This window comes from Lethenteron reissneri, chromosome 2, assembly GCF_015708825.2.
Source record: "Lethenteron reissneri isolate LAM-NWPU_2019-01 chromosome 2, ASM1570882v1, whole genome shotgun sequence".
Lineage (NCBI taxonomy): Eukaryota > Metazoa > Chordata > Hyperoartia > Petromyzontiformes > Petromyzontidae > Lethenteron > Lethenteron reissneri.
The window spans coordinates 889,233-960,959 of NC_083780.1; the positions used below are offsets into that span (position 1 = coordinate 889,233).

Below are 71,727 nucleotides of genomic sequence, written 5' to 3' on the forward strand. Positions count from 1 at the left end.
GAGAGTGCAATCCAAAGACATGGGAGTGCAATCCAAAGGCATGAGAGTGCAATCCAAAGGCATGAGAGTGCAATCCAAAGGCATGAGAGTGCAATCCAAAGGCATGAGAGTGCAATCCAAAGGCATGAGAGTGCAATCTAAAGGCATGATGGTGCAATCCAAAGGCGTGAGAGTGCAATACAAAGGCATGAGAGTGCAATACAAAGGCATGAGGGTGCAATCCAAAGGCATGAGAGTGCAATCTAAAGGCATTATGGTGCAATCCAAAGGCGTGAGAGTGCAATACAAAGGCATGAGAGTGCAATCCAAAGGCATGAGGGTGCAATCCAAAGGCATGAGAGTGCAATCCAAAGGCGTGAGAGTGCAATCTAAAGGCGTGAGAGTGCAATCCAAAGGCATGAGGGTGCAATCCAAAGGCATGAGAGTGCAATCCAAAGGCGTGAAAGTGCAATCTAAAGGCGTGAGAGTGCAATCCAAAGGCATGAGAGTGCAATCCAAAGGCATGAGAGTGCAATCCAAAGGCGTGAGGGTGCAATCTAAAGGCGTGAGAGTGCAATACAAAGGCGTGAGAGTGCAATCCAAAGGCATGAGAGTGCAATCCAAAGGCGTGAGAGTGCAATCCAAAGGCATGAGAGTGCAATCCAAAGGCGTGAGAGTGCAATCCAAAGACGTGAGAGTGCAATCCAAAGGCATGAGAGTGCAATCCAAAGGCGTGAGATTGCAATCCAAAGGCGTGAGAGTGCAATCCAAAGACATGAGAGTGCAATCCAAAGGCGTGAGGGTGCAATCCAAAGGCGTGAGAGTGCAATCCAAAGGCATGAGAGTGCAATCCAAAGGCGTGAGAGTGCAATCCAAAGGCATGAGGGTGCAATCCAAAGGCGTGAGAGTGCAATCCAAAGGCGTGAGAGTGCAATCCAAAGGCATGAGAGTGCAATCCAAAGGCGTGAGAGTGCAATCTAAAGGCATGAGAGTGCAATCCAAAGGCGTGAGAGTGCAATCCAAAGGCATGAGAGTGCAATCCAAAGGCGTGAGAGTGCAATCCAAAAGCGTGAGAGTGCAATCCAAAGGAGTGAGGGTGCAATCCAAAGGCGTGAGGGTGCAATCCAAAGGCGTGAGGGTGCAATCCAAAGGCATGAGGGTGCAATCCAAAGGCATGAGAGTGCAATCCAAAGGCGTGAGAGTGCAATCCAAAGGCGTGAGAGTGCAATCCAAAGGCATGAGAGTGCAATCCAAAGGCATGAGAGTGCAATCCAAAGACATGAGAGTGCAATCCAAAGACATGAGAGTGCAATCCAAAGACATGAGAGTGCAATCCAAAGGCGTGAGAGTGCAATCCAAAGGCGTGAGAGTGCAATCCAAAGGCATGAGAGTGCAATCTAAAGGCGTGAGGGTGCAATCCAAAGGCGTGAGAGTGCAATTCAAAGGCGTGAGGGTGCAATCCAAATGCATGATGGTGCAATCCAAAGGCGTGAGAGTGCAATCCAAAGGCGTGAGAGTGCAATCCAAAGGCGTGAGAGTGCAATCCAAAGGCATGAGAGTGCAATACAAAGGCGTGAGAGTGCAATCCAAAGGCGTGAGAGTGCAATCCAAAGGCATGAGAGTGCAATCCAAAGGCATGAGAGTGCAATCCAAAGGCATGAGAGTGCAATCCAAAGGCGTGAGAGTGCAATCCAAAGACGTGAGAGTGCAATCCAAAGGCGTGAGAGTGCAATCCAAAGACATGAGAGTGCAATCCAAAGGCATGAGAGTTGAATCCAAAGGCATGAGAGTTCAATCCAAAGGCATGAGAGTGCAATCCAAAGGCGTGAGAGTGAAATCCAAAGGCATGAGAGTGCAATCCAAAGGCGTGAGAGTGCATTCCAAAGGCATGAGAGTTCAATCCAAAGGCATGTGAGTGCAATCCAAAGGCATTAGAGTTCAATCCAAAGGCATGAGAGTGCAATCCAAAGGCTTGAGAGTGCAATCCAAAGGCGTGAGAGTGCAATCCAAAGGCGTGAGAGTGCAATCTAAAGGCATGAGAGTGCAATCCAAAGGCATGAGAGTGCAATCCAAAGGCGTGAGAGTGCAATCCAAAGGCGTGAGAGTGCAATCCAAAGACATGAGAGTGCAATCCAAAGACATGAGAGTGCAATCCAAAGGCATGAGAATGCAATCCAAAGACATGAGAGTGCAATCTAAAGGCGTGAGAGTGCAATCCAAAGGCGTGAGAGTGCAATCCAAAGGCATGAGAGTGCAATACAAAGGCATGAGAGTGCAATCCAAAGGCGTGAGGGTGCAATCCAAAGGCGTGAGAGTGCAATCCAAAGGCATGAGAGTGCAATCCAAAGGCGTGAGAGTGCAATCCAAAAGCATGAGAGTGCAATCCAAAGGCATGAGAGTGCAATCCAAAGGCGTGAGAGTGCAATCCAAAGGCGTGAGAGTGCAATCCAAAGGCGTGAGAGTGCAATCCAAAGGCATGAGAGTGCAATACAAAGGCATGAGAGTGCAATCCAAAGGCGTGAAGGTGCAATCCAAAGGCGTGAGAGTGCAATCCAAAGCCGTGAGAGTGCAATCCAAAGGCGTGAGAGTGCAATCCAAAGGCGTGAGAGTGCAATCCAAAGACATGAGAGTGCAATCCAAAGGCATGAGAGTGCAATCCAAAGGCGTGAGAGTGCAATCCAAAGGCGTGAGAGTGCAATCTAAAGGCGTGAGAGTGCAATCCAAAGGCATGAGAGTCCAATCCAAAGGCATGAGAGTGCAATCCAAAGGCATGAGAGTGCAATCCAAAGGCGTGAGAGTGCAATCTAAAGGCGTGAGAGTGCAATCCAAAGGAATGAGAGTCCAATCCAAAGGCATGAGAGTGCAATCCAAAGGCGTGAGAGTGCAATCCAAAGGCGTGAGAGTGCAATCCAAAGGCATGAGAGTGCAATCCAAAGACATGGGAGTGCAATCCAAAGGCATGAGAGTGCAATCCAAAGGCATGAGAGTGCAATCCAAAGGCATGAGAGTGCAATCCAAAGGCATGAGAGTGCAATCCAAAGGCATGAGAGTGCAATCTAAAGGCATGATGGTGCAATCCAAAGGCGTGAGAGTGCAATACAAAGGCATGAGAGTGCAATACAAAGGCATGAGGGTGCAATCCAAAGGCATGAGAGTGCAATCTAAAGGCATGATGGTGCAATACAAAGGCGTGAGAGTGCAATACAAAGGCATGAGAGTGCAATCCAAAGGCATGAGGGTGCAATCCAAAGGCATGAGAGTGCAATCCAAAGGCGTGAGAGTGCAATCTAAAGGCGTGAGAGTGCAATCCAAAGGCATGAGGGTGCAATCCAAAGGCATGAGAGTGCAATCCAAAGGCGTGAGAGTGCAATCTAAAGGCGTGAGAGTGCAATCCAAAGGCATGAGAGTGCAATACAAAGGCATGAGGGTGCAATCCAAAGGCATGAGAGTGCAATCTAAAGGCATGATGGTGCAATACAAAGGCGTGAGAGTGCAATACAAAGGCATGAGAGTGCAATCCAAAGGCATGAGGGTGCAATCTAAAGGCGTGAGAGTGCAATCCAAAGGCATGAGAGTCCAATCCAAAGGCATGAGAGTGCAATCCAAAGGCATGAGAGTGCAATCCAAAGGCGTGAGAGTGCAATCTAAAGGCGTGAGAGTGCAATCCAAAGGAATGAGAGTCCAATCCAAAGGCATGAGAGTGCAATCCAAAGGCGTGAGAGTGCAATCCAAAGGCGTGAGAGTGCAATCCAAAGGCATGAGAGTGCAATCCAAAGACATGGGAGTGCAATCCAAAGGCATGAGAGTGCAATCCAAAGGCATCAGAGTGCAATCCAAAGGCATGAGAGTGCAATCCAAAGGCATGAGAGTGCAATCCAAAGGCATGAGAGTGCAATCTAAAGGCATGATGGTGCAATCCAAAGGCGTGAGAGTGCAATACAAAGGCATGAGAGTGCAATACAAAGGCATGAGGGTGCAATCCAAAGGCATGAGAGTGCAATCTAAAGGCATGATGGTGCAATACAAAGGCGTGAGAGTGCAATACAAAGGCATGAGAGTGCAATCCAAAGGCATGAGGGTGCAATCCAAAGGCATGAGAGTGCAATCCAAAGGCGTGAGAGTGCAATCTAAAGGCGTGAGAGTGCAATCCAAAGGCATGAGGGTGCAATCCAAAGGCATGAGAGTGCAATCCAAAGGCGTGAGAGTGCAATCTAAAGGCGTGAGAGTGCAATCCAAAGGCATGAGAGTGCAATCCAAAGGCATGAGAGTGCAATCCAAAGGCGTGAGGGTGCAATCTAAAGGCGTGAGAGTGCAATACAAAGGCGTGAGAGTGCAATCCAAAGGCATGAGAGTGCAATCCAAAGGCGTGAGAGTGCAATCCAAAGGCATGAGAGTGCAATCCAAAGGCGTGAGAGTGCAATCCAAAGACGTGAGAGTGCAATCCAAAGGCATGAGAGTGCAATCCAAAGGCGTGAGAGTGCAATCCAAAGGCGTGAGAGTGCAATCCAAAGACATGAGAGTGCAATCCAAAGGCGTGAGGGTGCAATCCAAAGGCGTGAGAGTGCAATCCAAAGGCATGAGAGTGCAATCCAAAGGCGTGAGAGTGCAATCCAAAGGCATGAGGGTGCAATCCAAAGGCATGAGGGTGCAATCCAAAGGCATGAGAGTGCAATCCAAAGGCGTGAGAGTGCAATCCAAAGGCGTGAGAGTGCAATCCAAAGGCATGAGAGTGCAATCCAAAGGCGTGAGAGTGCAATCTAAAGGCATGAGAGTGCAATCCAAAGGCGTGAGAGTGCAATCCAAAGGCATGAGAGTGCAATCCAAAGGCGTGAGAGTGCAATCCAAAAGCGTGAGAGTGCAATCCAAAGGAGTGAGGGTGCAATCCAAAGGCGTGAGGGTGCAATCCAAAGGCGTGAGGGTGCAATCCAAAGGCATGAGGGTGCAATCCAAAGGCATGAGAGTGCAATCCAAAGGCGTGAGAGTGCAATCCAAAGGCGTGAGAGTGCAATCCAAAGGCATGAGAGTGCAATCCAAAGGCGTGAGAGTGCAATCTAAAGGCATGAGAGTGCAATCCAAAGGCGTGAGAGTGCAATCCAAAGGCATGAGAGTGCAATCCAAAGGCGTGAGAGTGCAATCCAAAAGCGTGAGAGTGCAATCCAAAGGAGTGAGGGTGCAATCCAAAGGCGTGAGGGTGCAATCCAAAGGCGTGAGAGTGCAATCCAAAGGCGTGAGAGTGCAATCCAAAGGCATGAGGGTGCAATCCAAAGGCGTGAGGGTGCAATCCAAAGGAGTGAGGGTGCAATCCAAAGGCGTGAGGGTGCAATCCAAAGGCGTGAGGGTGCAATCCAAAGGCATGAGGGTGCAATCCAAAGGCATGAGAGTGCAATCCAAAGGCGTGAGAGTGCAATCCAAAGGCGTGAGAGTGCAATCCAAAGGCATGAGAGTGCAATCCAAAGGCATGAGAGTGCAATCCAAAGACATGAGAGTGCAATCCAAAGACATGAGAGTGCAATCCAAAGACATGAGAGTGCAATCCAAAGGCGTGAGAGTGCAATCCAAAGGCGTGAGAGTGCAATCCAAAGGCATGAGAGTGCAATCTAAAGGCGTGAGGGTGCAATCCAAAGGCGTGAGAGTGCAATTCAAAGGCGTGAGGGTGCAATCCAAATGCATGATGGTGCAATCCAAAGGCGTGAGAGTGCAATCCAAATACATGAGAGTGCAATCCAAAGGCATGAGAGTTGAATCCAAAGGCATGAGAGTTCAATCCAAAGGCATGAGAGTGCAATCCAAAGACATGAGAGTGCAATCCAAAGACATGAGAGTGCAATCCAAAGACATGAGAGTGCAATCCAAAGGCGTGAGAGTGCAATCCAAAGGCGTGAGAGTGCAATCCAAAGGCATGAGAGTGCAATCTAAAGGCGTGAGGGTGCAATCCAAAGGCGTGAGAGTGCAATTCAAAGGCGTGAGGGTGCAATCCAAATGCATGATGGTGCAATCCAAAGGCGTGAGAGTGCAATCCAAAGATATGAGAGTGCAATCCAAAGGCATGAGAGTTGAATCCAAAGGCATGAGAGTTCAATCCAAAGGCATGAGAGTGCAATCCAAAGGCGTGAGAGTGAAATCCAAAGGCATGAGAGTGCAATCCAAAGGCGTGAGAGTGCATTCCAAAGGCATGAGAGTTCAATCCAAAGGCATGTGAGTGCAATCCAAAGGCATTAGAGTTCAATCCAAAGGCATGAGAGTGCAATCCAAAGGCTTGAGAGTGCAATCCAAAGGCGTGAGAGTGCAATCCAAAGGCGTGAGAGTGCAATCTAAAGGCATGAGAGTGCAATCCAAAGGCATGAGAGTGCAATCCAAAGGCGTGAGAGTGCAATCCAAAGGCGTGAGAGTGCAATCCAAAGACATGAGAGTGCAATCCAAAGACATGAGAGTGCAATCCAAAGGCATGAGAATGCAATCCAAAGACATGAGAGTGCAATCTAAAGGCGTGAGAGTGCAATCCAAAGGCGTGAGAGTGCAATCCAAAGGCATGAGAGTGCAATACAAAGGCATGAGAGTGCAATCCAAAGGCGTGAGGGTGCAATCCAAAGGCGTGAGAGTGCAATCCAAAGGCATGAGAGTGCAATCCAAAGGCGTGAGAGTGCAATCCAAAGGCATGAGAGTGCAATCCAAAGGCATGAGAGTGCAATCCAAAGGCGTGAGAGTGCAATCCAAAGGCGTGAGAGTGCAATCCAAAGGCGTGAGAGTGCAATCCAAAGGCATGAGAGTGCAATACAAAGGCATGAGAGTGCAATCCAAAGGCGTGAAGGTGCAATCCAAAGGCGTGAGAGTGCAATCCAAAGGCGTGAGAGTGCAATCCAAAGGCGTGAGAGTGCAATCCAAAGGCGTGAGAGTGCAATCCAAAGACATGAGAGTGCAATCCAAAGGCATGAGAGTGCAATCCAAAGGCGTGAGAGTGCAATCCAAAGGCGTGAGAGTGCAATCTAAAGGCGTGAGAGTGCAATCCAAAGGCATGAGAGTCCAATCCAAAGGCATGAGAGTGCAATCCAAAGGCATGAGAGTGCAATCCAAAGGCGTGAGAGTGCAATCTAAAGGCGTGAGAGTGCAATCCAAAGGAATGAGAGTCCAATCCAAAGGCATGAGAGTGCAATCCAAAGGCGTGAGAGTGCAATCCAAAGGCGTGAGAGTGCAATCCAAAGGCATGAGAGTGCAATCCAAAGACATGGGAGTGCAATCCAAAGGCATGAGAGTGCAATCCAAAGGCATGAGAGTGCAATTCCAAAGGCATGAGAGTGCAATCCAAAGGCATGAGAGTGCAATCCAAAGGCACTGAGAGTGCAATCTAAAGGCATGATGGTGCAATCCAAAGGCGTGAGAGTGCAATACAAAGGCATGAGAGTGCAATACAAAGGCATGAGGGTGCAATCCAAAGGCATGAGAGTGCAATCTAAAGGCATGATGGTGCAATACAAAGGCGTGAGAGTGCAATACAAAGGCATGAGAGTGCAATCCAAAGGCATGAGGGTGCAATCCAAAGGCATGAGAGTGCAATCCAAAGGCGTGAGAGTGCAATCTAAAGGCGTGAGAGTGCAATCCAAAGGCATGAGGGTGCAATCCAAAGGCATGAGAGTGCAATCCAAAGGCGTGAGAGTGCAATCTAAAGGCGTGAGAGTGCAATCCAAAGGCATGAGAGTGCAATCCAAAGGCATGAGAGTGCAATCCAAAGGCGTGAGGGTGCAATCTAAAGGCGTGAGAGTGCAATACAAAGGCGTGAGAGTGCAATCCAAAGGCATGAGAGTGTAATCCAAAGGCGTGAGAGTGCAATCCAAAGGCATGAGAGTGCAATCCAAAGGCGTGAGAGTGCAATCCAAAGACGTGAGAGTGCAATCCAAAGGCATGAGAGTGCAATCCAAAGGCGTGAGAGTGCAATCCAAAGGCGTGAGAGTGCAATCCAAAGACATGAGAGTGCAATCCAAAGGCGTGAGGGTGCAATCCAAAGGCGTGAGAGTGCAATCCAAAGGCATGAGAGTGCAATCCAAAGGCGTGAGAGTGCAATCCAAAGGCATGAGGGTGCAATCCAAAGGCATGAGGGTGCAATCCAAAGGCATGAGAGTGCAATCCAAAGGCGTGAGAGTGCAATCCAAAGGCGTGAGAGTGCAATCCAAAGGCATGAGAGTGCAATCCAAAGGCGTGAGAGTGCAATCTAAAGGCATGAGAGTGCAATCCAAAGGCGTGAGAGTGCAATCCAAAGGCATGAGAGTGCAATCCAAAGGCGTGAGAGTGCAATCCAAAAGCGTGAGAGTGCAATCCAAAGGAGTGAGGGTGCAATCCAAAGGCGTGAGGGTGCAATCCAAAGGCGTGAGGGTGCAATCCAAAGGCATGAGGGTGCAATCCAAAGGCATGAGAGTGCAATCCAAAGGCGTGAGAGTGCAATCCAAAGGCGTGAGAGTGCAATCCAAAGGCATGAGAGTGCAATCCAAAGGCGTGAGAGTGCAATCTAAAGGCATGAGAGTGCAATCCAAAGGCGTGAGAGTGCAATCCAAAGGCATGAGAGTGCAATCCAAAGGCGCGAGAGTGCAATCCAAAAGCGTGAGAGTGCAATCCAAAGGAGTGAGGGTGCAATCCAAAGGCGTGAGGGTGCAATCCAAAGGCGTGAGAGTGCAATCCAAAGGCGTGAGAGTGCAATCCAAAGGCATGAGGGTGCAATCCAAAGGCGTGAGGGTGCAATCCAAAGGCGTGAGAGTGCAATCCAAAGGCATGAGGGTGCAATCCAAAGGCGTGAGAGTGCAATCCAAAGGCATGAGGGTGCAATCCAAAGGCATGAGAGTGCAATCCAAAGGCGTGAGAGTGCAATCCAAAGGCGTGAGAGTGCAATCCAAAGGCATGATGGTGCAATCCAAAGGCGTGAGAGTGCAATCCAAAGGCATGATGGTGCAATCCAAAGGCGTGAGAGTGCAATCCAAAGGCGTGAGAGTGCAATCTAAAGGCATGATGGTGCAATCTAAAGGCGTGAGAGTGCAATCCAAAGGCATGATGGTGCAATCCAAAGGCGTGAGAGTGCAATCTAAAGGCGTGAGGGTGCAATCCAAAGGCGTGAGAGTGCAATCCAAAGGCATGAGAGTGCAATCTAAAGGCGTGAGGGTGCAATCCAAAGGCGTGAGAGTGCAATCTAAAGGCATGATGGTGCAATCCAAAGGCGTGAGAGTGCAATCTAAAGGCATGAGAGTGCAATCCAAAGGCGTGAGGGTGCAATCCAAAGGCATGAGAGTGCAATCTAAAGGCGTGAGGGTGCAATCCAAAGGCGTGAGAGTGCAATCTAAAGGCATGATGGTGCAATCCAAAGGCGTGAGAGTGCAATCTAAAGGCGTGAGGGTGCAATCCAAAGGCGTGAGAGTGCAATCCAAAGGCATGAGGGTGCAATCCAAAGGCATGAGGGTGCAATCCAAAGGCGTGAGAGTGCAATCCAAAGGCGTGAGAGTGCAATCCAAAGGCATGAGAGTGCAATCCAAAGGCATGAGAGTGCAATCCAAAGGCATGAGAGTGCAATCCAAAGGCATGAGAGTGCAATCCAAAGGCGTGAGAGTGCAATCCAAAGGCGTGAGAGTGCAATCCAAAGGCGTGAGAGTGCAATCCAAAGGCATGAGAGTGCAATCCAAAGGCATGATGGTGCAATCCAAAGGCGTGAGAGTGCAATCCAAAGGCGTGAGAGTGCAATCCAAAGGCATGAGAGTGCAATCCAAAGGCATGAGAGTGCAATCCAAAGGCATGAGAGTGCAATCCAAAGGCATGATGGTGCAATCCAAAAGCGTGAGAGTGCAATCCAAAGGCGTGAGAGTGCAATCCAAAGGCATGAGAGTGCAATCCAAAGGCATGAGAGTGCAATCCAAAGGCATGAGAGTGCAATCCAAAGGCCTTGGAGTGTGCATGTTTCCCCATGGTCGCGTGGATTTTTCTCCGGGTACTCTGGGTTTTCCCTCCACATTCATAAACGTGCGTTTTTAGTATTTAGTTGCTATAAATTTACACGTCATAAGCCACTTTGTTGAGTTTTCGTTTGTGGCCAAGTCGCTTCTGAAAAAGAGCTACATAGCTCAGTGGGCATTACCTGCTACAAAAATAGTTAGTTATTTTGTTTAAATATTGGAGGGAGTAGTCACTCCTTGTGAGTGGTTGGCTGAGGTGGCATCTGTTGGCAATGTGAGCAGGGCGATCTCTAGCCCGAGACCAGGTAAAACGCCGGGTAGAGAAAACGTCTTAAGCGAGTAGAATCTGCCTCAATAGCCAGCGATGACGTATAATGTCATCAAAAAAGTTATTTGCAGCGCCTTACCTTTCACCATCCTTAAGGGAAAGAACAGTGATCTGATTTCCGATCCCCAGGAACAGGTCTACGGGTTTTTAGAGCATTTCTATGATGTCTTAGGGGTGGGAAATTCACTCAGCCCAGACAACATCATGGGACAAGGTGGGGACGACTCTGCTGGAGCTGTCGTGCCTAAAATATTGGCAGACGTAGCCACCCCTTGATAGTGGCTGGCTGAGGTGCCATTTGTTGAGGAATTACGAGGGGAAGTCTGAGACCAGGAAAAGCACAAGGCGGAGACGATCATCCAAGTGTGCAGACTGCTCTGCATGACATCATAACAATTGTCTGAACCACATAATTGTAAGGTAGCCCTAGTGGTCCCACTATTTAAGAAGGGGGCCCGCACTTATTGTAACTATTGGGGTATCTTCCTCTTCCGTGTGACGGGAAAGGTCCTGGCAAGGATTATTCAAAATCACCATGTCAGACACGCCGAGGAAAGGCTTGTGGAGCCCCAATGTGGTTTCTGGCCAGGTGGGTCCTGCATGGATGCCATATTCTCTCTCCGTCTGGTACCGCAGAGGTGGAAAACATTTCGGCTTTATTTACCTGGTCAAGGACTATGATACCATCAGTGGGCCAGGGCTCTGGGTTGTTCTTCGTCCTTTCGGGGTCTTTTATTCGATGCTCACAATATTTAAGGATCTTCATGATGGTGGGTAGACTCGGATAAAGCTACTTGGCAAAGTTGCAGTGCGACATGGATGTCCTCTAGCTCCCACATTATTTAAATTCTTCTTCAACCACGTAGTTTGAGAACCTTTCCATGGCAATATTAGTGTAATTTATACCTGGTACAGATACAATGAGGGCTCATCGATGCCCAAGTACGGTCAAGGGAAGTATGTGTGTATATTGAACTTCTTCCGCACTGTACGTAGCCAACCGTGCTTATCGGAGGTGCGGGTGAAGGACAACAAACTAAACACAAAACGCAATTATAAATAAATGAGTTTTCAATTTAGTTTTAAAAGTGGATATCTCTTGTGTCAGATCTGCAGGTGGCTCTGTACGCGAGTTGGACAGTCTCGAAACCAGTGTTCTTCCCAAGACACGCCAGCCTCCTACGCGTCTGCTTCAAACATGTTATAGACGCTGACGATCTGGTGGTTGCTGCTCAATCTCAGGAGTTGGAGCCCTACCATCAGCCACACCAAAACTAAGCGCCTGCCTGGGCATGTTGTATCATTCAATAGTCCACCCTCTCAACTCTCAATGAGTGATGAGGCAGTTGTGGAGAGAGTGGAGAAGTTTCTGTAACTGAGCAGTTTGCTATTGACCAGCTCCGGTTTGGCAGCACAGGTCTGACTCTAAATCAGCCGAGCGGCATTATATTTTCATCCGCTGTTTAACGCTGTGTGAAAGCTACCTGGGCTATAGCTCCATACAACATTGCGGGTCTTCTTGGCCATAGTAATTCCCTTCTATGCTCGCAAAGCTTGGTGCCTTTTAAAACATCTGCGCTGTTTTGAAACATTCAGGCTGGCCTGCCTACGATCCATCCTGGGTTTAACCAGGCTGTATTGTGTGCAAAGCTTACAAACATTTGAACACATTCCCAGCAGTGAGCTCCTCCAGCAGGCGAGGCTGTATAGGCTGGATCACATCGCCTGCATGCTCATCCACTGCATGCCCAAGCAGCTTCTATTTGGCGGGATAGAGGGCGCCAAACGGGCGTGGGACGGGCTGGAGAAAAGATGGACTGATGTGTTACAGGAGGAGGTGGAGCTGAGTGGACTTGCCGAAGACTGGTACCAGTGGTGTTAAGATCGGCCTCTATAGAGGAGGCTCGTGAAGGACGCTACTGGACAGTTGGAGGCAATCGCTCTCCAACAACAACGGAGGGCAGAGTAGCGATGCTCACAACAACGAGTGGAGTGCTGGGTAGATGCATTGTAGCAAGCTGGCAGAGTAGGGGGCACAGGTGGTGCATATACCAGTCATCTCAGGCACTCAACCCATAGCATCTGTGTCTGTCCCGTGACCTCCTATCAGCGACCGTTGGACACTTCACGTGACCTTAAAGTGCACCTGGCCTGGCACAAGCGCCGTGGTGACGTCACCATCACTTAGTCACGAATGGCGATATTGGTATTGGTGTTTTAGTGTATATAGGTGCGCGTGTGTGAGTGTTGGTGTATATACGTGAATGTATGTGGAGGTGTATGTAGGTGAGTGGGGAGCAGTCGTGTAGCGGCGAGCACGCTGCGCTACGAACCCGGCGGCCCGAGTTAGATTCTCGCTCACGGCCAACACCGGTGACGATTTTCTGAACCGCTCCTGGGCCTCCCCTAGGTCTACTCAGGCTCAAATGAGTACCTGGTGCGGTGTGTAAACATCCCCACTAGGGAAACAAAGGCGGCCGGGCGTAGTGTTTGCCACTCACCCCCTCGTGTGCCGTACCAGCCTTCATAGGTGCTCGCTAACAGCACTTCCCCCAATTGTATGTTAAGGCTGTATGGAGAACATGTGTCTTTGCTGTCGGTGGGTGTCCGTGTGTTGGTGTGGGTAGATCAGGCTGGACGCGCGCGCAGGTGCACGCGTGGTCACGACCCACACCTGCGCAGCTGCTGACTTCGCCACGCGGAGGCCACGCGGCGTGGCGCGAGTCGGGGCACGCGTGGGGGGTGGGCGGGGGGGCAGGGGCAGCTGCTGCCCTCAACACATTATGGGCGATCTGAGCTGATTACATCGCATCACTTACACCTCCTCAACCTCAACACCTACACCTCCTCAACCTCAACACCTACACCTCCTCAACCTCAACACCTACACCTCCTCAACCTCAACACCTACACCTCCTCAACCTCAACACCTACACCTCCTCAACACCTACACAACCTCAACCTCAACACCTACACCTCCTCAACATCAACACCTACACCTTGTCAACCTCAACACCTACACCTCCTCAACCTCAACACCTACACCTCCTCAACCTCAACACCTACACCTCCTCAACACCTACACAACCTCAACCTCAACACCTACACCTCCTCAACCTCAACACCTACACCTCCTCAACACCTACACAACCTCAACCTCAACACCTACACCTCCTCAACCTCAGCACCTACACCTCCTCAACACCTACACAACCTCAACCTCAACACCTACACCTCGTCAACCTCAACACCTACACCTCCTCAACATCAACACCTCCTCAACCTCAACACCTACACCTCGTCAACCTCAACACCTACACCTCCTCAACACCTCCTCAACCTCAACACCTACACCTCCTCAACCTCAACACCTACACCTCGTCAACCTCAACACCTCCTCAACCTCAACACCTACACCTCGTCAACCTCAACACCTCCTCAACCTCAACACCTACACCTCGTCAACCTCAACACCTACACCTACTCAACACCTCCTCAACCTCAACACCTACACCTCGTCAACCTCAACACCTACACCTACTCAACACCTCCTCAACCTCAACACCTACACCTACACAACCTCAACACCTATTCCTACACCTCCTCAACCTCAACACCTACACCTCCTCAACCTCAACACCTACACCTCCTCAACCTCAACACCTACACCTCCTCAACCTCAACACCTACACAACCTCAACATCTACACCTCAACTTTGGTACGTCTGTCTTCTTGGTTCTTTCGGTAAAGTCACGTAGAAGGGAAGTAATAAAATAATAAAAATAAAACATAATAAAATAATTCTCACGATGTTTCGGCCACAACGCAAGCAGCCGTCCTCAGGTGAAGACCAGGTCTGTCGGGGAGACAGCGTCTGAATGTCTCCCCGACAGACCTGGTCTTCACCTGAGGACAGCTGCTTGCGTTGTGGCCAAAACGTCGTGAGAATTATTTTATTATGTTTTATTTTTATTATTGTATTACTTCCCTTCTACGTGACTTTACCGAAAGAACCAAGAAGATGAATCCCTGCAGTAACGAAAGCTTTAAATCGAAATTTGGTACGTCTGCTTTAGCCGACGTGGCAGCGTCCTCAAGTTCCCTGCAGGTGTGGGGGATGGGAGGTGGGGGCCACATGTCACGGAGAAATCGGGATGTGAGATCTGAATCCAGGACAGGTGTGCGTGCGGAAGGGTAAAGTGTGTGTCGAGGTGGCTGTGTGTGTGTGGAAGGTAAGAGGCTGTGGTTAGCGCGCTGCACTAAAAACCTGGCTACCCGAGTTTGATTCGCACTCACAGTCAACATCGGTGACAGATACCTGAGCTGGTCCTGAGCCTCCCTTAGATCAGTTCAGCCTTATTTGAGTATCTGGCACAGTGTGTAAACAACAACACTTGGGATACAATGGCGGCCGGGCGTGGCGTTGGCCTTCATAGATGTTCGCCAACAGAATTGGCAGTCCAGACTTCCCCCAGAAACCCTATCTGACGGGGAAAAGTTCAAACTATACTAAACTTAACTATGTTTTATTTTACCAGGTAAGGCCCACTGAGCTATATAGCTTTTTTTTCAGAAGCGACCTGGCCACAAATAATAGTTCATTTAAGTGACTTATCACGTGGAAATTTATAGCGGCCAAATACTTTAAACGCATACTCTTTGGTTCTTTCGGTAAAGTCACGTAGGTATAAAATAAAGAACCAAAAAGTATGGATCCCTGCAGTCACGAAAACTTAAAATCTAGACTTTAAACGCATGTTGATTCTAAATGTGGAGGGGAAAACCGGAGGACCCACGTAAAAATCCACGTGACCACGGGGAGAACGTGCAAACTCCAAATATACAGGCGTCAGGGTCTGGATCGAAACCCATGACCTGTACACCAGGCGAAGTAGTTAATATCTCGCCACTATGACAAGATGGTAAGAATCGTGCCTAAGAATGAGAAGGCTCACCACAGCCTTCACTCGGAGGTTCAGAGAGCCGTGCGGCAATGCGACAATGGATGAGTGGTGGTCATGGGTTTCTGAGGAGATGAAAAACTGCCTCAGCAACTCGTGACCGCAATTCACTCTTTAAGACGGTAACTTGCAGCGCCACACCTATTACCATCCTTGAGGTTAAGATCCGATCTACGTAAATGAACAGATTTGCTGAATGTTTCTGTGTGGAATTTTTGAGAGAGGAAATCCCTCATTTCAGATAATATCGTGAGGGTAAGGTGGGGCTGACCCTGCTCGGGCTGCTGTGCCTGGAATATTCCCTCAGTATGCCATGATCACAAATCGCTCTTTAATTCCGTTAAAAAGTTACTTGCAGCGCCTCACCTATCACCATCCTTAAGGCAAAGAACGGTGATCCGACCTCCAACCCCCAGGAACAGGTCTGGAGGTTTGCAGAGCATTTCTGTGAGGTCTTGGGGAAAGGGAATTCCCTCAGCCCAGATAACATAATTGGGCAAAGTGGGGAGCCCCCTACTGGAGCTGTGATTCCTCAAACATTGGCTGGCCGATGTGCTTTCTACCGAGGAAGTGCGAAGAATAGCCTGAGACCAGATAGAGTGCTGGGCAGAGATTACCTCCCAAGCGAACAGCTGAAGGATGGTGGTGATTGTGGGCAAGATACCGTATATGACATAATCAGCACCTCAGATTAGCACGGTTGGCTACGTGCGGTGCGAAAGAATTTCAACATACATGCATAATTACAACTGTCTGGTCCACAGGACGGGTTCTGCAGGATTGGAATGATACCCTGGTGGTCCCTTTCTTAAAACGGGGGTGGGGGTGGGGGGTCCCACTGATTGCAATAACTACTGGGGAATCTCTCTCCTCAGTCGTGGAAATGTCCTGGCAATCAATCAATGTGTATTTGTTATCGGGAAGGAATATTCAACATTGCATTGCCAGCCACGCAGAGAAGCTTGCTTAGCCCTAATGTGGTTTCAGTCTGGGGTGGTCCTACATGGACGCTATTTTCTCTGTCCGTCTTCTACAGCAGAGGCGTAGAGATTTTCAACAGAACCTACATCTATGCTTTATTGATCTGGTCAAGGCCTCGTATACCATCAAGAGACTAGGGATTAGGGTTATTCTCCTTGCTTTCAGGTTTCTTTACCTTCTATTCATGACCCTTGCGATAGTGAGCTGGTTGATCGATGCCCAGGTACCATGTTAAATTTGTTGATGATAGGGTAATTGCGACTCACTCTGAAAAGTTGAACGTGGAGCATGTCAACACCTTCAGCCTCACCAAAACAAAACACATGCTTGGGCGTTTGATATCATGGAACATTCCAACGTGTTAAACTCTCCATGAGTAATGGAGTGGTTGTTGAGATGGTGGAGGAATTCCCATTCCTGAGCAGTGTGCTCATCGCCAGCCACAACTTGGCAGTGGTCTCACGTAATTCAATCTCGCTGCGTTATCTTTTCATCGGCTCCATAACACCTTGTGGGATCTGCCTGGGCTATCGCTCCATACCATGTTGCGGGTCTTCCTGGCCACAGTAATGTCCTTCTATACTCGCAAAACGTAGAGCCCTTTAAAACATCTGCAACAGTTTGAAATATTCAGGCTGACCTGCCTGCGATCCATCCTGGGGTTTTACCAGACTGGATTTTGTAAGGAGCTCATATAATCTTGAAAGATCTCGACATAGTCCCACCATCAGTGAGCTCCTCCTGACAGGCAAGGCCGAGTAGCTAAGACGCAAGTTGACACAGTGGGAAGCACAGGAGGTGCATTTGTCAATCAACTCAGGCAGTCAACCCATACACTCTGGTACCACCACTTCATGGCGAACGCCAGTTGTTGTGTATGTGCGCATTTTGCGATACATGTATGCGTGTAAGTGTCGTTATGTGTGTCAGGGTGTCAACGTGCCGTGTGTGTGCTTACGTGTGTGTGAGGCTTGCATACCTATGTGTATGTATGTATGCATGCGTGTGGGTTCATTAGTACGCATGTGTATGTGTGTGAATGTGTATGGGGAGAGGTTAGCGCGCTCTGCTACGAACTCGGCGACCCGAGTTCAACTCCCGGTCAATACCGGTCGTGGGCCTCCGCTGGATCGACTCAGCCTCAACTGAGCACAGAACCTGCGGTGTGCAACCATCGCCGTACAGGTGCTACTCGCTAACAGCACTTGCCTCAAAAGTCTGTTAAGGCTATACGGGGAATATTTGTCTCGTCTTTGTGTGAATACGTGTGCATGTTTCTGCGCATGTGCGACGACGTTGGACCAGGTTGTAGGTGGGGAACTGTAGGGGAGGCGACAGGGGGGATATGCGACAGGGGAGGAGGGCATAGGGGGTGGCTTTCGGAACGAGGCTGTAGGAGAAGCTTTAGGGAAGGCTGTAGTGGAAGGGGGTGTCGGCAAGGCTGTAGGGGAGGCTGTAGGGGAGGCTGTACGGTTGGCCAAAAGGGGGGGGCTGTAGGGAGGAGGCTGTAGGGGTGGCTATAGGGGAGGGTGGAAGAGGAGGAGTCTTGGGTCGCTATAAGAGGAGGCTCGTCCTGGGTCCATGCAGGTGATCCAGGACCCCGAACTCCAGCACAGGTGCGATTCCTCAAACTCACTGGCAACATGACGACCATCATCATCACACTCGCCATCTACATCCTCAACACAGCAGCAACATCACCATCATCATCATCGCAATCTGTATCGCTGTCTAAAATATCAAAATCGGAACCACCACCACTCCCATCAACATCATCATCACCTCCGCTATCAACATCACCATCATCACCATCGATCTCACCATCGAAACCCTCAGCACATCGGTATCACCATCAACATCATAATCATCGTCGACATCAGCATCCTCACGGTCCACATCACCAACTTGAATCACACCACCACCATCCACATCATCTTCAACTCAAGGCTTATGACATGTTTCTATAATTTCGCCTGGTAGTTTTATTCCGGCATTTTGTGATTATTTTACCGTTTAATTTTTTTCCCACTTCTCACTCTTACGTGTTTAAATTATTAGTATTATATTAGCGTCTTCACAACGTGTGTAGAATGTTTGTGGTGTACCCGAACTCTTGTGGAGTTGGCCTCACGCCTTGCGGAACGAAAATGCGCTCTCTCTGAAGAGAGTGGGAGGGGTGCCATCAGCAGCGGCCTCTGTGGGGGAGGCTAAAACAAGAACCGCGTTGTGAGAACGCCGTCGCGTCGGTGACCTCGCGACAGAGAAGATATCCCATCAGGGCTCCTGCAGCCACTAGCGGCCGCTACAAAGCCGCTGTTGTGAGCGGTGGCGGTCACAACGCGTTGTGAACATCAATTTGTGTTGAACACAATCCACTGCTGGATGAAAGCCTCTCCACGCCGCGGCCGTTGTTTGACCATACTTCACCGCGCTGGTTAGTGCGGGATGGTGAACCAGGAGTGCTGTGGTGAGGGTAGGAGCCGGAGCCGATTGAGATACCACTGCTCGCCACTGATGGTGGCCGTGCCCTGGAAGCCAGGGTTCACGAGCGCAGTGCACAAACCATTGCGCCACCGTTCCACACCCCCACACCCTGACGATGAGAATGCGTCTTGAGCTCGCCTCCTCCTCCACCGCAAACTCACCACCACCACCTCCGCATCCTCACCACTACCATAGTAAACTCCGCCTTTTCACCACCACCACCTCCCTACCAACACTGTCACCTGCATCCACCATGACCACCCGATCCTCCCCTACTCACCACCACCCCACACTCTTACCCACCGCTCATCCTCAATCCACCACCACCTCTTCACTCAACTACTGCCACCACGCGGCTCTTCACCTCCTCAATCCACCACCTCCTCAATCCACCACCTCCTTAATCCACCACCTCCTCAATCCTCCTCCTCACCTCCTCAAACTCCTCCCCGCCTACGCAGAATGGCACACATGTTGAAGATGGAGGGCGGCGCCATCCCGGCCAGCTCCTTCACCGTGTCCTCCTCCTCCTCGTTCAGCACCTCCTCCTCCTTCTCCTCTTCCTCCTCCTCCGGCTTCTCCTCCTCCGCCTCGGGCTCGTCCAGTTCCGGGGCCGCGAGCTCCAGGTGAGCAGCGATCGGATTCGTCTCTCCCGTGTGTCTCTATCTCCGTGTGTCTCTGTGTGTCTCTGTGTCTCTGTGTGTCTCCGTGTCTCCCGTGTCTCTGTGTGTCTCTGTGTCTCTGTGTCTCTGTGTGTCTCCGTGTCTCTGTGTGTCTCTGTGTGTCTCTGTGTGTCTCCGTGTCTCTGTGTGTCTCTGTGTCTCCGTGTGTCTCCGTGTCTCTGTGTGTCTGTGTCTCTGGGTCTCTGTGTGTCTGTCTCTTCTGAGTCTCCGTGTGTCTCCGTGTGTCTCTGTGTCTTCTGAGTCTTCGTGTGTCTCTGCGTGTCTCTGCGTGTCTCCGTGTCTCTGTGGCTCCGTGTGTCTCCGTGTATCTCTGTGTCTCTGGATCTCTGTGTGTCTGTCTCTTCTGAGTCTCCGTGGGTCTCTGTCTCCGTGTGTCTCTGTGTCTCCGTGTGTCTCCGTGTGTCTCTGCGTGTCTCCGTGTATCTCTGTGTATCTCTGTGTCTCCGTGTGTCTCTGTGTGTCTCCGTGTGTCTCTGTCTCTCGTGTGTCTCTGTGTCTCCGCGTGTCTCTGTGTCTGTCTCTGTGTGTCTCTGTGTCTCCGTGTGTCTCTGTGTCTCCGTATATCTCTATTTCTCCCGAGTCTCCTTGTGTGTCTGTTTTCTTGTAGTTGTTTCCCCTCATTAATTAGCTGATAACACCTTGATATATAGAGGACTGCAGAGCTTTGGGTTAGATCGCGTGAATATAAATGTGTCGTTAAACCCGCCACAACCGGACAGCCGATTAGGAAGGGTTGACACGTAACAAAACGTGCAAATTGGTTACGAGTTAATCACTAAACCGGTTGTGTGTTGGAGAGTGAACCCACCACAACGTTTACAATTCGAGTATCGTCACGTTTCGCCGGTATTTACAACCAGCACCATCAGGCGATCCGCCGTAGTTTTGAAGAAGTCTTCCTGTTTACGTCTTAAAGTTAAAGTTATGTTAAAGTTAAAGTTATGTTTCGGTCCGTAATTCTTTCGTCAGAATATTCTTCACACCCTCGAAAATATGAACAAACAAAGCAATCGACCTCACGACAACGATTACGTAAAAAGCGGTGTCCCTGTGGCTCCCCCGAGTATGGGAGGACCGTGAGAAGAGCGGCTGTCTCTACCGTTACCGTGGCAACAGGCCGGGTTGTCCCGGGTAACCACCTCACTCGGAGCCTCCCCGAGCAGCAGCAGCGGTGCGAGTCGGCCCGCAGGCAACTTGGCCTCCTCCTCCCTCTCCTCCCCCACACAGCTCTGCCCCTCGAGATGAGGGCGCAGTGTACAGGCGAACCTCGCTTAGAGGACATTTTGTTAGGAGTAAAAAAAAGGAAAAATTTCAGAAAATGAAAAACTAAATCGAAAAAGTGCCTCCGAGTGAGAACACACGGCAGTGCTCGCCCGGGGAGACGTCCCAGCGCCCATTGTTCTGATGAGAGCGACGCACACTTTGAGCCAACCAGACCCCCCCACACCCCGTCACACTCTGAGCCAACCAGACCCCCCCACACCCCGTCACACTCTGAGCCAACCAGACCCCCCCCACACACCCCGTCACACTCTGAGCCAACCAGACACCCCCCCCACACACCCCGTCACACTCTGAGCCAACCAGACCCCCCCCCACACCCCGTCACACTCTGAGCTAACCAGACCCCCCCCACACCCCGTCACACTCTGAGCCAACCAGACCCCCCCCCACACCCCGTCACACTCTGAGCCAACCAGCCCCCCCCCCACCCCCCGTCACACTCTGAGCTAACCAGACCCCCCCCCCACACCCCGTCACACTCTGAGCCAACCAGACCCCCCCCCACACCCCGTCACACTCTGAGCTAACCAGACCCCCCCCCCCCACACACCCCGTCACACTCTGAGCTAACCAGACCCCCCCCCCACACACCCCGTCACACTCTGAGCTAACCAGACCCCCCCCCCACACACCCCGTCACACTCTGAGCCAACAAGAACCCCCCCCCCACACCCCGTCACACTCTGAGCTAACCAGACCCCCCCCACACCCCGTCACACTCTGAGCTAACCAGACCCCCCCCCACACACATCGTCACACTCTGAGCCAACCAGACCCCCCCACACACCCCGTCACGCACACGCACGGCCTTGTGGGAGCGCGTGAACTCAGCCCGAGTTGATATTCCAGCTCCCCCACGTGCAGCGAGTTGATGGCCTCAGCTGGCAGGTCACCGGTGACTGCCAGGTCTACCCATGTCCCCACGCGTCTCCTACCCACGTCCCCACGTGTCTCCTACCCACGTCCCCACGCGTCCCGCTGTGTCTCCGTGTTTGACCTGGCATCTCGACCATTGTCCTTGTGTCTCCCACGTGTCCCCAACCCCCCCGTCCCCGTGGCCCAGCTCGTCCGCCATGGGGCTCGGCTCCATGAGTCTGGAGCAGACGATGAAGATGCAGAGCGCAGCGCAGCAACTCCTGGGCAAGATGAAGGCGAGCGACAAGTGAGTGGCTCCTCACCACCACCACTCCTCACCACTCCTACTCACCACCATTCCTCACCACCACCACTCCTCACCACTCCTACTCACTGGTATCCACCACTGACACTCCTCACCACTGCTACTCACCACCACTCCTCACCACTGGTATCCACCACTGACACTCCTCACCACTGCTACTCACCACCACTCCTCACCACTATTACTCACTGGTATCCACCACTGACACTCCTCACCACTGCTACTCACCACCACTCCTCACCACTCCTCACCACTGGTATCCACCACTGACACTCCTCAGCACTGCTACTCACCACCACTCCTCACCACTCCTCACCACTGGTATCCACCACTGACACTCCTCACCACTGCTACTCACCACCACTCCTCACCACTACTACTCACTGGTATCCACCACTGATACTCCTCACCACTGCTACTCACCACCACTCCTCACCACCACCACTCCTCACCACTACCACTCCTCACCACTCCTACTCACTGGTATCCACCACTGATACTCCTCACCACCGCTACTCACCACTGCTACTCACTGGTATCCACCACTGATACTCCTCACTCACCGAAACCACTGCCGGTGGGAGCCGCCTACACCACCGCCTCCACCACCGCCGCCACCACCATCACCGCCACCACCATCGCCACCACCATCACCACCACCGCCACCACCACCACCACTGCCGCCTGCACCTTTGAGGCTGCCAGAATCGGGGCAGCTGTAGCCGTATGAATGGCCGGGTGTGTGTTAGGGTGTGTGTCAGGGTGTGTGTCAGGGTGTGTGTCAGGGCGTGTGTCACGGTGTGCGTCAGGGTGTGTGTCTCTGTGTGTGTCTCTGTGTGTGTCAGGGTGTGTGTCACTGTGTGTGTCAGGGCGTGTGTCACTGTGTGTCAGGGCGTGTGTCAGGGCGTGTGTCAGGGTGTGTGTCAGGGTGTGTGTCAGGGTGTGTGTCACTGTGTGTGTCAGGGCGTGTGTCAGGGTGTGTGTCACTGTGTGTGTCAGGGCGTGTGTCAGGGCGTGTGTCAGGGTGTGTGTCACTGTGTGTGTCAGGGCGTGTGTCAGGGCGTGTGTCAGGGCGTGTGTCAGGGCGTGTGTCGGGGTGTGTGTCAGGGTGTGTGTAACTGTGTGTGTCAGGGCGTGTGTCAGGGTGTGTGTCACTGTGTGCGTCAGGGTGTGTGTCACTGTGTGTGTCACTGTGTGTGTCAGGGTGTGTGTCACTGTGTGTGTCAGGGCGTGTGTCAGGGTGTGTGTCAGGGTGTGTGTCAGGGCGTGTGTCAGGGTGTGTGTCAGGGTGTAGCTGTTGTTGCGTAAGGCGGCCGGGCGTGGTCTCCGACACCCACCCCCTCGTGTGCCGTGCCGGCCTTCATAGGTATTGCTTGCTAACAGCACTTGCCCCAACATCCTATCAAGGCTACACGGGGGATCTTTGTATTTGTTGTTGATGTTGTTGATGTTGTTGTTGTTGTGCAGCCACAGGGGATCTTTGTTGATGATGTTGATGTTGTTGTTGTGCAGCTATGCCAGCCTGGAGTTCGTGGGGTGGTGCCAGGAGCTGTCCACCTCCCTCAAGCAGTGCGGCACGCTGGGTGGACGAGTCCAGCTGGCCGACTCACTCACCGCACAGGGCTGGGCGGGTGAGCAGCGCACCACTCACCACTCACCGCCCACTCACCACTCACCATTCACTCACCACTCACCGCACACTCACCACTCACTCACCACTCATTCACCACTCACCGCACACTCACCACTCATCACTCACTCACCGCACACTCACCACTCACTCACCGCGCACTCCCAACTCACTCACCGCGCACTCACCACTCACCACCCACTCACCACTCCCCGCACACTCACCACTCACTCGCCAACCACCCGCACCGTACCACGCTCACCACACGCTCACCACTCACTCGCCAACCACCCACACCATACCACGCTCACCACACGCTCACCACTCACTCGCCAACCACCCACACCATACCACGCTCACCACACGCTCACCACTCACTCGCCAACCACCCACACCATACCACGCTCACCACACGCTCACCACTCACTCGCCAACCACCCGCACCATACCACGCTCACCACACGCTCACCACTCACTCGCCAACCACCCACACCATACCACGCTCACCACACGCTCACCACTCACTCGCCAACCACCCACACCATACCATGCTCACCACACGCTCACCACTCACTCGCCAACCACTCACACCATACCACGCTCACCACATGCTCACCACTCACTCGCCAACCACCCACACCATACCATGCTCACCACACGCTCACCACTCACTCGCCAACCACCCACACCATACCACGCTCACCACACGCTCACCACTCACTCGCCAACCACCCACACCATACCACGCTCACCACACGCTCACCACTCACTCGCCAACCACCCACACCATACCACGCTCACCGCACGCTCACCACTCACTCGCCAACCAACCACACCATACCACGCTCACCACACCGTGATTCGGACAGGCACGAGGGAGAGATCCTCACGGGGCTGGTGATGATGACAATGTTGGCGATGTGGATGTTGACGATGTTGGCGATGTGCAGGGGTTCTGGTGAAGGTCCTCTCGGGCCTGGACGCCGAGGGGCTGGAGTTCGTGGGGGGCTCCGCGCTGCGCCTCGTGCTGCACGCCTCGCAGCTGAGCGCCGACTTCCGCACGGCGCTGGGCCGCGCCGGCGGCGTGCAGATCCTGCTGGGCAACCTCGCCGCAGTGAAGGACTCCGCCGATGACGAGGTGCTGCCCACTCCTCGTCACCCCTCCTCGTCCCCCCTCCCCCCCCTCCTCGTCACCCCTCCCCCCCCTCCTTGCGCCCCCTCCTCGCCGCCGTATAGCCTTAACAGACTGTTTGGGGCAAGTGCTGTTAGCGAGCAGCACATCTGAAGGCTGGCACGGCACACAAGAGGGTGGGTGGCCAGCACCACACCTGACCACCTTTGTCTCCCTCGTGGCGATGTTTACACACTTAATTAGCTACTAATTTTAGGCTGAGTCGACCTCGGGGAGGCCTAGAACCGGTTTAGATAATTGTCACTAGGGTTGAGTGTAAGGGGGAATCGAACTCGGGGTGCCGGGTTCGTAGCGCAGCGCACTAACCGCGACACTGCCGCTCCTGACACACACACACTCTCAACGCGCACACACTCTCTCAACGTGCACACACTCCCATCGGTGATGCTAGGATTACAGCTGTCCTCCGCCAAACCATCCTCTGCCAAACCAAAAAGTTTGCCGGTTTGCGTCGCCAGTGCGAGTATGCATCTGTACGTTGTGTTGAAACAGCTTTAGCACGGAATTGTTCGTCCGTGTGTTGACCCACGATCACCAGTTGGACTAATGAACGGGCCGTAGATGACGGCGAGTTGCAAATAATTTTTGCATTTTCAAAACAGGATTATTAATTATTGCATAGCCACCTTTATTTTATTATAATAATACATCGCAAAATGCGTCTGCCGGATGCTTGCAGCCTCTTGATGCCAAAAATGCAGAGATGTATCCACTTAGGCAGCTTGAACTAAACTGAACTGGTAGGCTTAAGGCCCCTGTATTTATACTATTATACTGGTAGGAACGAAGTGGACCAGACACCAATAGATTATATCTTCCGTCCGTTTGTCCGTCCGTCCGTCCGTGTAGCAACATCGCCCCCTACTGCAAACACTTGGCATGACCCTACAAAAACCTTTAGACTCAGTGACGCTATCCTGGTAGCAACATCGCCCCCTACTGCAAACACTTGGCATGACCCTACAAAAACCTTTAGACTCAGTGACGCTATCCTGGCTAAACAAGTGTAACATTCCCTTATAATTCCCTCAGATAGCTTTTAATTAAAACATTTAAATTAATTAGGCTTTCCTGGCTAAACACGTGTAACATTCCCTTATAATTCCCTGAGATAGCTTTTAATTAAAACTTTGAAATTAAATTAAAAAAACTCACAGTGCCCTAATAATTCCCTGAGATAGCTTTTAATTAAAACTTTTAAATTAAATAAAAAAAACTCACAGCGCCCTAAAGCCTACAGCTAGGCCTAAAGCCTAGAACTAGGCCTGAAACTCTCCCTTCGTATCGTACCCCCGCGTGTGTGAAAGGGAGTTAATGTTTAACAATGTTACATTCCCTCATGTTTTTAAACAGAAACATTTAAATTTAAAGCTTTTACATAAATCATTAAAACATTTAAATTAAAATTAACTCACAGCGCCCTAATGCCTACAGCTAGGCCTAAAGCCTAGAACTAGGCCTCAATCTCTCCCTTCGTATCGTCCGATTAGGTGTAGCAACATCGCCCCCTACTGCAAACACTTGGCAGGACCCTACAAAAACCTTTAGACTCAGTGGGCCTTTCCTGGCTAAACATGTGTAATAATACATTATGTTTATATTCTTTGGTTATTCGTTCCTACCAGCCCACCCCGCAGGGTCCTGTTTTATATTACTGCAAAGTTCTAGAATGTTCTAGAAGTTACTCCAAGTTTACTCAGCACTGAATCTATTTGGAATGTTCTGGAAAATAGGTAAATTTCAACATCAATGTCCTGGTCACAAAAGCAAAGTTTATGGGGAGTAATATCCATTTTGTGTACTTTTGAGGCATAAGCAATTAGGAAATAGCACTTACTACCCAGGAACAAAAAAAAATTGTGACACTGTTATCGGAAGTGTGTATCATCACGTTTGCAGGGCATGGGCACATGACGTAACGCTCAGCAAAGCAGCCACCCAGCCTGCACGATTGTGCTAAAGTATAAATTATGTTAAGGAGTCCCGTTACACACGCTGATTGGTTGGAGTGCGTGACGTCACCATGACCAACCAACCAGAGGGCAGTGTTACAGGAAAAAATATTATTATGTAAACATGTAGAGGATCGCAGAGCTTGGGCGATCAGTTGGTCGCGCCGGGTGGCTACTGCTGCTGCTGCTGCCTTCCCACTCGTCTGTGGTTGCTCGTCAGCGCCTCGTAAGTCGTGATGCAAGCAAGATGTGCGTGGTGCGTGCTGTGGCATGGTGCGTGTGGTGTGGTTTGGTGCCTGTGGGCGTGGTGCGTGTGGCGTGGTGTGTGTGGCGTGGGGTGTGTGGCGTGCTGTGACATGGTGCGTGTGGTGTGTGTGTGGCGTGGGGTGTGTGGCGTGCTGTGACATGGTGCGTGTCGCGTGTGTGTGGCGTGGTGTGTGTGGCGTGCATGACAGTGGTGCAGTGTGGCGTGGTGCGTGTGGCGTGGTGCGTGTGGCGTGGTGCGTGTGGTGTGGTGTGTGTGGCGTGGTGTGGTGTGTGTGGCATGTGGTGTGTGGCGTGGCGTGGTGCATGTGGTGTGGTGTGAACGCCGTCTTCCGGTGACAGACGGCATTCGCTCAGCTGCTGATCTCGCGGCTGGCGATCAGCTCGCTGTGGCACGTGGCCACCGAGCGGCAGAACCGCGCGTTGCTGCGCACTGAGGCGGCGCGCGCGTCGCTGGGCGCGCTGCTCGCCCTCAAGAACGCGCAGGTGCGCGTCGGGGCCACGCTCACTGCCTGCCTGGCGCTCGGCGAGAGCACGGCCGAGGAGCACGCCGTCAAGTCGGGTGAGACGCCACTCGGGGAGGGGTAGAAGGGATGGGGGGGGGCAGAGGGAGGGGTGAGAGGGGGAGGAGTGAAGTGATTTGGATGGAGTGTGGGAGAGGAATAGAGGTGGAATAGGAGGTGTCGCGAGCGGTGAGCAGTGATTGGTATTGCGAGCGATGTCTTGAGTGATGAGCGGTGTGGCGACTGGTGAGCGGTGTGGTGAGTGGTGAGCGGTGTGGTGAGCGGTGAGCGATGTGGTGAGCGGTGAGTGATAAGCGATGAGGCGAGCGGTGAGCGATGTGGTGAGTGGTGAGCGGTGAGCGATGTGGTGAGCGGTGAGCGGTGTGTTGAGTGGTGAGTGGTGAGCGATGTGGTGAGCGGTGTGGCGAGTGATGAGCGATGTGGTGAATGGTGAGCGGTGTGTGTGCGGTGCAGGGCACCTGTCCTCCACGGTGAGCTGGCTGCGTGCGGCGCTCAACACTGTCCTGCTGGAGCACGAGGGGCACAGCCTCCTGGAGATCCTCACCACCCTCGCTCACCTCGCCCGCCTTAGCGCCTGCGCCACGCCGGTACGCTCAAGCCTACACAAGGACAAAGATCCCCCGTCTAGCCATTTGGTGGCAAGTGCCGTTGGCGAGTGGCAGCACCTACGAAGGCCGGCACGGGTTGGCAGCCAGCACCACGATCAGCCACCGTTGTCTCCCTAGTGGCGATGTTTACACACCGCATCAGGTACGCGGGACCAGTTGAGTTAATCGTCACTGGTGTTGGTGGCCGTGGTCGGGAATTGAACTCGGCTGGCTGGGTTTGTAGAGCAGCGCGCGAACCGCTACACTACCATAGACACAACCGCTACACTACCATAGACACACGCGTGTGCGTGTGTGCGTGCATGTACGTGTGTGTGTGTGTGTGCGCGTGTGTGCGTGCGTGTGTGCGTGCGTGTACGTGCGTGCATGTGTAGGGAGAGTAGAGGAGGTTACCCTACTTAACCTGAGACGATGTGCCTGCTTCTGTGGTATGGTGCGGTGTGGTGCGGTGTGGTGCATGCGGTGTATGTGGTGCGGTGTGTGGTCGGTGTGGTGCATGTGGTGTGATGCGTGTGGTGTAATGTGTGTGATGCGTGTGGTGTGATGTGTGCGTTGCGTAGCTGTTGGAGGCGGGCGCGGTGCCGCTGGCGGTGCAGGTTCTGCGCCGTGGGCGTGAGGAGGAGCGGCGCGCAGCCACCACCATCGTGTGGCAGCTCGCCTTCCACCCCGGCCTACGCAACGCCATGCGCCATGGTGCGCCTCCACCACACCACACCGCACCGCATCACGGGAACCACACCTCACCACACCACACACCATAACACACACCACACCGCACCGTGGGAACCACACCACACCACACCGCACACCATAACACACCGCATCACGGGAATCCCACCACACCACACACCATACTACACCGCACCACACCACAAACCATACCAAAAGCGCACCATACCACAAACCAGACTGCGCCACACACCACACCCCACCGCACCACAGGAAATGGACCGCACCGTGGGAACCACACTACACTGCGGGAACCGCATCCATTGATGTTGTTGTGATGATGTGATGATGTTGTTGTGATGATGTGACGATGACATTATGTTGTGATGATGATGCAATGATTACGTGATGATGATGTTGTGATGTTGCGGTGATGATATGATGATGATGCTGTGACGATGGTGGTGGTGGTGTAGATGAGGAGCTGGCGAGGGAGTTGTCCGTGCTGCTGAGGGGAGGTTCGCCCTGGCTGGCGGGGGCCGCGCGCGGCATTGGTCTCCTCCTCCTCACTGAGAAGTCTCCACGATACGTGCTGTCTCGCGAGGGCACCCAGCCTGGTACGACTCGCACTCACTCTGACACTCACTCTCATTCACTCACTCACACACACTTACACTCACTCGTCATTCTCTCATCAAAATCTCACTGTGCCCCCCCCCCCCCCCACAGGTGGAGCTGGCCCTGGTGCATTATGGGTAGCGGAGTCAGGTCAGGAGGTGCGGCTTGGCAAAGCGTGGACCGAGTGGGAGACGTTCCCACACAGTGAGAAGCCGCACCGCGCTGCAGCAGCACAGCCATACCAAACACACACCACCACGATACACCACCACGATGCAAAGATAACCTGTATAGCCTTACAGACTGTAGGGGCAAGTGCTGTTTGCGAGCGCCTATGAAGGCCGACACGGCACACGAAGGGGTGGGTGGCCAACACCACGCCCGGCCGCCTTTGTCTCCCCAGTGGCGATATTTTACACACTGCATCAGGTACTTATTTGAGGCTGAGTCGACCTAGGGGAGGCCCAGGACCGATACAAATAATCCTCATTATTGTTGGCCTTGAACGGGAATCGAACTCAGGTCGCCGGGTTTGTAGCGCAGCGTACTAATTTCTGCACTACCGCTCCCCACCCACGATACACCACACACCTCACCATATACCTCACCATACACCCCACCATATACCTCACCACACACCCCACCATATACCTCACCACACACCTCACCAGACATAGAATGACCCTGGACCTGCTCTCTCGGTGTCCGTGCAGTGTTCCCCGTGTACGCGGCTCGCGAGGGAGGGGTGGTGATCAGCCACGACGGCGTTCACGTTGCCACGGCGACCGCCCTGCGCGACAAGCTGCAGGTGAGGCGCGCTCACCTCACTCGCTCGCACGCAAGGGCGGGTGGCCACGCGGCGAGGGGCATGGGCCGCCTCGCCGCCTCCTGCCTCTCCCGCCTCACCCGCGTCTTCCTTGTCTCCCGTGCGTTCGCCGCGTGCCCCTGTGGGCCCAGGCGCGCGGCGTGCGAGTGTGGATGAACACGGAGCCCCTGAGTCCACACTCCCTGGACCAGACGCTCGCAGCCATTGAGGCGGCCGGCGTCGTCTTCGTGACGGCCACCAACGCCTACCAGGACAACCCACGGTGCCGTACTGGTGAGCTTTCCATGCGCTCATCCCACCGGCGACGACACCACCGGGCGACATCGCCGCTGAGTGGTTGCGATGTCGCCACCGTGCTCGACGTGCCGAGCCGATTGCCCTTTGACGCTACCACGTAAGGTGTGCAGACCTCGCTGCTGGCAGGTCACGGGAAACACTCAGGGGCCATGGGTTGACTGAGATGCACCACCTGTACCCCTCTACTGTGCCCTCTACTAGAAAGTGATTTAGCAACCCGGCGCTCTACTCATTGTTGTGAGCGTCGCTCTTCTACCTTCCACTGTTGTAGAAGGGCAACTGCCTCTAACTGCCCAATAGTCTCCTCCAGAGAAGCTGATCTTAACACCGCTAGTATCAGTCATCGGCAAGTCCACTCAGCTCCAAATCCTCTTGGAATGCATCAGTCCATCTCTTCTCCAGCCCATGCCACACACATTTAGCCCCCTCTATTTGACCAAACAGAAGCTGCTTGGGAAAGCGGTGACTGGGTATGTAGGCTACATGATCCAGCAAACAAAGCTTCACCTGCTGGAGGAGCTGATGGGACTGTATCCAGATCTTTCAATATTCCGTGAGCTCCTCACACAATTCAGCCTGGTTGAACCTAGGATGGATCGTAGGCAGGCCAGCCTGGATGTATGGAACCAGCACAGATGTTCCTTTAAAGGGCTCCACGTGTCGTAACCATACAGAAGGGAGGGCATAACTGTGCCTAAGAAGACCCGAAGCTTTGTACAGAGTGATGACCAGGTAGCTTCCAATAATGTGGGAGCCCCAAGGACATCTCTGTCTCACCCCAAGGTGAACAGGGAATGGCTCTGACTCCCGGCCATGCCTCATCATCTGCCCTCTCCCTTTGTGTTGACACTGCTGCCCCCCTTTCTCTTGTCGCTCCCCCCCCCTTCCTCAGAGTACTCGTTCGCGCGGATGTTCGGCAAGGCGGTGGTGCCGCTGCAGGTGGAGCTGGGCAGCTCCGTGGACGGCTGGCTCTCTGCGCTGCGCGACTGGAAGCTGCTCGACGGAGCGCCCACGCCCAGCCTGGTCGACGGTGAGATCGTGGTCAGGCATTGCGGCTCAAAGGTCATGGTCAAGGGATTGCAGCGTCTGGGTCGAGCGATCATAGAGGACGCTGGTGTCGCCCGGCACTCTTGTGTGCGAGCGTGCGACACACACCTCACCCCCCCCCCCGTGTCCCCCCCCTTCCCCCCCTCCACCGTGTCCCGTCCCCCCTGTGCCCCCCCTCCCCCACCGTGTCCACCCCCGTCCAGGAGAGGGGCACCTCATGGCCGCCCCGACCACTGGCACCGGCTTTGTCATCAACTCCCCGGCCAACATCCAAGCCTCCCTCGCAGCCATCGAGCACGCCGTGGACAGATACCGCACCGTCTACGTGCAGAGTGAGGGCGCTCACCACAGCACACACTCACCGCAGTCTCCTCCTCCACATAGTCACACACAGTCATACAAACAAAGATCCCCCGTGTAGCCTTAACAGACTTTTGGGGCAAGTGCTGTTAGCGAGTAGCACCTACTCGCTAACAGGGGGTGGGTGCCCAACACCACATACTCTTAGTTTTTTTTTTTCCGGTAAAGTCACGTAGGTAAAAATAAATAAAAAATGAAAATATATTATAAAACTCAATTATAGAAATAATAGAAATAAAATAAAAAATCACGACGTTTCGGAGGCAACACAAGTCTCCGTCATCAGGTGGGACCATCACAGCTAAATTTACTGTATCAAGTGAGGCAAAATTCCAAGAGACAAGCTCTTAAATACAAGTTAAGGGGGGAGGAGGGGGGGGGGGCTTATCTGAATGTGGTGCCCAACACCACACCCGGCCACCTTTGTCTCCTCAATGGTGATATTTACACACCGCACAAAGTATTAATTTGAGGCTGAGTCGACCTAGGAGAGCCCAAGGACTAGTTCAGATATTCGTCACTGGTGTTGGCAGTGAGCGACGTAGCACAGCGCGCTAACCGCTACTGCTCCCAAACACTCACCACACTCACCACAGCACACACGCTCACCACACCCCCATGTTCTCCTCTGCCACATTCTCCTCTCCCTGCAGACTCCCGCGCCGCCTCCGACTGGGCCCCCTTCAACCCCGTGGGGGTCCCGTATGGTGCCCTGGCTCAGGGTCCCTGGGGCCCCGCGCCCAGCCTAGCTGAGCTGGGGGTCAGCGGTCCCTATAACATGGGCCCCTACTCTGGGGAACCCCACGCCGGGGGGCCCTACGCCGGGGGGCCCTACGCCGGGGGGCCCGTGGCCTACGCCGGGGAACGCATGTGGAGCCGCAAGTGTGACTGCCGCTGGGTTCCCCTGGAGGGAGGAGCCTCCTCCTGGTGGGGGAAGCAGCCCGAGGGGTGTCAGTGCCACTGAGCCTCCGTGGTCAGCTCACCCACTCACCTGCTCCTCCATGAACCACCAGTTCACCCGCTGCTCCGTCAACCAAACGCTCACTTGGTCGTCCGTCAACCACATGCTGATCTGCTCCTCCATCAACCACCCACTCACCCGCTCCTCCATCAACTACCCGCTCACCCGTTCGACAGTACTGTCAACCACTCGACCGCTCCAACAACCACAACCCAACCGCAAACGCCATGTGTCCCTCACCACGACCACCAGCTCAGACGCCATTACCCAACCACAACAACCGCAATATACACTACCACACGCCCCACTCCACACTGCTAACGTCACCACTACAACAATCACAAACCACCGCATCCTGACCACACGCGCTCAACCACCAACTCTACCCTGTGTGTGGTGCGGTTTTTTGTTTCAGGTTGAATGCTTAAAGCTGAAAGAGCTGCTCACACGGACTCCAGCAACTCACACACCCGCTGCTGCTGCCGCACACCCAGAGAACCCTGACACACCTGGAGACTGTGTCGCACGCCCAGTGAACACCTATTGCTCCACATCCACCGCCATCCCACACCACCACGAAAACCACCACCACCCACCACCACCAGTGAACATCAAACAAAAGATCCCCCGTATAGCCTTAACAGACTGTTGGGGCAATTGCTGTTTGCGAGCCCCTATGAAGGCCGGAACAGCACACGAGCGGGTTGGTGGTCAGTACCACACCCCAGTGGCGATGTTTACACACTGCACCAGGTACTCAATTGGGGCTGATTTGACCTAGGGGAGGCCCAGGACCGGTTCAAACAATCTTCACTGGTGTTGGCCGTAAGGGTAAATCGAACCGGTGTAGTCGGGTTTGTAGCATAGCGCGTTAACCGCGACACGACCACTCCACACACCACCACTGAAACAACCTTCCCCACCAGCGGACATCAACAACACCCCACATCAACATCACCCCACACCAACCCACACAAACCACCAGCGCACTCCGATCACGCGCAGACAGCTCGCACACCATGCGGTGTTCACCTCGCTCACCACGCGCAAACCACGCGCACTACCACGCGCACACCACGCGCACACCACGTGCACACAACCACCCCATGCACACCGCGCCTTGGACCGCTGGGCATCGCACACCGCGCTGGTCCCGTGTAGCTGCCTGCTTCTCTCTGCGGGGCTGAGGACGCACACCCCGGCTTTTGCTTGGTGCTGGGAACAGTAAAAGTGCTGGGAACAAAATCCAGAGTCTGCGTCTTCTTCGAATACACTTTGTGTGTGTGCCGCGTGTGTGTGTATCAGATGGAAATTCCTCCAGTATATCCATCGAAGCTTTCTCAAACATGTTAGTGTAGGGTCAGAGGACATTGCTATCGCACCCCAATGTGAATAGAAAATGGCTCCAACTCATAGCTTTACCTGGGCCTGCCCACCATCATGAACAGTGCTCAGGGTCTCCAAAAGCACGAATAACCCAGAGCCCTGGTCTATTGATAGTATAATTGGCCTATGCAGCAGATGTGCCAGTTATTGTGTGGGGGTCGCTAGCCCCCGAGATCCCTCCCTCGATAATGCTAACGGCCGGGCTAGCATCATCAATCGCCCCCCCGCTGCTAAGCGAACCGCTGCTAAGTTCCTCACCCATGGTGTGGGAGCCGTCGCCCGAGGGTTCCACCCCACCGCGGGTCCGCGTAGCAGGCATGATTAATTACGTACGCGCACACCCACACACACAGCTCCGTACGGCACTCACTCTTGCGCTTCTCTGCGCCGCGCTGGCCGCTCACGTTACAATCGCGCACCTGGGGTACGCCGATTTCGCACGACGAGAGCTTACGCATACCCCGTACCACACGCGTTCACACTTATAACACGTAACGAGCACACGCCAGCGGGGCACACGCCGACACAACGACTAAAGTCGCCGCCGCCGTGCGCGCGAGATAAACCGTACAACAATGCGCAGCCGATTACGCTATGATCGCGCACCTGGGGGACGCCGATTACGCACGCTGCGAGCTTACGCACACACAGTACCACACGCGTTCCCACACGCTCACACTGCACGACAAGATCACGCGAGACCACGCTTCGCTATTAATGATTTATTACCTGATAACTAATGTTGAATTAGTGAGTCGACGAGGCTGGCCTATTCCACTAAACCGGCACCTATTCCCTATTTATCGGCTATGATTCTAAGTCACCTTCTTACTCACTGTTAAGTGTCCACGGCGGTCCGCTGATCCTTGTGTTAACCGCGTGCCTCGGTGCGTCGCACGGACGTCCGGGTCGCTGGCTCGAGCTGCGTCTGGTCGCCTGGCGCTGGAGTAAGAGAGCGATTTCCCCTCTGCGCTCCTCTATTTATCCTCCCTACCTCCAAAGGGGATGCTGCGCTGAACAATGGGCTCGTGCACCCCAAGCCCGCGCACGGCAGTCCCCAGGCGCTGTTGATATGCTAATCAGTGAGCGACGTTGGCGGCGTACATCCTAATTACTCCCTTACCCTTCCTAACAATGGGGCCTGCGCGCTCAAGCGCAATTATCCCAACCCCCCATGACTATGCGCAACAGCCCCTGTGACCCCGCTATTCATGCTGTCTCGTGCCTCCCCTGCTTGCCCCGTCGACTCGTGGGGGTGTGTGTGGGGGGAAATGCGCCTCAACCGCGGTGGCCGAATGCCCCACGCCGCGACCACACCATATTAAGGCCGGCAGCAGCACCGCGGTACCACGTAGCACGGGGGAGGTCATCCAATTCCCTGATCGCCGGAAACCGTGAGAATTAATCCCGATAAGGGTCTCTCGGATAAAAACCGGTCGATCAGGTAACCTTCCCTTCCAGCTCTATGGGGGGGGGGGGGGGATGCGTGCGGGTGTGTGCTTATGTGGGGCGGGTGATGGGGGGCAGTGCGGTGGGGGAAGCCGGGCGGCTCCCTGGCTCGGCAGAGCGGCCCCGTCGCTGTGGCACCACATAGCCCCCCGGGGTGCCAGTCCCCGTCCCGGGTTGACTTGAGCACCTCGCCTGGGTTGCCCCCACGAGGTATCGCCGCGGGGTCCGCGGGATTCGCCCGGCCCTTGTGGCTGGCCTCGGGGGTGGCGGCTCCATCTCCTGGGGCTCCGGCGGTGGTCTCCTCCTCCATTCCAACGGCTCCCCTCGGCCTCTGGCACCTGCGGGCTGGGGAACAAACTCAGAGGCGGTGGGGTTTAAGGGTCGCCGTCCTCGTCGCCCCCGGCCCCGCCCGGGGCCCCTCGGAGCCCGGGGCTCCGTGGGGCCCATGTACTGCGCGAGGCCCCCGGGCAAGGGGGTTGGGGGGACCCCGGGGTTTCGGGGTACTTGGACGGCGGGGCTCCCTCCCTCGGGGGCTGCTCGCCACGGCTTCAGTCGGCGGATGTTGACCACCATCTCCCGGCCCCTCTCTCCTCCCTGAATCAGTACCGTCCAGGGTGAGATCTGCCGTCTCACAATCCAGGGTCCTCGCCAGTAGGTGGTCAGCTTCCCCACCTGTCCGGCACCGACGCGGGGAGTGTACAGCCACACCTCGGAGCCCGCAGTGTAGAAGGGGGGCTCCATACGGGGTCGGGCGCCCTGCTCTTGCCGCTGGTGCGCGGCCTCTCCGTGCGGGTAGGCTCGGCCCATGGCCCCTCGCAGGGTCTCCAGCAAGTGCTCCACGGGGTGGCTCCCTTCCTCCCGTTGCGGCGGAGGGACACCGAACAGCAGATCTGCGGGCAGGCGAGACTCGCGACCAAACATCATTAGGAACGGGGTCTGTCCTGTAGAGGTGTGAACGGTGGTGGTAGGCGAACAGGGCATAGGGAAGGTGTTCGTCCCAGTCCTGTTGATTCGCGGCCGCCATGCGTTTAAGCTTCCCGGCCAGAGTCTGGTTCATCCTCTCTACCATCCCGTTCGCCTGGGGGTGATACGCCGTGGTTCGGTCCTTCTGGATCCCGAACTCTCGGCACAGTGCCTGAAATAGTTCGGCCTCGAATTCACTACCCTGGTCGGTAATGACTCGTTCGGGGATCCCGCACTTAAGTACGTAGTTTTCCACGAAGGCCCGGGCCACTACGAGGGCTGTTTTATCCGGGATAGCCACCGCCACGGGGTAGCGGGTGAAGTATTCCACCGCTACGAGAATATATCGGTTGCCCCGGTGGGATCGTGGAAAGGGCCCCTGCAGGTCGATTCCGACCAACTGATTCGTCCGACTGACTCGGAACGGCCTCAGGGGTACCTGGTACCTCGCCGGCTTTTGCCCACACTGCTGACAGGCCCGGCAGCCCTGCACCCAGGCGGCCACATCTTGTGCCAATTTGGGCCAGAGATACTGGCGACGCAGGGTCTCTCGAGTGCGTCGTTCCCCATCGTGGCCCCCGAGTGGGTGGTCATGCACCAGCCGTAGCAGCTGGGGTCGCACCTGGGCAGGAACACAGATGCACCCCGGCTGGCCGGCCTCGGTTAACTCCCGTACCACTCCGTTCTGCACACACAACCGGGCATACAAACCGCTCCAGGGTCCTGGTAGTGCATCCTTCTTCTCTCGCAGTGCCGCCTCCACCGCCGCCAGATCCGGATCTCGCTGCTGGGTCTGTCTCAGCTGCTCGTCGTTTAGGCCCGGGAAGGCGCAGCCGACGTCCTCCTGGATCCGTCCGATCGGGTCCCGAGCCGCGGGTCCCGCGCTTGCCGGGCGGTCGACGGGATCCTCAGTGCCACCTGTGAGGGTCTCTGTGGCGCACACTGCACTCTCTCTCGCTGGGGGGGGGTCAGTGGCCGCGGCCTCTCGGGGGTCCGTTGCCTGCCGGCAGCGTCCCCCCGTGAAACACGGGCAGGCCTCCTCCGCCCTCGTCTCGGCGTACACCGTGGGTCGCCTCGACAAGGCGTCCGCGTTTGCATGCGTCCGGCCAGCCCGATACTCGATTTGCAGGTTGTACTCCTGCAACTGCGCCAACCACCGGGCCATCTGCCCCCGTGGCTCCTTGAATGTAAGAAGGAACTGAAGAGCATAATGGTCAGTGCGTACGCGACATCTCCTGCCGTACAAATACGGCCGGAACTGTTTGCATGCGAAAATCACGGCGTACAACTCTTGGCGGGTCACGCAATAGTTCAGCTCGGCCCCACTCAAGGTCCGGCTGGCGTACGCGATGACTCGTTCCGTCCCATCCTGTACCTGTGACAACACCGCGCCCAGCCCGCTGCTGCAGGCGTCGGTGTCCAAAATAAAATCGGTGGTAAAATCGGGGAAAGCAAGGGTGGGGGCGTGGGTGAGGTGGTCTTTGAGAGTGGTGAAGGCCGTCTGGCAGGCCCCCGTCCACTGGTAGGGGTGCTTAGGGGAGGTGAGTTGGGTGAGGGGGCGTGCAATCTCGCTGAATCCTTTTACAAATCGACGATAATAGGTGGCGAGCCCCAAAAATGATCTGATCTCCGTCAGATTCCTTGGCCGTGGCCACTCCACTACGGCGCGTACCTTCTCCGGATCGGTGTGCACGCCTGCCTCGCTGACGCGATGCCCGAGGTACCCCACCTCGCGTTGTGCGATGTAACACTTACGTGGCTTGAGCTTGAGATGAGCCGCTCGCAGTCGCTGGAACACCTCTCGAAGCCTGGACCAATGCTCAGACAAAGATCTACTGAACACTATCACATCGTCCAAGTAAATCAGGCACTGTTCCCACTGCAAGCCCCGCATCACCAACTCCATCAACCGCTGGAACGTCGCGGGCGCGTTAGTGAGTCCGAACGGCAACACTCGAAACTCAAACAGGCCCATCGGGGTGGTGAATGCTGTTTTTGGCCGATCCTCCTCCGCCATCTCCACCTGCCAGTACCCGGACGCGAGATCGAGGGTGGAAAAATATCGCGCTCCGGCGAGGCTGTCGAAGGTGTCGTCGATGCGGGGTATGGGGAAGGCATCGCCGAGCGTGACTGCATTTAGTTTACGGTAATCGACGCAGAACCGGGTTGACCCATCCTTTTTCGTTACTAGTACCACTGGGGCTGACCAGGGGCTCGCCGAGGGCTGAATTATGTTATCGCGAAGCATGTCCCCAACCGCCTCTTTGATCTGGGTGCGTTCGGGTGCGCCCACTCGGTACGCAGGGAGTTTGATGGGTCGGGCTGCACCGGTGTCAATTTGGTGCTTAACAAGGTCGGTCCGACCCACGTCCGAGTCGTGTTCGCTGAACACGTCGGCATACTCCCGCAGTAAATCGCGCAGCCGATCGGCCTCTCCCTTAGGTAAGTCCGCCCATGGTACATGTAACGCGTCGAGCAGGGGAACGACCTCGGCTCGGGGAGTCGGGCCGACTCGCCAGGCCAGGTCCTGCTCACCCTCCGGACGACCGGGGTCCTCAGCCCAGAGTGCGAACACCGAGTCGTTAGAGTGGCGTGCGTGCAGGGGGTGTACGGTGGCTATCGGGGTGCGCCGTCGCATTATCGCTGGGGTATTGTGGGGGTTAAACATCCGCATAAACAATCGGTCCCCATCTGCGTTTACCAACGTGGCGGATCCCACAATCCCATACCGTTTTGCCAACTCCGGGTGAGGAGTTAGCATTACCTCCCCTGATGGTCGGAGCGCGGGGTCGGTGGGGGATGTTGCCACCGGCACCAGCATCTCGGTGAGCGGGCCGATGGTGACTGCCGTCGCCAGGATAGCGGCCACAGGTGCGAAGCGGGGGCGCGTCGGTTCTCGTCCCAAGAACGGTATCCGCTCGCCGTTGCTCTCCATGGTGGCGCATCGCTGGCGGGGTTGCACGTTGAGTCCCAGCCGTTCTAAGAGGTCGGTACCTGCGATACACTCGTGACACAACGCACTCGACACGTAGAACTCCTGGGTGCACACCTGACTGCCTATGCGGACCTCTAGGGTGGCTTTCCCCAGCAGCCCCATTCCGGCTCCGCTCGCAGTGTGCAGCGCGCGGTCCGGGGCCTGCAGGTGACGCACGTCGACCCCGATCGCGCTGCAGTGCGCTGCGCTCACGAGCGAGGCCACCGCCCCCGTGTCCAGTAGGATGCGGGTACGCACTCCGTTTACCTCCCCTTCCACCAGCGACGTGGCCCCCGTGATCCCCGCCACCAGCTCCCGCAGCCAGTCGCCAGGAGTCACCGTTTCCGTGGGCGTTGTTGCTGGAACCTGTGTGGAGATCACTCGCTCGCCATTATTCTCATTATCGTCTATCTGTATCGGGACCGCGTCGATTGCACCCCTAGTTGGTCCGCTCTCTAGGGGGCGTTGGAGTTTAACCCCCCGTGTCTGTCTAGCTCGGGTGATTTCCGGACAATCCCTCACTAGATGCCCTCGGCGATCGCACATATAACATGCCCGGGGAGGGGGGGCGGCTCCGTAGCGGGTCCCCTGTCCGCTCCCTCTCCCTCCCCCAGTACGCAGTTGTCCCAAATCGGACTCTAATTGGGACACCCTCCCGGCTAGTCCCCCTACTGTCGAGCGTAGTTCACCCATCTCAGACTGGAGGGTCTTCATATTTTTATTTGCGTCCTCGTGTACCTGGTTTACCTTGTCGTCTATCTGGGTTACCTGGCCGGAGACATCCTTTATACCCGTTTGTATACCGGCAACCCATCCCGGGGTTGTCTCGCGGGACACTGGAGGCTCTCTTTCCCGGCCCCTTACCCTCCTCGCGAGCTCCTGTTCCTCCTCCTCATCTTCCGAGAGCAGGCTCGCAATGGCGCGCTCTCGTCCCAGCCCCCGGAGCTGCGCGCGTTCGCTGTGAATTCTTTCACACTTACGTGCGCGCTCGACAAGGGCGTTAAAGGGAAGACGTGGGCAGCTCATGTCTGGCTGCCACCACGCCGTGCGAGACAGGTACCGCTGGATTTTCTCGGCGGCCAGTTCCTCAATAACATCAGTTGCGTACCCCGGGCGTGCGATCTTTGTTAACTCGCGCACATCCTCGGCGTAATCACGTAGATCTTCGCCAGGTTGGCGCCGGCGCGCCTCTAAGGCCGATTTTGCTTCCTCCTCGTCACGCGTGCCAAACCGCTGATCGAGTCGGCGCATCAGCTCCTCTAGCTGTGTCTGTGCGCTCGCGGGTAACGCTTCTACAAAATCGGCTGCCCGCCCATCAAGATTCATATTAAGTTGACGTACTGCCTGCGCGTCCGTCCACCCATTAATTTCCTTGGCCCCTAAGAGATTGCGGGCGAATGCCTTCCACGAAGGGGCCCCCCGGCCGGTAAATATTAGTCTTATTTTAGCGTGAGGTAACGCGGGGGTCCGTACCGCTTCCGACACCAATTTGTGGGGGTCGCTAGCCCCCGAGATCCCTCCCTCGATAATGCTAACGGCCGGGCTAGCATCATCAATCGCCCCCCCGCTGCTAAGCGAACCGCTGCTAAGTTCCTCACCCATGGTGTGGGAGCCGTCGCCCGAGGGTTCCACCCCACCGCGGGTCCGCGTAGCAGGCATGATTAATTACGTACGCGCACACCCACACACACAGCTCCGTACGGCACTCACTCTTGCGCTTCTCTGCGCCGCGCTGGCCGCTCACGTTACAATCGCGCACCTGGGGTACGCCGATTTCGCACGACGAGAGCTTACGCATACCCCGTACCACACGCGTTCACACTTATAACACGTAACGAGCACACGCCAGCGGGGCACACGCCGACACAACGACTAAAGTCGCCGCCGCCGTGCGCGCGAGATAAACCGTACAACAATGCGCAGCCGATTACGCTATGATCGCGCACCTGGGGGACGCCGATTACGCACGCTGCGAGCTTACGCACACACAGTACCACACGCGTTCCCACACGCTCACACTGCACGACAAGATCACGCGAGACCACGCTTCGCTATTAATGATTTATTACCTGATAACTAATGTTGAATTAGTGAGTCGACGAGGCTGGCCTATTCCACTAAACCGGCACCTATTCCCTATTTATCGGCTATGATTCTAAGTCACCTTCTTACTCACTGTTAAGTGTCCACGGCGGTCCGCTGATCCTTGTGTTAACCGCGTGCCTCGGTGCGTCGCACGGACGTCCGGGTCGCTGGCTCGAGCTGCGTCTGGTCGCCTGGCGCTGGAGTAAGAGAGCGATTTCCCCTCTGCGCTCCTCTATTTATCCTCCCTACCTCCAAAGGGGATGCTGCGCTGAACAATGGGCTCGTGCACCCCAAGCCCGCGCACGGCAGTCCCCAGGCGCTGTTGATATGCTAATCAGTGAGCGACGTTGGCGGCGTACATCCTAATTACTCCCTTACCCTTCCTAACAATGGGGCCTGCGCGCTCAAGCGCAATTATCCCAACCCCCCATGACTATGCGCAACAGCCCCTGTGACCCCGCTATTCATGCTGTCTCGTGCCTCCCCTGCTTGCCCCGTCGACTCGTGGGGGTGTGTGTGGGGGGAAATGCGCCTCAACCGCGGTGGCCGAATGCCCCACGCCGCGACCACACCATATTAAGGCCGGCAGCAGCACCGCGGTACCACGTAGCACGGGGGAGGTCATCCAATTCCCTGATCGCCGGAAACCGTGAGAATTAATCCCGATAAGGGTCTCTCGGATAAAAACCGGTCGATCAGGTAACCTTCCCTTCCAGCTCTATGGGGGGGGGGGGGGGGGGGATGCGTGCGGGTGTGTGCTTATGTGGGGCGGGTGATGGGGGGCAGTGCGGTGGGGGAAGCCGGGCGGCTCCCTGGCTAGGCAGAGCGGCCCCGTCGCTGTGGCACCACAATTGCAGTGATGTGTGTGTGTACGCCTGTACGGGGATGGTATGGCTACGTACTGTGTAAAAGAAGTTCAACAAACGTGTACACACACAACTGCTATTCGCCACTCATTGCCGGTAACGTAACCACGGCGCTTGTGCCAGGCTATGTGCACTTTAAGGCCACGTCAAGTGTCAGGCTGGCTTGTAGGAGAGGTCATGGCACAGACCCGGGTGCCATGGGTTAACTGAGATGACTGGCAGATGCTGTGGGGCTCCACGCCCACCCCGTCGACCTCACGGGGAGGGTGAGACGCCACTCTCTCCTCTTCCCTCTTGGTCACCTGGCGCATGCCTGTTCACGTCGTCTCGAGAAGACAAGCTGGCCAACTGGGGCTACTCGGGATTAACTTATCGGCGGGAATTACGCGCACCACACCTCGACGTGCGTCGAGGCACTGCGCGAGGATGACCATGCACACTCTCACACAGAGTAAACCACAGCACCGCTACTCCCCTCGCACAGACTAACACGGCGTGCTCACCACTGTGCCACTAACTATCACCGGAAGGCGCGCATGACGTCACATCCTATGACGTCATCGCACCGGAAGGTGCGTGTGACGTAACGTCCCCGACTACTCCTCTACATTACCCCCCCCCCTCCCCCCGTGAAAAAAAATCAGCCGACCCGGCTGTAACCAATACGAAAGCGGAGCCAGGCAACCCGGACAGAAAGACATAACAACACTGATAGAACGCATGTGACATGTGTGTGAAGGCGGGACCGCCTGCAAGAACATGAACCCAACATTAGGGCAGCACAGTAAAAACAAAAGTTTGAAGACCTTCATCACACGGGACAACGTGTAACTGGGCGATGACGGCTGGAGGCCGATGAAAACGGCCGCACTGGCCGTCACCGGAGCCACGTGCCCCTCGAGCGTGTATGTGCCACAGGCCCGCTCCCGTGCACGGCGTCGGCCGCCGGCACAGGCGGCCCACCAGCAGGCGACAGGCCCGTCGCCAGGGCCTCCGGTGGACGAGGCGTCGTCGCAGGTGTCACTGGCGCAGTGGCGTAGCTAGGATATTTTGTGCCCGGGGACGAACTATAAAATTGGCGCCCTCCCCCCCCACCCACCGTTTAATCACATACCAAAATGTAATTACAAGACATGTAGGCTGTGTGTGGCGGGATATATAAACTTTAAGGTTGAGGTGTAGATTTGTGCAGTAGTTTCAGGCTGCCGCGCCCGCCGCAATAAGTTATCATGTAACGTTGTAAGCCTCATTTTGGCGCCCCTTTACTTTGGCGCCCGGGGACACATGCACCCCCCTGCCCCCCCCCTAGCTACGCCTCTGCACTGGCGAGGGCTCTGCAGGCGCACACACAGGCCGGACATCGCTCTTGCCATCACGATCCGTGCGGTCCGGCTCGTCGGACGCATCAATCACCGGCCGCTCAGGAAGTGGGGATGAATCCACAAGGCTCGTTGGCACATATCGTTTGAGCCGGGACAGGTGCACTATCCAGTGCCGGCGACCGAACCGAATCCGAACACATTGCGGCCGATAGACTTCCACGACCTCAACAGGGCCCTGCCAAGGGCGATGCAACTTACCAGATGTGCCAACTGGTACTTGGGAGCAGTATAGCCACGCCTTCTGGCCCCTTTCCCATGGAAGGCCGGCAGCTTGATGTTTGGGCAGGTGCTCATTAGCCGCCTGCCGGTTGGTTGAAATGTCCTCATGCTGCTTGCCGTGCCTCGCGCAGCCGGTCGAGCGTGACCATCATTGGAGCGGGCACTGATGACCCCTTTTTGGAAGACCCTACGTCCATTTGGATGTGCATTGGGGGCTCAGGTTCTCTTCCATACATTAAATAAAAAGGCGAGAACCCCGCTGAGGCATGAGGAGCCAACCTGTACGCAGCCAAAACCCCCGGAACGAACAGGTCCCAGTCCGATTGGGACGTATTCACGTGGTGGCACAGCATGGACGTGAGGGTGCGGTTCAACCGCTCTACCATCCCGTTGGACTGAGGGTGGTAGGGAAAAGTGCGGATTTTCTTGATGCCAAGGAGGTCGCACACTTCCTTGAGCAACCGACAAGAAAAATTCCGCCCTTGGTCAGTTAACAATTGTTCAGAACGTACCCTTGGACGAACGCCTCGGTGATGGAAGAGGCCGATTGGTCCACCAAAGGCCATGCCATAGGCGTGGCCTCTGGTACTCGACTCCCACCAAGAGGTACCTATGGCCCCGTTGGGATGCTGGGAATGGGCCCAAAATGTCGAGTGCCACGAGCTCATTAACACGAGAAACCCGGATGGACTGCAGCGGGGCCTGATCCTGGCCAACTGGGGCCTTCCTCCATGCACATTCGTGACAACCTTTAAAAATGAGTGCCACATCACCCTCCATACCCGTCCAGTAGTAGTCCCGTTTAAGTGTCAACAAGGTCTTATTGTAGCCAAGGTGCATACGTTTCTCGTGAATGGCTCGGGTCAATTTACCTCACAAGGCAGTGGGTACAACCACACAATAACATTCCAATTGGGCATCCCAACGTATGAGGAGGCTGTCATGTACAGCGATCACCGAGGCAGCCAACGGAGCTGAGCTCTGGGCATTTGGCCCAACACGGCGTCATAGCCTCAGCAGAGAGGAATTCTCCATCTGCAACTTGGACCATACCTCTCGGGGGAGTCCCAGGCCAAAATCAACAGGCAACACCACACCGATGCAACCAACTGGGCCGCGGTGTCCACTGGGGCCTTGCAGCGGCTAGAACCCAGGGCACAAGCGCACCCGCCCTCGGTAGGCAACCTGGAAAGCCGATCAGCATTTCCATGCTGTGCCCCCTTCCCGTGGATGACGTCAAAGGGGTACTCTTGGAGTACATCGAGCCAGCGGGACAGCTGACCCGAGGGCTGGTCAATCCGCAGCGAATATTGCAGGGCCGCATGGTCGGTCCGGACGGTAAACCGCCTGCCATATAAATAGGGCCTGTACAGCTGCACGAAGAATACAATGGCCAGCAGCTCCCTCTGGGTCACACAATACCGCTGTTCAGCGGGGGACAAAATGCGGCTGCCATAGGCCACCACCCTTTCAACTCCATCGACCACCTGAGCCAGGACTGCCCCAATGCCCGTGTCGCTGGCATCGGTGTCGAGAAGGAAGGGTTTTGAAAAATCAGAGTACCCCTAGGGCGGCGCATCCGCCAAGGATGTGCGAAGCGCAACAAATGCGGCCTCCTCCTCTATGCTCCAGCAAAATGTTTGACCTTTGGCAGAGAGTGCATGCAGTGGCTTCGCTATCGTCGCAAAATCACGCACAAACCTGCGATAATACGATGCGAAGCCCACACAGCTATGCACCTCGACGACAGATGTGGGAGTCGGTCACGTCCGGACACAAGTTGTCTTCTCTGAATCCGTGGCGACACCTGACGCACTAACAATATGTCCCAAATACTTCATCGATAGTTGCCACAAATGACATTTCTGGGGTTTGAATTTCAAGCCCACAGCACGCACTTTGACGAACACTGACTCAAGATGTTGCAAGTGATCATCAAACGTACGGCCGAAAACAATAACATTCGTCCAAGTAAATTAAACAAGACTCCCACTGCAGCAGTGCCAAGACCATCTCCATGAGATGCTGGAAGGTGAATGGAGACCGAATGGAGACCCATAGGAAGCCGATTGAATTGGAACAGCCCCTGGGGTTTGCGGAACGCTGTCTTGGGTCTAGAGGCCTCGTCCAGTGGCAATTGCCAGAAGCCTGAGAGCAAGTCTAGAGTTGAAAAGAACTGCGCACCCAAGAGGGTGTCCAGGGAATCATCCATGCGAGGCAATGGATACGCATCAGCCACCGAGATCTTGTTTAATTTACGAAAATCGGTGCAGAACCAGAGACTCCCATCCCGTTTCTTGACAATCACAATAGGGGCACCCCAAGGGCTAGTGGATGGGGAGATAATGTCCGCTGCCAACATCTCGTCGACGGCCAAGCGGACATGCTCTTTATCCGCTGGGCTGAAGCGGTGCGAATTTAGCTGAATAGGAGCCGAATCGCCCATGTCTATGTGATGTTCCAAAAGAGTGGTGCGACCAAGATCGAATTTACTCTGACTAAACACATCAGTGAACCTCTCAATGAGTTTGCTGGTGCTCCTTGGGGGATAACAAGGCATTCTCGTTACACAGCGCATCAATCCACGATATGTCAGTCTTCCCCGCGTGCATCATGCCCGCCACAACCCCTCCAGCTGGCCTAGCGTCATCGGGTGGAGGAACCGGGATTGCATGTGCCAAAACGGTGCCGGCCAGAACCATGATCGGCAAGGGCCCCGAATTGAGGACCTGTAAAAAGGGGTCCTGGCCCTCTGACACAGCCGTCAAGGCGCCTACCAACCCGTCCATTCTCGAAAAGTAATTGGAGGGAGACAAAAGGATGCCCGTCTCTGGGGAGTCCAATTTCAGGGGTCTGCGCAGCCTGAGGGGTAGCAGGATTTGTGACACCAGCAGAACGGTCATGGACACCTTGTTCAAGGCCCGCACACTGGCGGCAAGGGGGGACAGAACGGTGGGAGATTGCAAGAAGTGCAACCGACCCCCTGATGGCATTTCCACACAACCTTGGTCAACGAGGATCTTAATGGGCATCTTGGCCAAAAAGTCAGTCCCCAAGAGACATGGCACTGCCAAGGTCCTGGAAACTAGAATGGGCCCCACCAATTCAATTTCGGCAAACCTGACCAAAGCCACAATGTGGCCCAAAATGTCCAAACTGCCGCCAATTGTGGCAACACAAGCCCCCTGAACCGGCCGTAACGGACCAACGTTGTGTAGCAACAACTGAAAAATGCATTCGGATATAATAGTTGCGGACACGCCCGTGTCCACCAAGACCCGCACTTCAACCCCCTGCACATACCCGGTCACCCCCGAGGACCCAGCAGCGGCCGCCACAACCCGATGTGCAAGCGCATCCCATTGGCGGGTCTGCCTAGGTCACACGGCAAATGGCAACGAGCACAAAGTGGGTGACCCCGACCCCCCAGAGATGACCCTACAATGATGGACCCTAACCCCGCTAGATGTGTGAGGTGAGGGGAGCGGCCATGTGATCGATGCGTCGCGACTCGCCTGGGGCCCAGTAGCTGATGCTGACAAGAAGCCGGGGGAAGGAGGGGAGGCCTTGTTGAAGGCCCCGGGAGCGTTGCGGCAGCCCCGCTCAATGTGGCCCTGCTGCCCACAGCGGAAGCAGGCCACGGTTACAGAGCCTTGCGGCCGAGGAGGTCCTGCCCGCCATCGCTGCTCCGGCCGGCGACCTCTGGCACCCCTCCTGTGGCAGTCGGGCACCGCCAGGGCCGCGAGGGTGTCCTCCCCCTGAGGTGCGGCTGCCCCCGCAGGCGCTCGGACCCCTGCGCACGCCGCCACCCTGGGCGACTGTCGCAGGGCAAGGTGGGCTTGTATATTTTGCGCCACCTTTAAGGATGTGATCTGGCCTTCCTCGGTGATAGATAAGGCGATCTCGAATTCCCACGCAAGGGAGAGCAGTCGTTCCAGGGCCAGTAAGTCGAACGCCTTGCCCTCAAGGTCGGCATAGGCAGCCTGTGCTAGCGCCAGCAGGGAGCAGCAGAATGCGAGAGAATTTCAGGCACGCGCTGGATGGTGGCTCGAACACCACAGCCATCTGTTGGTAAGCCGCCGGGAGCGATGCCCTGTCCACTGGGGAAATCGATTGAAATGCCTGCAGTGCCCTGTCATCCAGGCATGTAGGAAGCGCCCACAGAGCCTCCTCCATAGGCCAGCCCACCGATGTGTATGCCACATCGAAGCGGTCTTGGAACGCCAGCCAGTCGCCCCCTGTCGCGATGAACGGCTGGACAGGTGGCAACCGCCATAGCCGCTGGTCGCCCGATGTGAGCCCCAGCGAGGACGCGCACGCAGGCACACCCGACGGCGACGCCAAGGGCGCAGCAGTGACGCCGGGTTGCCGAGCCACATCAGCACCCACGCCCAGCTGCGGAGTCGCGGTGGCAACAGCGGCGGAGTGCGGAGTCGTGGCGGCACCGGCGGCGGTGTGCAGAGTCGCGGCGTCAATGGCGGCGGTTTGCGGAGTCGCGGCAGTAATGGGGCCCGTTTGCAGCGTCGCGGGAAAAATGGCGTTCGATGGCGGCGGCGCGCTCAAAATGGCGCCCAACTCCTGCAGCGCCCGTTGGGGAAATGGCACCAAATTCGAATGAGGCGGGAGCCGAAATGGCGGGAAACCGCCGCTCCCGCTCCAAAAATGTGTAGGGTGTGCGCGTTTTTTCTCCCACCTCGGCCACCGAGATGGCGAGCTGCGTCACTGTCCGCATGAGCAGCTCCAACTGGCCCAAAAGGACACTCCACGTGTCCGGTGGCAGCGCGCAGGCACCCCCGACTGCTTTCTCCTCCTGCTCCGGGCGGCTCGGCTCCACGGGGCGCATCTCCGGGGCCCCGGTCTCCGGGATCGCTGTGGGACCCTCCTCCGTGCTGTCGTTGTCTTCGGAATGAACCGCGGGTGGGTTCTGTCGTCTTACGCCTGACTTTGACATGGCGACGAGCAATGGAGACACTTCTCCGATCAGCGCCACCTAGCCAGTGAACTGGAGCATGTACACGAAGCCCTCAAGATGAATGGATACTCAGACTGCACAATCCGCAAAACTGTAGCCCCAACCATGGGAGACGACCATCTGAAGACCCAATCAAATCCATCACTTTGCCATACATAGAAAGTGTTTCCAAAAAGATTTCCAAAATCTTAAACAAACACAAGATCCAGGTTCGATTCAATACAGTGCACAAAATCCGTGACTTGATCCCTGACATGCAATACCCTGGTGTATACAACTAAGTTGTGTCTGTGGCAGCAGTTACATTGGGGAAACGAAACGACATGTCTCAGACCGTGTTTGCGAACACAAGGCAGATTTGAAACACGGCAGAACCAATACCTCTGCAGTGGCTGATCATTGTTATAACGCAGTGGGCTCGCACGATAGTGTTTTTTCCGAGACCAATATACTCTGCAAACCTTCAGGCTACCATCAATGAAGCCATCCAGATATATAAACACAGAGACAATGTCAACCGAGAAGATGGGTATAAGCTGAGCAATAATTTGAAGGACGTTATTAACCAAGCAAAGTCGTAACTTGCTGTGGTGCTTTCATTCTTCCCTGCCGTTTGGCTGTTATCTCCGACTCTCTGAGTTGTATTGCCCTGTTTGGTGCCTCTGCATTAACGAGTTGAGGTCTCACTAACATGGCCACCTCTGCTCCCTTAGGCTCGATGTATCGATGGTTCTGGCTGTGTGATGGGCTTTGTGTCTCACTGGCGCGACCACCGTTGCAGTGGTTCTCTTGCATGGACGCACTTGCCTCAGAACAGTTGGCAGCGCCGCAGCTTGTATTACACATAGACATGACATTAACTTACAAACCCCCCTAATCTTTCTGCCTAATCTCTTCCATCAACATAGTGAAGTACCGGTGAGGACGCTTGACACCGAGGTTGAGGCACACGTATATTTATTTCACAATACGACAGTGGGCATATAACACTCGAGGGGGTATCGGCCCCTTCACCCGTATAACTCGGGATACACCCCTAGCTAACTCTGTCCTAGCCCCGAGTCCTCCACTAATGGGCTAGGGGAGGCTATCTGGCCCGACACTGGTAAGTCGGGCCCGGTACCCGGAGTTCCAGACCAGCTCTTACAAGAGCACCGGCTCTGGCTTTCGGGACCACGCCGCTGGCTCAGTCCTGTCCGGCCCTGAAGAGGACATCGAACTAGGGGAGTCCAGGGCTCTATCTAAGACGTCTTCAGTCTTCTTCCTTTAGCTTAAAACATAACTCCCGAGCCCTTTGAAACATCCCCTTTTATACCCAACCCCTCCCTGAGGGGTGGGGCCCCGGGGGATCATAACGTTCGAACCAGCCCCCCCCCAGGGTGTCTGGCTCGGACGTCGTAGAGGGCACCTCCTCGTGCACTTACGTAGCCCCGCCCACTGTGTTTGTTTTCCATAGGCTGCCATGCATAACGGGCCCTCTCTTTAACACCCCTACATCACCCCCCCCCCCGCATAGCTTGCAGCCGCCCCGGCTGCCAACATACAAAAATGACAATAAAAGTGCATTTACTCCTTGACCGCGCGTGTGCCTCACTATTTTTCAACAATAACAAGAACAGCAACAAGAACACAACAAAATGCAACAGCAAGAAGAGAAAACAACCCGACGCACCCCCCCTTGAATAAATACGAATTCCGTAAAAAAACAACCTATATACAATTTGCAGGGAACCCACCATACACACAACACCAGGTGAACCCAACGTATGTACATTTCAATGGGCAGGGAACACACCACCCACACAACACACAATGAACCCAACGTATGTACATTCAATGGGCAGGGAACACACCACCCACACAACACACAATGAACACAACCTATGTACACATCTTCCGGCCTCATAACAGTCTGCGCATTTTTGCGCGCGTCCTTGCAGCGGGCCCCTCACACGGGGTAACTCCGGGTGGCGGACCGTCAGGTGGCAATTGTCCGTCCCGGAGTGAGTCCTCATCCGACGCCGCGCGACCGTCGGTATCCCCAGGAGGGGTGGTCGGGCGTGAGCCCGTCAGTCCTGATGCACCTGGAGGTGGCACGGCCGGCAAGGCATTAGGTGAGAACGACGGAGACGGACCCAGTGAGTCGGTCGACCCCCCACACGTTTGGCCACGCATGTGTGAAGTGGGTTTGTGTACCGCAACGAAGGGTTTTAATCTAGAGGGGTGCACGAACCATCGCCGCTTCCCCCATTTAATGCGCACGCACTGTGGTCGCAAAACTTCGACCACTTCCACAGGGCCCCGCCACGGCCGCACCAGCTTAGAGGAGGTTGCCAGTGGCACTTGGGGACAGTGCAGCCATGCCTTGTCCCCCGGCTTCCACTGTATCATGTGCGCCCGACCCAGCCTGAGGCGCTCATTCGCCTTTTGACGGAGGTCCGAGTTTAGCATTGCAGCATCCCGCGCCTCTGTTAATTTGGCCAGATTAAATTTGACGTGGTCAGCCAATTTAGTTTTCCCTTGCGGCTCGGGGATCTGCAGCTGGGCGCGAACAGGCGGGTCGGGTTCGCGACCGTACATGAGATAAAAGGGGGAAAATCCCGTAGCTGCATGGGGTGCCATCCGGTATGCCGCCAAGACCCCTTGAATATGCAGGTCCCAGTCGGTCTGTGAGTCCGAGACCTGCTGTGACATCATTGACGTAATGGTGCGATGCAGGCGCTCAACCATCCCGTCAGTTTGCGGGTGATACGGGGAGGTACGAATTTTCTTCGTGCCTAGGAGCTCACAGACTTGTTTGAGTAATTTACCGGAAAAATTTCTGTCCTGGTCGGTTAGCAGTCGCTCCGGAGCACCTTTGTCCAGGACGTATCCCTGAACAAAGGTCTCCACGATGGCTGCTGCCGACTGGTTGGCAAGGGGCCAGGCCATAGGCAAGCGTGTAAAATACTCCACACCAGTCAACAAATATCTATTGCCCCTGGGGGTGGCGGGAAATGGGCCCAAAATGTCCAGCGCGACAAGCTCATTTATTCTGGACACTTTGATCGATTGCAAGGGTGGGTTAGACTCCCGCGCCGGCGGTTTCCGTTGCGCACACCGAGGGCATGATCCCAATAAATCCCCAACATCCCTCGTCATGCCAGGCCAAAAAAAATCAAGTTGTAGCAGGGCAAGAGTCTTTTGGGTCCCCAGGTGTAATAGGCGCTCATGCGCGGCCCACACCACCTTGCCTCGCAACCCAGAAGGGACCACCAGCTGATGTCGCTGGGATTTCCCGTCCCAATGCATCAGCAGACCTTGCACCATTTCCCATGCATCAGAATCACCCTTCACCCGCCCAGCACCCCCGACGCGACGACGCCACCCGAGGAGGGAGGTATCCTCCATCTGGAGGCGCCCCCATTCAGTGACGGGCAACCCCAACAGGGAATCTCTTCCCTGTTGTTCGATCGAATTAGTAATTAATGTTTCGTCGTCGTCGGTGGCTGCCAAGACCGGAACCGATGCGTCCCCTGAAGGCCTGCAACGTCCCGACCCCAGGAGGCATGCACATTCGGAGGTGGTTGGCATGCGCGACAGAGCGTCCGCATTCGTATGGCGAACGCCCTTACGGTAGGTGGTTTCAAAATCAAAGTCCTGGAGAATCTCCAACCATCGAGACAACTGTCCCGATGGTTGTTGAACTCGCAGGGCATACTGTAGTGCCGCATGATCTGTGCGGACGGTGAAATGCCGACCGTACAGATATGGGCGATACTGTTGGATGAAATAGACAATTGCCAACAGTTCCCTACGGGTGACACAATATCTTTGCTCCGCAGGAGACAACACCCGACTACCGTACGCGACCACCCGTTCCACGCCATCAACCACCTGGGAAAGCACACCCCCAATACCCGTGTTGCTCGCATCGGTGTCGAGCAAAAAGGGCTTAGAAAAATCGGGGTAAGCCAAGGGAGGGGCTTTTACCAGGGCGTCCCGAAGAGAGCAGAAAGCAGCCTCCTCCTCTTGACCCCAGTGGAACCGAACCCCTTTAGATGTTAAAGCGTGCAGGGGTTTGGCAATTGTCGCAAAATCAGCGACGAACCGTCGGTAATACGACGCGAAGCCAATGAAACTCCTGACCTCTCCCACCGAGGTGGGAGTCGGCCAGGAGCTGACACACTGCGTTTTGGCGGGATCGGTAGCAATACCTGAGCGTCCCACGATGTGCCCCAAATAACGCACCGAATCGCGCAACAAATGGCATTTTTGGGGCTTGAATTTCAAATTAGCAGCCCGCATCTTTAGGAAAACCGCCCGCAACCTCTGGAGATGTTCGTCAAAAGTTTTACCAAAGACGATAACGTCATCCAAATAAATGAGGCACGATTCCCATTGCAATCCAGCCAAAACCAATTCCATCAAACGCTGGAAAGTTGCCGGCGCTGAGTGTAAGCCCATCGGCAACTGGTTGAATTGGAACAGGCCGTGCGGTGTACGGAAAGCAGTTTTAGGCTTCGAATCATCGTCCAGAGGAAGCTGCCAGAATCCCGAAAGTAAATCCAGTGTGGAAAAGAATCGCGCTCCCGCCAAGGCGTCCAGCGATTCATCCATCCGAGGGAGCGGGTATGCGTCGGCAACCGAAATTTTGTTAAGGCGCCGGAAATCAATGCAAAACCGCAACGAACCGTCCTGCTTTTTAACCAGGACGATCGGCGCTCCCCAAGGGCTGGTGGAAGGAGAAATGATGTCGGCGGCCAACATGTCATCAACAGCCGATTTGACATGGTCTTTTTCGGCGGGACTCAACCGAAACGGATTTTGGCGAATTGGCGCGCTGTCACCCGTGTCAATATGGTGACGCAGCAGGTGAGTACAACCCAAATCGTATTTATTCCGACTAAAAACGTCGGAAAATTCCCGCAGTAGTGTTTTAAGTTGTTGACGCTCTGAATCTGACAGGTCCGTCGATCCCGCACAAAGCGCCTCGAGCCACCCTTCATCGCTGTCCGAATGCGGTCGCGGCGCAGGGACAACGCTGACGTGATTTGCGACGGGTTCCTCACATGGCACCGGCGTTGCGTGAGCAAGCACGGTCCCCTGTGGGACCACCACCGTCTGCGAGCCCACATTGAGGACCGCGATGAAGGGTTCACCGTCCCCTCTTACTATGGTCTGGGCCGGAAGTAAATGAGGTCCACTAACCCCGGCCCTAGACGGCCCCAGCAGAACCCCTTGAGCCCCAATACCCTTAGCGAAGGGCCGCCGAAGTTTCAAAGGAATCAACATTTGCGCCCCCGGAGGGACGCGCACCGTTCTCTCTACGAATGCCGGCACCGTCGCGAACGCCGTCCGAGTCGTAACTGGCGATGGCAGAAACGCCATGCGTCTGCCCGACGGGAGCTCAATACATCCCTGGTCGATTAATATCCTAATCGGCATTTTGGCCAGGAAGTCCGTCCCCAGCAGGCACGGAACCGCCAGCGAGGAGGAAACAAAAATCGGCCCAGACAATTTAATTTCCCCAATACAAATTTGGGCACGAATTTGTCCGATGATGCCAAGTGAGCCCCCGTTAGCCGCATAGAATGGTACGTTAACAGGCATCAAAGGACGGCTCCGGACAGGGAGAATATTGTAAATTAACTCCGAAATAATGGTCGCCGATGCTCCCGTATCGACCAGGATGCGCACTTCAACCCCGTCGATGTGCCCCACAACGGCCGACGACCCCGACGATGCGGCTACCACACGATCGGCCAGCACGGACCACTGGCCGGGTTCGATATGAGTACCCGGAGTGGTGCGTGATGGTGCGATGGTGCGCGATATCGGCCCCCCTCTCGTTGCGGTGTTTGAGTGCGTGACGGGCGTGTGCGTGGGCCAAACATGTGGGGTGCCGCGACTCGCCGGGTTATGATGGTGGAGCTTGTGATGAGGCCCGTCGTCCCGTTGAGGTGTCGTCCCGCGCTGTCGAGGAGCGCGGCACCCCGAGGCGACGTGGCCCCGGACGCCGCAGTTGAAACACCGCGGGAGCGCCGTCGGAGGAGACGGACGGTTGAAACGGCCCGGCCCGTCCCGGCCCGACCGTGCTCCTGTCGCCTGTTGCGGTCGGTGGTCGACGGCGTAGAGCTCCTCCGTCGGAATGGTGGCTGCAGCCACCGCACGCCCCGCCGATGCCCTGCTGGCTTTCCGCCGCAGTGACAGGAGGTTGGCGTGGAGGAGCCGCGCCGCCTGGAGCGATGTCATCTCCGCGTCCTCCTGTGCGACGACCGCGATGTCAAGGTCGTCTGCCAGGAGGAGGATTTTCTCCGTGACCATTGCGTCCACGCCGTCGTCGTCCATACGAGGGAAGGCCGACTTAGCCATCGCCAGGAGGCTCGTCCGGTATGCTAGGGGCGACTCCTTTTCACCCCGCCTGCGATCGTAAAATTGCTGTCGGCATTCAGCCGATGGTCCATAGACCCCGCCCAGCAGCTGTAGCGCCATCGGAAGCGTAGACCGCTTCTCCCTCGGCGCCGATGTGAGGGCGGCGAGTGCGTCGCCGTCGAGGAGCGCCGGCAGCGCGCAGAGAGCCTCCTCATCCGACCATTTTGCCATTTCCTGATGGGCGAGGAAACGTCGTCGAAAGCCGGCCCAGTCTCCCTCCGCGCCGATGAACTCCTTCAGCGGGGGCAGTCTCTGATGTAGCGCAGCGGTTGTTGTAGACTCCCGCAGGTTGTTGTCACCACCACTCGGCTGTGCATCGGTGCGAACGGCCGATGGGATCGCCTGTCGCGGTTGTGATGACGCACCCTCCGGCGGTGATGACGCTGCAGCTCCAGCGATGCCGATGTCGGAGCAGATGTTCAGGCTGGCCACGCCCTGAACAGCTGTAGCGTCGATGGCGGGAAATTCAAATTCCGACTGTTCCGAAATGGCGGGAAGGCGCCCTGGTCGTTGGCTCGCCTCGCCCCGTGGTGGATCACCGGCCCCCAATCGCGTGATGGTCTCCAGCGTGGCGGCAGCGGCATACAGCAGCTCCGCCAGCCTCCCGTGAGCCAGCCGTAACGCGTCTGGCTGCGGCCCCTCTTCATTTCGATGCCCCGGTAAGAAGGCGTCAGGCCCCGGCTGCACCATGTCTTGTGGAGCCGTCTCGGGCTCGACGATCTCGGCAGTGTCTTCCTCCTGCGGTACTTTGGCCCGAGCTGTTTTCCGCGTGTCCATGTTCATATTTCTTCTGACTCCAGTTGAAGTACCGGTGAGGACGCTTGACACCGAGGTTGAGGCACACGTATATTTATTTCACAATACGACAGTGGGCATATAACACTCGAGGGGGTATCGGCCCCCTCACCCGTATAACTCGGGATACACCCCTAGCTAACTCTGTCCTAGCCCCGAGTCCTCCACTAATGGGCTAGGGGAGGCTATCTGGCCCGACACTGGTAAGTCGGGCCCGGTACCCGGAGTTCCAGACCAGCTCTTACAAGAGCACCGGCTCTGGCTTTCGGGACCACGCCGCTGGCTCAGTCCTGTCCGGCCCTGAAAAGGACATCGAACTAGGGGAGTCCAGGGCTCTATCTAAGACGTCTTCAGTCTTCTTCCTTTAGCTTAAAACATAACTCCCGAGCCCTTTGAAACATCCCCTTTTATACCCAACCCCTCCCTGAGGGGTGGGGCCCCGGGGGATCATAACGTTCGAACCAGCCCCCCCCAGGGTGTCTGGCTCGGACGTCGTAGAGGGCACCTCCTCGTGCACTTACGTAGCCCCGCCCACTGTGTTTGTTTTCCATAGGCTGCCATGCATAACGGGCCCTCTCTTTAACACCCCTACAATAGTGAAGTACCGGTGAGGATGCTTGACGCCGAGGTTGAGGCACACGTATGTTTATTCACAATATGACAGTGGGCATATACACACTCGAGGGGGTATCGGCCCCCTCACCCGTATAACTCGGGATACACCCCTAGCTAACTCTGTCCTAGCCCCGAATCCTCCACTAATGGGCTAGGGGAGGCTAACTGGCCCGACACTGGTAAGTCGGGCCCGGTACCCGGAGTTCCAGACCAGCTCTTACAAGAGCACCGGCTCTGGCTTCCGGGACCACGCCGCTGGCTCAATCCTGTCCGGTCCCTGAAAAGGACATCGAACCAGGGGAGTCCAGGGCTCTATCTAAGACGTCTTCAATCTTCTTCCCTTAGCTTAAACATAACTGCCGAGCCCTTTGAAACATCCCCTTTTATACCCAACCCCTCCCTGAGGGGTGGGGCCCCGGGGGATCATAACGTTCGAACCAGCCCCCCCCAGGGTGTCTGGCTCGGACTGTCGTAGAGGGCACCTCCTCGTGCACTTACGTAGCCCCGCCCACTGTGTTTGTTTTCCATAGGCTGCCATGCATAACGGGCCCTCTCTTTAACACCCCTACATCACCCCCCCCCCCGCATAGCTTGCAGCCGTCCCGGCTGCCAACATACAAAAATGACAATAAAAGTGCATTTACACCTTGACCGCGCGTGTGCCTCACTATTTTTCAACAATAACAAACAGCAACAAGAACACAACAAAATGCAACAGCAAGAAGAGAAAACAACCCGATGCACCCCCCCTTGAATAAATACGAATTCCGTAAAAAAAACAACCTATATACAATTTGCAGGGAACCCACCATACACACAACACCAGGTGAACCCAACGTATGTACATTTCAATGGGCAGGGAACACACCACCCACACAACACACAATGAACAAAACGTATGTACATTTCTTCCGGCCTCATAACAGTCTGCGCATTTTTGCGCGCGTCCTTGCAGCGGGCCCCTCACACGGGGTAACCCCGGGTGGCGGACCGTAAGGTGGCAATTGTCCGTCCCGGAGTGAGACCTCATCCGATGCCGCGCGACCGTCGGTATCCCCAGGAGGGGTGGTCGGGCGTGAGCCCGTCAGTCCTGATGCACCTGGAGATGGCACGGCCGGCAAGGCATTAGGTGAGAACGACGGAGACGGACCCAGTGAGTCGGTCGACCCCCCACACGTTTGGCCACGCATGTGTGAAGTGGGTTTGTGTACCGCAACGAAGGGTTTTAACCTAGAGGGGTGCACGAACCATCGCCGCTTCCCCCATTTAATGCGCACGCACTGTGGTCGCAAAACTTCGACCACCTCCACAGGGCCCCGCCACGGCCGCGCCAGCTTAGGGGAGGTAGCCAGGGGCACTTGGGGACAGTGCAACCATGCCTTGTCCCCCGGCTTCCACTGTATTACGTGCGCCCGACCCAGCCTGAGGCGCTCATTCGCCTTTTGACGGAGGTCCGAGTTTAGCATAGCAGCATCCCGCGCCTCTGTTAATTTGGCCAGATTAAATTTGACGTGGTCAGCCAATTTAGTTTTCCCTTGCGGGTCGGGGATCTGCAGCTGGGCGCGAACAGGCGGGTCGGGTTCGCGACCGTACATGAGGTAAAAGGGGGAAAATCCCGTAGCTGCATGGGGTGCCATCCGGTATGCCGCCAAGACCCCTTGAATATGCAGGTCCCAGTCAGTCTGCGAGTCCGAGACCTGCTGTGACATCATTGACGTAATGGTGCGATGCAGGCGCTCGACCATTCCGTCAGTTTGCGGGTGATACGGGGAGGTACGAATTTTCTTCGTGCCTAAGAGGTCACAGACTTGTTTGAGTAATTTACCGGAAAAATTTCTGCCCTGGTCGGTCAGCAGCCGCTCCGGAGCACCTTTGTCCAGGACGTATCCCTGAACAAAGGCCTCCACGATGGCTGCTGCCGACTGGTTGGCAAGGGGCCAGGCCATAGGCCAGCGCGTAAAATACTCGACACCTGTCAACAAATACCTATTGCCCCTGGGGGTGGCGGGAAATGGGCCCAAAATGTCCAGCGCGACAAGCTCATTTATTCTGGATACTTTGATCGATTGCAAGGGCGGGTTAGACTCCCGCGCCGGCGGTTTCCGTTGCGCACACCGAGGGCATGATCCCAATAGATCCCCAACATCCCTCGTCATACCAGGCCAAAAAAAATCAAGTTGTAGCAGTGCAAGAGTCTTTTGGGTCCCCAGGTGTAATAGGCGCTCATGCGCGGCCTACACCACCTTGCCTCGCAACTCAGAAAGGACCACCAGCCGATGTCGCTGGGATTTGCCGTCCCAATGCATCAGCAGACCTTGCACCATTTCCCATGCATCCGAATCACCCTTCACCCGCCCAGCACCCCCGACGCGACGACGCCACCCGAGGAGGGAGGTATCCTCCATTTGGAGGCGCCCCCATTCAGTGACGGGCAACCCCAACAGGGAATCTCTTCCCTGTTGTTCGATCGAATTAGTAACCAATGGTTCGTCGTCGTCGGTGGCTGCCAAGATCGGAACCGATGCGTCCCCTGAAGGCTTGCAACGTCCCGACCCCAGGAGGCATGCACATTCGGAGGTGGTTGGCATGCGCGACAGAGCGTCCGCATTCGTATGGCGAACGCCCTTACGGTAGGTGGTTTCAAAATCAAAGTCCTGGAGAACCTCCAACCATCGAGACAACTGTCCCGATGGTTGTTGAACTCGCAGGGCATACTGTAGTGCCGCATGATCTGTGCGGACGGTGAAATGCCGACCGTACAGATATGGGCGATACTGTTGGATGAAATAGACAATTGCCAACAGTTCCCTACGGGTGACACAATATCTTTGCTCCGCAGGAGACAACACCCGACTACCGTACGCGACCACCCGTTCCACGCCATCAACCACCTGGGAAAGCACACCCCCAATACCCGTGTTGCTCGCATCGGTGTCGAGCAAAAAGGGCTTAGAAAAATCTGGGTAAATCAAGGGAGGGGCTTTTACCAGGGCGTCCCGAAGGGAGCAGAAAGCAGCCTCCTCCTCTTGACCCCAGTGGAACCGAACCCCTTTAGATGTTAAAGCGTGCAGGGGTTTTTCAATTGTCGCAAAATCAGCGACGAACCGTCGATAATACGACGCGAACCCAATGAAACTCCTGACCTCTCCCACCGAGGTGGGAGTCGGCCAGGAGCTGACACACTGCGTTTTGGCGGGATCGGTAGCAATACCTGAGCGTCCCACGATGTGCCCCAAATAACGCACCGAATCGCGCAACAAATGGCATTTTTGGGGCTTGAATTTCAAATTAGCAGCCCGCATCTTTAGGAAAACCGCCCGCAACCTCTGGAGATGTTCGTCAAAAGTTTTACTAAAGACGATAACGTCATCCAAATAAATGAGGCACGACTCCCATTGCATTCCAGCCAAAACCAATTCCATCAAACGCTGGAAAGTTGCCGGCGCTGAGTGTAAGCCCATCGGCAACCGGTTGAATTGGAACAGGCCATGCGGTGTACGGAAAGCAGTTTTAGGCTTTGAATCATCGTCCAGAGGAAGCTGCCAGAATCCCGAAAGTAAATCCAGTGTGGAAAAAAATCGCGCTTCATCCATCCGAGGGAGCGGGTATGCGTCGGCAACCGAAATTTTGTTAAGACGCCGGAAATCAACGCAAAACCGCAACGAACCGTCCTGCTTTTTAACCAGGACGATCGGCGCTCCCCAAGGGCTGGTGGAAGGAGAAATGATGTCGGCGGCCAACATGTCATCAACAGCCGATTTGACATGGTCCTTTTCGGCGGGACTCAACCGAAACGGATTTTGGCGAATTGGCGCGCTGTCACCCGTGTCAATATGGTGACGCAGCAGGTGAGTACAACCCAAATCGTATTTATTCCGACTAAAAACGTCGGAAAATTCCCGCAGTAGTGTTTTAAGTTGTTGACGCTCTGAATCTGACAGGTCCGTCGATCCCGCACAAAGCGCCTCGAGCCACCCTTCATCGCTGTACGAATGCGGTCGCGGCGCAGGGACAACGCTGACGTGATTTGCGACGGGTTCCTCACATGGCACCGGCGTTGCGTGAGCAAGCACGGTCCCCTGTGGGACCACCACCGTCTGCGAGCCCACATTGAGGACCGCGATGAAGGGTTCACCGTCCCCTCTTACTATGGTCTGGGCCGGAAGTAAATGAGGTCCACTAACCCCGGCCCTAGACGGCCCCAGCAGAACCCCTTGGGCCCCAACACCCTTAGCGAAGGGCCGCCGAAGTTTCAAGGGAATCAACATTTGCGCCCCCGGAGGGACGCGCACCGTTCTCTCTACGAATGCCGGCACCGTCGCGAACGCCGTCCGAGTCGTAACAGGCGATGGCAGAAACGCCATGCGTCTGCCCGACGGGAGCTCAATACATCCCTGGTCGATCAATATCCTAATCGGCATTTTGGCCAGGAAGTCCGTCCCCAGCAGGCACGGAACCGCCAGCGAGGAGGAAACAAAAATCGGCCCAGACAATTTAATTTCCCCAATACAAATTTGGGCACGAATTTGTCCGATGATGCCAAGTGAGCCCCCGTTAGCCGCATAGAATGGTACGTTAACAGGCATCAAAGGACGACTCCGGACAGGGAGAATATTGTAAATCAACTCCGAAATAATGGTCGCCGATGCTCCCGTATCGACCAGGATGCGCACTTCAACCCCGTCGATGTGCCCCACAACGGCCGACGACCCCGACGATGCGGCTACCACACGATCGGCCAGCACGGACCACTGGTCGGGTTCGATATGAGTACCCGGGGTGGTGCGTGATGGTGCGATGGTGCGCGATATCGGCCCCCCTCTCGTTGCGGTGTTTGAGTGCGTGACGGGTGTGTGCGTGGGCCAAACATGTGGGGTGCCGCGACTCGCCGGGTTATGATGGTGGAGCTTGTGATGAGGCCCGTCGTCCCGTTGAGGTGTCGTCCCGCGCTGTCGAGGAGCGCGGCACCCCGAGGCGACGTGGCCCCGGACGCCGCAGTTGAAACACCGCGGGAGCGCCGTTGGAGGAGACGGACGGTTGAAACGGCCCGGCCCGTCCCGGCCCGACCGTGCTCCTGTCGCCTGTTGCGGTCGGTGGTCGACGGCGTAGAGCTCCTCCGTCGGAATGGTGGCTGCAGCCACCGCACGCCCCGCCGATGCCCTGCTGGCTTTCCGCCGCAGTGACAGGAGGTTGGCGTGGAGGAGCCGTGCCGCCTGGAGCGATGTCATCTCCTCGTCCTCCCGGGCGACGACCGCGATGTCAAGGTCGTCTGCCAGGAGGAGGATCTTCTCCGTGACCATCGCGTCCACGCCGTCGTCGTCCATACGAGGGAAGGCCGACTTAGCCATCGCCAGGAGGCTCGTCCGATATGCTAGGGGCGACTCCTTCTCACCCCGCTTGCGGTCGTAAAATTGCTGTCGGCATTCAGCCGATGGTCCATAGACCCCGCCCAGCAGCTGTAGTGCCATCGGTAACATAGACCGCTTCTCTCTCGGCGCCGATGTGAGGGCGGCGAGCGCGTCACCGTCGAGGAGCGCCGTCAGCGCGCAGAGAGCCTCCTCATCGGACCATTTCGCCATCTCCTGATGGGCGAGGAAACGTCGGCGAAACCCGGCCCAGTCCCCCTCCGCGCCGATGAACTCCTTCAGCGGGGGCAGTCTCTGATGAAGCGCAGCGGTCGTTGTGGACTCCCGCAGGCTGATGTCACCACCACTCGGCTGTGCGTCGGTGCGAACGGCCGATGGGATCGCCTGTCGCGCTTGTGATGACATTGCAGCTTCAGCGACGGCGATGTCGGAGCGGATGTCTACGCTGGCCACGCCCCGAACAGCTGTAGCGTCGATGGCGGGAATTTCAAATTCGGACTGCTCCGAAATGGCGGGAAGGCGCCCTGGTCGTCGGCTCGCCTCGCCCCGTGTTGGATCACCGGCCCCTAGTCGCGTGATGGTCTCCAGCGTGGCGGCAGCGGCATACAGCAGCTTCGCCAGCCTCCCGTGAGCCAGCCGTAACGCGTCTGGCTGCGGCCCCTCTTCATTTCGATGCCCCGGTAAGGAGGCGTCAGGCCCCGGCTGCACCTTGTCTTGTGGAGCCGTCTCGGGCTCGACGATCTCGGCAGTGTCTTCCTCCTGCGGTACTTTGGCCCGCGCTGTTTTCCGCGTGTCCATGTTCGAATTACTTCTGACACCAGTTGAAGTACCGGTGAGGATGCTTGACGCCGAGGTTGAGGCACACGTATGTTTATTCACAATATGACAGTGGGCATATACACACTCGAGGGGGTATCGGCCCCCTCACCCGTATAACTCGGGATACACCCCTAGCTAACTCTGTCCTAGCCCCGAATCCTCCACTAATGGGCTAGGGGAGGCTAACTGGCCCGACACTGGTAAGTCGGGCCCGGTACCCGGAGTTCCAGACCAGCTCTTACAAGAGCACCGGCTCTGGCTTCCGGGACCACGCCGCTGGCTCAATCCTGTCCGGCCCTGAAAAGGACATCGAACCAGGGGAGTCCAGTGCTCTATCTAAGACGTCTTCAATCTTCTTCCCTTAGCTTAAACATAACTGCCGAGCCCTTTGAAACATCCCCTTTTATACCCAACCCCTCCCTGAGGGGTGGGGCCCCGGGGGATCATAACGTTCGAACCAGCCCCCCCCCCAGGGTGTCTGGCTCGGACGTCGTAGAGGGCACTTGCTCGTGCACTTACGTAGCCCCGCCCACTGTGTTTGTTTTCCATAGGCTGCCATGCATAACGGGCCCTCTCTTTAACACCCCTACAATAGTGCTAATCTCCATTCAACACTGCTGTTGTGCGCATATGCGGGGATGACACTCTTATGCGGCGACGGAAGCTCATTTCATGCTAATCTCCCTCTCCCTAATCTCCCCCATTAACACAACTGACGTGCTTGTGTCTGAGGATGGAATTGCTTTGCAGCTCAGACCCCGCTTGATTGTAACAGCGCTCTCGCTGGTTCAGCAGTTCCACCGCTTGTGTTGCGATCGAAACGTCGTGATATATATATATTTTTTTCTACCAACGTGACTTTACCGAAAGAACCAATGAGTATGCAAGTTACTTGTTTGATGGAATTAAAGTGATTTGTGATTGCGGGATACCGAGGCAGATTTAATCTTCTCAGCAACCTGCTCGGAGGCTCTCCGAACCTCCAAGCAAAGGCTGTGGTAAGCCTCCTCATTGTCGGATGTGGGATGCTGCAATGGGAGTGGACCTGTTGCTTTTTCTCATCTAGTGCCAAACACAACTCCACCACTGGCAGACCTCGTTATTTCTCGTCCATACTTTATGCTCCATTTGCCACTACACCTGCTAGTGAAACAGCTTATAGCCACTTCTACACTTCATCATTGTATCCTTTGAAACATTATCTCTGTCCTATTACTTCACCAGCACTCCTTCCTAACTTAATTCTGCTCTTAAAAATGTCGCCATATGTAAGCAGCTGCTATTCGTCCAAGGTTCGTCGCTCTTCATCCTTTCACATAAAATACTTGTGCAAACTATTCATTCTACTTTTTTTATTTCTGGGAGGTATTGAGCTTCACCCTGGCCCAAATGTAAAGAACTCATTTAATTCTGTAGATTTTTCTGGCAGAAAATGTGTTGGTGTTCTACACGTCAACATCAGAGGGCGTGTGATTAAATTAAGTCAACTAAAACTAGAAGTGGCAAATCTGGACCCAAACATTTTCTGCCTTACAGAAACATTTCTCACTCTGGCCGTCAATGACTTGCAGATTACGATTGACAACTACAACCTTTTTCGACTTTACCGAGGGTCTAAAGGAGGTGGAATTGCTATTTATGTTCGTAGTACTATTGCATGTTCACCAGCTCATACCTTGTTAAATAAATATTGCTTTGAAGGTCTGGCTCTCAGAATCACTCTCCCTAAAAATCAACAGATATTGGTAGTGTGCTGCTATAGACCACCTAGTGGTAAGGATGTTGAAGCTGGGAACGCACTGAGTGAGCTTCTTGGGGGCCTCCCTAAAGGTGAAATCATTTTAATGGGTGATCTGAATTGGAATTGGCTAAACCCGCCGGCCGTGGCCACAAATTTTGCCGATTAATTTAACCTATTTCAATTAATAAATGTCCCCACAAGACCCAACCTAAAAAATCCGGGACAGTCATTGTGATGCCGCCACCACGAAGCCGTTCGGCAGGCGCCCCATCCCCGACCTCGCCACCACCAAGCAATGGAGCCAACCCCTCGTCCCCCTCACCTCACCTCACATGAACACACCCGCACGCATTCCCCCCCCCCCCCCCCCCCCCCATAGAGCTGGAAGGGGAGGTCACCTGATAGACCGGTTTTTATCCGAGAAGCCCTTATTGGGATTAACTCTCACGGTTTCCGGCGATCAGGGAATTGGACGACCTCCCCCGACGCTACGTTGCACCGCGGCGCTGCGACCGGCCTTAAGATGGTATGGTCGCGGCGAGGGGCATTCGGCCACCGCGGTTGAAGCGCATCCCCCACACACACCCCCCACGTATCGACGGGGCAAGCAGGGGAGGGACGGGACAGCATGAGTAGCAGGACCGCAGGGGCTCTTGCGCATAGTCACGGATGGTTAGGATAATTACGCTTGAGCGCGCAGGCACCATTGTTAGGGAAGGTAAATGATTAAGCTGAAAGTATGAATAGATCGGGAGAGGGGAGGCGCGCGGGGAGCCCGTACACAGATTCCCACGGCGAGCCTTTGTGATGGACACTGCCGCATAATCTGCAATAATAAAGGCCTGCGTGAGAAAGGGATTAATTAGAATTTACGCCGCGCACGCCGCACATTGATTAGCATATCAAAGGCGCCCGGAACCGCCGTGCACGTGCTAGGAGGCGCGAGCCCATTGTTAAGGAAAAACTCAGAGCCGCATCCCTTTGATGTAGGGAGGATAAAGGGGGGGCGCAAAGGGGAAATCGCTCTCTTCCTCCAGCGCCAGGCGACAAGACGCAGCTCCAGCCCAGCGACCCGAACGTCCGTGCGACGCATCGAGGTACGCTGCGAGTACGGGATCAACGAACCGCTGTGGGCACCTAAACAGTGAGTAAGGAGGGGAAGTAGGATCATAGCCGATAAATAGAGAATAGGTTCAGGGGTAGTAGGATAGGCCAGACTCGTCGATACGTACTGATTTAACAACAAAGTCCCAGGTAGCGCACAATAAATGATTAATAGCTGACCGTGTCTCCGTGTGATCTCGCTGAGAAGTGGGAACGCGTGTGGTGCTGTGTACACAGCGGCTCGCCACGTAGGAGCATTGCGTAGAGCAGCGCACGAGTGGGTGTCGCGTGTGTGCAGGTGTGTGCGCTCGTAGTGTGGGGGAAGGGGTCGGTGCGTCCGCAGGTCCCCGCTCCGTCTATCACCGCAGGGACTCGCGCAGTGTGAGGGTAGCGTCATTCGCCCTCCGACCCCTGACCCCCGTTTAATAGCGCGTGATTCGTGGAGAGACAACGCAGCGTTTGCAGGTGAACGAGAGCGTGCGACGAGCTATGCCTCTCACACGAGCTCGCGGAGGGACGGACCTGGGAGGGGAGCCGTCGGGCGATGAGCCCAGCGACGGCAGCAGCTGCTCGCAGAGGAGCGAGGGGTCGGCGAACGGCGGAGCCCCTGCCATAGGCAGGGAGCAGGGAGGGACTTCGGGGACCAGTGGACCCAACATCATCTCTGCTTAACATCCTATTGACAAATGCCCCTCACAATTTCGCACTGACTGGTGTTCTGGGTAATAACCTTAGTGAGCACTCCTTCATATTTGGGGTGAGATCATCAGCCAGACCCAAAGCCCCCCCTAAATTATTTGAGAAGCACTCCATGAGACACTTCAGCATTCAGGCATTTACTAATGATGTGCTTCACTCGGATATTGACAAGGTCTGTGATATCCCCAACCTGACTACGGCTTGGGAGACCTTCAGGTACACGTTTCTACAAATGCTTAACAAACATGCTCCGTTGGTTAGATTTAAAACTAAAGGCAACCGCCCACCATGGTTTGATCCTTTGATTACAAAGCTCATTAAAACTATGGACAAGGCTTGGGCATGTGCTCTGAAAAGTAATTTGGTGAATGACTATCTAGAATACAGGATTTTAAGGAAAATATGCGTCAAAAAAATACGGCATGCAAAAAATGCCTACTTTTCCTCCACTCTCCTGGAATCACATGAAAATGCCAGGATTTTCTGGAAAACAATCAAATGTATCGAAAAGGCATTCAAACAGATAATCTGCCCGTTGAGCTTAACCGAAATGGGGAATATTTTTCAGATCCCCAAAAAATAGTTGACAATTTTAATCTTCATTTTTCTGAAGCTGGTAACCTTTTTGATAATGTATTGAAAATCACCCCTGCTCATGCAAATTCCTACACCCCTGTCCAAACATTCAACGAATTTAATTTCCAGCCAATCCACGAAAGTAATGTTCTGAAACAACTGTCCTATCTCAAAGGGTCCTCCTCTACCAGAACCGATAGGATTACCGTCTTTGCTCTGCTAACTGTTGGTCACCAACTATACAAACCAATAGCCCATATTTTTGTAATGCGAGCAAGGACAGGGTTACGTGAGTGTGGGCGGAGTCAGGGTCACGTGAGGAGGAGGAGTCAGGGTCACGTGAGGGGGAGGATATAAGGGGAGAACCGGAAGGGGATCGGGAGTGGAGACAGGATAGAGAAGGGAGAGGCCACGCGGAGTGCTGGCGAGAATGTGGCACGATTGCCACGAGGCTGGAGTCACGGCACCGTCGGCCAGCGGTGTTCGTGGGACAGCGGGGGTGTCTGCAGAGTGTGCGGGAGCACACGGAGCAGCAGAGTGGCTGCTGGGTGTGCGGAGTCACACGGAGCAGCAGGGGGGCTGCGGAGTGTGCGGAGCACACGGGCAGCGGTGTGGCTGCAGAGAGAGAGAGAGTGGAGGACTCAGACGACGTGCGGAGGCACGAGGCGGAGAAGGTGCGGGTCCGAGCGGAGACATCGCGGGGTGCGAGCAAGAACCCAATAAAGGACACGGAGAACAACATCGCCTGAGAGTCCTTTATTACACTGGGGTCAGAAGTGAGACATGTCGAAACAGCTCAGAAAAAAGGCCATACCTGCACCATCTTCTGCACCATCTTCTGAAGAAGACGACGACCTTTCTCCGGCGGTAGCGCTACCAACAATGGAAGGCGGAGGCGAGACAGGGACGGGCGACGCGCTGAGAGTGCAGGATGTCGCCGGCGCAGCGGGACCGTCTCCGGGGGTGGGCGCCAAGGAAGGGTGGCGTCACGTGGCGGCCCAACTTGAGTCGCTGAAGGCTGTTTTAACTCAGCTTTGCACGCTGGTGACACCCACGACGAGTCCGGGGAGCCCGAGCAGAGGGCAGCCGAGTGGGGCCTTGTCGTCGCTTCCAGCCCTCTCCACCACGCGGCACGGGGCCGCCATCTTGGACGTGGTCGGGGAAGAACGGCGGGAAGACGCCATCTTGCCGCCTCCGACGCGGGAGGACGCCATCTTGGGAGTGGTCGGAGACGAACGACAGGGAGCCGCCATTTTGAACACGTTGCAACGTGACGCCATCTTGTCACTACCGCATGGGACATCATCAGCGAATGAAGGCGGCGTGGGGACCCGCAGCCAGCGTCTGATGACTGTGAAAGAGTTCTCCATTGGTGGAGATTGGAGCGCATTCGCCTGCCGTTTTCAAGCGGCGGTACGATCCGCTAAATGGACTGATGCGGAGGCTTTGGAGGTCTTGCCAACGGTTCTTGATGACGAGTTCGTCCGGTTCTTTTGCTCCATCAAAGCCGCTAAGAAGATGACGCTACAGGGGGTCTTTGAGGAAATGGCGGAGGCGTACGAGCCCCCGGACGATGCACACCGCAGGTTCGTGCAGCGGCAACGGGCACCTGAAGAATCGCCGGTGGCATTCCGGGGCGCGGTGATCGAGTTAGCAATGGCCGCATATCCAGAGACTGAGCCCGATTTGTTGGAACCCCTGATACTGGGCAAAATGTTGGAGTTATTCCGGGATTTGGGCATCCCCATGCCCGTGTGCGGCCACGATAAGTTGACGTCCCAGACGGCGGCTAAGTGCCTGGATGCCCAATTCAATCTTCAACGGTGGAAACAGGTGACGGCGTGGACAATGAGCCCCACAGTCGACGGCGGTGCAACAGGAGGGGTCCCGAAGGAGGCCGTTTACGTTCGGGACGAGAGGGGTCCTGAGGAGCTGACGGCGGCATCGACCCAGTGGCCGACTCGGGGGGGAGCGGGGTTGCGACCAGAGCCGCCGGCGCGGGAGCGACAAGATAGAGGGGGTGCTGCACGGCGAGCCGATCTGGCGTGTTTCTGCTGCGGCCGTAAAGGCCACTTCGCCAGAGAATGCTGGGCTCGCGTTCGACAGCCGCCCCAGCAGGAGGCCTCGGTCACGGACGCGACGGGGAAGGACCACCCACGACAGGCAAGTCGGTACGCATCAGACACCCGGCAAGGCCTGTCACCTCATGCATCACCATCGTTACGCGGGCCGGGTGCCATTACTGACGGGGGGGCATTCGGTGGTCAGCGTCGCTCGCTGACGCAGTGGCGCAAATTGGCACGGAGAGTAGTTGTGGCCGCTACGGGCTCGTCGACCGTGCCGGGGTCGATCCAAGGGATCGACGTGCGCATTTTGGTTGACTCGGGAGCGTCAGCGACCATTATCTCCGACGTGATATTTCACCTCTTGTCCATTCCGCCGGGGCGCGTGAGGCCGGTTTACGACTCTTGCATAGCGGCGAACAGGGGTAGTATGGGCATTGTGGGTCAGGTGGACGCCAGTATATCGGTTGGGGGTGTTTCGGCTACTGGGACAGTGTTGATTTCCAGGTCCCTCGCGGTGCCCTGTTTGTTGGGAACCGATTTCCTAGCCAAGATGCCCATTCAAATAAGGGTGGATCATAATTATTCTTGGGTTTTTTCGGTAAAGTCACGTAGGTAAAAACATTAAAAAGTTAAATAAAATAAAAATCACGACGTTTCGGAGGCAACACAAGCTTCCATCTTCAGGTGGTACTGTCACAGCCACGACAGCTGTATCAAGTAAATGAGAGATTGCAGGAGCTACCACTCCGTTTATATAATGGTTGGAGAAGGTGGTGGGGCAAGGGCCGCATACTTTTTATTAATATGGTAAGGTGAGGCTTAAGACTAAGAATAGACTGCATAACAAAGGCTGAGCCTTTGTTATAAGGCTGAGCCTTTGTTATAATTGTATATTTGTATACAAACACAGACATAATTTCAACTGTGATGACAAACACAGACATAATTTCAACCGTGATGACGGTTACAAACTGAGTAATCATTGGAAAGATGTGATTAACCATGCAAAAAAGATTTAACTACACTTATTTGCCAATCTTATTTGACAGACAACCATTACAGTTTTACCATGTTTAGTGGTGGTCTCCCTGTCACAGGTTGAGTCACAAACCGCACCTCTCCATAACAAAGGCTCAGCCTATTCTTAGTCTTAAGCCTCACCTTACCATATTAATAAAAAGTATGCGGCCCTTGCCCCACCACCTTCTCCAACCATTATATAAATGGAGTGGTAGATCCTGCAATCTCTCATTTACTTGATACAGCTGTCGTGGCTGTGACAGTACCACCTGAAGACGGAAGCTTGTGTTGCCTCCGAAACGTCGTGATTTTTATTTTATTTTACTTTTTAATGTTTTTACCTACGTGACTTCACCGGAAAAAAAACCTAAGAATATGAATCATTGCAGTCACGAAAGCTTCAAATCTAGAATGGATCATAATTGTATTGAATTGTCGGGAGGTCGGCGTGTTTCATTCTTGCCGTCACCCTGGGGCCGGGCAGCTCCTGACCGTCAGGTGCAGGCGCTGTCCGAGGTATCGGTCGATATTCCGCCTGGCTCGCAGATGTTTATTCCGCTGCGGTATCGGAAACTGGTGCCTGGAATCGAAGGGACGGCGGGTGTTTTGTTATCACCGTCCACTGCTATAACGGGTGGCTTGACGCTGGTGGGGGCACAGACGATTGTCCGGCCGGGTCAACCTCCGTTTTTACAAGTATTGAATGAGAGAGCGGAAAATGTTGTTGTACCGGCCGAAACGGTTTTGGCTCACGCTACAACTGCTTTCACGAGCCATGGTGATCATGACCGTCGAGGCCTTGTAGGGGGGGTATCGGTCTCAACATCACAGGATGATCGATGGATTGCCGAGTTGTGCCGTGAAAATACGTCTTTGACTGCGGACCAGCGGTCCGCGCTCCGCGCACTGTTGGGGAGGTATTCCGACGTCTTTAGTGCGGATGATTTCGATTTGGGTCGCACCTCCTTGCTTTTCCACCACATTGATACGGGGGATGCCGCTCCGATTCGGATGAACCCTCATCGGTTGAGTCTGCCGGAGCGGGATCACATTCGCGGCGCAGTGGAGGAGATGCTGGCCGCCGACATTATTTCCCCGTCAAACAGCCCGTGGGGCGCGCCGGTGGTCCTTGTGAAGAAAAAGGATGGGAAGCTGCGGTTTTGTGTGGATTTTCGCAAATTAAATAAGGTGTCGGTTGCGGATGCGTACCCCCTGCCGCGTATGGACGATTCCCTCGATGCCTTGTCTGGGGCGAATTTTTTTTCTACTCTTGATCTCTCATCGGGATTCTGGCAACTTCCCCTAGACGAGTCCTCGAGGGAAAAGACGGCCTTCCGGACGCCGCAGGGATTGTTTCAGTTTAATTGTCTTCCCATGGGCCTGAACGCCGCCCCGGCGACATTCCAGCGGCTGATGGAGCTCATGTTAACGGGTCTGCAGTGGGAGACGTGCTTGATATACTTA

At 55.2% G+C, this 71,727-nt stretch overlaps 1 protein-coding gene across 1 annotated transcript; it reads left to right on the forward strand.

Moving 5' to 3' along the window:
• The first annotated feature begins 17,754 nt into the window (after positions 1-17,754).
• Positions 17,755-33,987, forward strand: LOC133341399 (uncharacterized). The gene is made up of 16 exons (XM_061549974.1): positions 17,755-17,789; positions 19,119-19,283; positions 21,688-21,786; positions 23,317-23,435; positions 24,385-24,572; positions 27,185-27,404; positions 27,820-27,953; positions 28,535-28,667; positions 29,120-29,260; positions 29,373-29,465; positions 29,975-30,069; positions 30,219-30,360; positions 31,277-31,414; positions 31,635-31,763; positions 32,445-32,718; positions 33,168-33,987. Exons 1-16 carry the CDS (start codon positions 17,755-17,757, stop codon positions 33,178-33,180), a joined length of 2,118 nt encoding a protein of 705 aa, XP_061405958.1. The 3' UTR covers positions 33,181-33,987.
• The last annotated feature ends 37,740 nt before the right edge of the window (positions 33,988-71,727 follow it).

Bases quoted from the DNA above. Each gene is read 5' to 3' on its own strand.
- LOC133341399 (XM_061549974.1), top strand. From the start codon at position 17,755: ATGCAGGTGATCCAGGACCCCGAACTCCAGCACAG. The intron at 19,284-21,687 runs GTGAGCAGCGAT...CCCGTGGCCCAG, and splicing joins TCCGGGGCCGCGAGCTCCAG to CTCGTCCGCCATGGGGCTCG. The intron at 28,668-29,119 runs GTGCGCCTCCAC...GTGGTGGTGTAG, and splicing joins ACGCAACGCCATGCGCCATG to ATGAGGAGCTGGCGAGGGAG.